The sequence below is a fragment of the Zea mays genome, chromosome 1 (genome assembly GCF_902167145.1).
Source record: "Zea mays cultivar B73 chromosome 1, Zm-B73-REFERENCE-NAM-5.0, whole genome shotgun sequence".
In the NCBI taxonomy this organism is placed as follows: Eukaryota; Viridiplantae; Streptophyta; class Magnoliopsida; order Poales; family Poaceae; genus Zea; species Zea mays.
The window spans coordinates 277,669,700-277,741,222 of record NC_050096.1 but is presented as its reverse complement, the minus strand read 5'-3'; the positions used below and the strand labels follow the sequence as shown (position 1 = coordinate 277,741,222).

Genomic DNA, 71,523 nt, shown 5'->3' with positions numbered 1-71,523 from the left:
AGAAACTAATAAAAGGATTTAAGTTTCTTTAAAAAACTAACAACACAGTTTAGCATCAGCTAACCGGAGGAAGGAAGGAATAGGTGGATGGAGTGGAACTCGCGTGCACCATCTTGCTCTGGAAGAAGGCGATGAGGAGGTCGTCCGTGAAGGAAGGTCGCTGCATCCACCTACAACCAAATCAAGTCACCCAAACAACCGCAAGCACCGGCACAGCCGCACAGGGCACAGCCCGCGGTCGTCGTGGCCTCCGCCTCTTTCCGGCGTGACCATTTCCTCTGGTGATGAGTAGTCTCTGGGTCCAGTGAGGTCAAGACAACTTCTTAATTCTCTGTATGGCCTACACTTTTCAGATTTTGGTATAGATCCAGCAATTCCGATGCACAAACAAACAGTAGAAAAAGAGGGATGTCGGCTCGGCAAAAGAATTTGAATGGACTCATCAGATCCAGATCATCATACCATAAAACAAATGGAGCAAATAAAACTTGCCATAAATTGGCAAGGGATTATGTAAAGAATGCGAGAACATTCAGATTATTCGGACTCCACAAATTCGCCATCTATACAGAGGAGAGAGGACACAGGAAGGGGATACCTTGACCAACCGAGAAGGAAGTAGAGACGCTTCCCCCCATAATTAATTGATCAGCAATTTCCAGAGCTGAAACCGATATCACACTCAGTATCTAAATTTCACTTGATGAACCTTAATCGCACTCAGTATCCCACATACTTGCGCTCGAACTCGTGGAGGCGGCGGCACCCGGCACAGGCGGTCCAGAAGGTCCCAGGGGCAGGAGCGGTGAGCGCCTCGTAGGCCTTGGTGGCGCGGCCGAGTGCCTCCTCGGCGGCGGCAGCAACGGAGGGGTAGGCGGCTGCGGTGGTGGCGTCGAGGCCGACGCGGAGGGACTTGATGAGCGACTTGAAGTGGCGGCAGAGCTCGGAGACGGAGAGCGGCGAGGCGTCGGGGTCGTCAGGCTCGGGCAGCAGCAGCGCGGCGTGGTGGGAGGAGGCGTCGGCGAGGAGCACGTTGGCGGCGGTGGCCACCACTGGGGCGCGCGGGGAGGTCGGGTACAGGCGGGCGGCGCGGAGGGCGTACCTGCGCGCGAAGGGCGTGCCTGCCCATGGAGAGCTCCGACTCGGCCAGCGCCAGGAGGCGGTCGGCCTCGGCCACGGATTCAGGCCTCGATGGCACGGTGGCGATGGGTTCACCGGCCATCTGTGGGGAAGGGGGACTGGGAAGGCGGGACTCTTCGATGGATAGTGGATGCCGATGATGGGGCGAGGAGAGTGGATGGCGCCTTCCATGTTGAGCTGGGGCTCGGTCGCACCTTCCACGACCTTCCATGGGGAGCCAGGGCAAGGTCGTCGCGGTGGGGCAAGAGACCGCTGATTGCGGGAGGCCATGGAGAGTAGACCGCGCCTTCCCTGGAGAGTTGGGTGCAGAGGTCACACCTTCCATGGAGATACGGGGCTAGATCGACATGGTGAGGCGAGAACGCGTTGATTGCGGGAGGAGACTACGGAAGGACGCAGCGAGAGAGACGCGGCGCGAGGGGCGAATCGGCGTAGGGAGGCGGAGATCTCGGGAACCTTCCAAGCTGGGATAGATGGCAGAACCGTGCACCGTTTGTTGTGGACGTCTACACTAAGAACTTATGTAGTAGTAGAGATTAGCGATGCCAAGTGTGTCGTCACTGGTTTGGCGCACATGTCACATGTGTGTCGTGAGCGAGTGAGAGACCAACGTACGAAGTAGTACTATGCAACTACACTACAAGAGCTGGCGTCACCTACCTACAAATGCAAGCGAAGAAATACTTAATCTTTTATTTACTACTAAAAAATAACATTTGACATCGGTTATAAATCGAATGTCACACTAGGTTCTAAATTAAGGCCTTGTTTGTTTCCTTTTCGGATTATATAATCCAGCTTATAGATTATGACCTCGTTCTAAACGTCTAGAGCTAATTATTAGCTAGCTAATAAGTTATTAGTTGAGTTGATGCAGCTACCAACTAATAGTTATTTGAGAGATATAACTAATAATTAGTTGCTCTATTAGCTGATCAGTTCTAAACCTCTTAGCTAATTCTAGCTACTAACTATTTAGAGGTTTAGAACAGGGCCTACACAAGTACCTAATTTATGAGTTGTTTGTTTGTTCCTTATCTAAATTGTATTATATAATCTAGAGGGTAAGCAAATAGGGCATAAGGGTCTGTTTGGTTGGGCTGTGCCGGTGGAAAAAGCTGTTGTGAGCTGTGAGCTGTGGAAAAAGCTGTTGTGGCCTGTGAGCTATTAAAAAGCTAAAACTGTTTAGTGTAAACCACTAAAAGCCGTTAAATGTTCTTCGATATATGTTTTCACATTTCCATCCAAAAGTCACTTAAAGCAGGTCCAGTGGTGCTTTCAATTTTGCACTGCAAGAAAGTCAACTTTTAGAAAAAAGTTGTTTCGTGGATCCAGCCCTTTAGTTTGGCTTTTCGCTTTTGGTGGGCAAAAGTCAAACCAAACACACCCTAAGTCTGTGTCATTTGGGGTTTCAATCTGTCATTATCGGGCTCGCCTTGTTTGTTGAGTGTCTCAGACACTCGGCAAATGTCATTTTACACTCGGCAAAGCCTTTGTCGGTAAACATTTTTTTTGTCGAGTACTTTTTTAGATACTCGACAAAGACTTTGCCAGGTGTAAAAAAACTCAGCAAAGAAAAACACTCGACAAATCTCAATTGCAAAAAATATAAAAAATAGAACATTTTTTATTTTACTTTCAATAATTAAAGGAGCAACCTCTAAATTATGAAGGAGAGATTCGAACTCGCAACCTCTCTCTCACGCATAACATTCTCTACCATTACACTACTACATCAATTGTGTTTATATTATGTTTTCATTCCTCATGTATTATAACAAGCCAAAAGTAATTTGATTATTTGATACACTAAATGAATTCAATTGAAAAAATGTTGCCAACTATAAAGTTCCATAACTTTTTAAGATCTACAAGTTTTATTTTGATAGTTTCTACATCCGACTAGGTTGTTTACAAAATTTGAAATTTAAATTTGAAAACTTCACACGAATTTTTCTATGATAAGATGATTTCAAATCAAAAAATTGTCAATTACAAGGTTTCATTACATGTCAAAACCTACAACTTTTATTTTGGTGGTTTTTCCATCTAAGGTAGTTTAAAAATTCAAACATAGTTTTGCATGACAAGATGTTTTTAAACCGAAACATTGTCAACTACAAAGTTCATAACTTTTCAAGAACTACAACTTTTATGTTGGTGGTTTTTACATTTGAGGTCATTTTCAAATTTTAATTTTTTAAAATCCAGACATAATTTTCGTTGACAAGATGACTTCAAATAAAAAAGTTGCCAACTACAAAACTTTATAACGTCTCAAGATCTATAAAGTTTATTTTGGTTATGTGGTCATTTGTTATCCCACATAATGGTTCTAACATAATGGTTCTAAGACCTAAGACTTCACGTGTCCTCTTCTTACCACTATGTTATAGAACTATTTGTGACTAATAAAAAAAGGGCAATTACGCTAGTATCATTGTTTTAGAGTGTAATTACATATTTGCCTATGTTTTTTAGATCTTTATATGTTTGTCCCTGTTTTTTTGAAAACAAATTAAATTATTGTATAGCCCTACTTCGTTATTTGTATATAACGCTGTTATGCTTGATAAAAAGACAACAAACAATTGCGCATGGAGTAGAGGCATGCAACAATTTTGTTTTAAGAAACATGGAAAAACACGTAAAGTATAAAAACCAAGGACAAATATATAATTACACTCCAAAACAGGGGCACTAGTGCAATTGCTCCTGAATAAAAATATTTTTTTTTCTTTTATGAATTTTTAATAATAATTGAGGCTAAAATTCAGGATTAAAGGACACCTTCTAGTATATATAGTTTGATGTTACTGATGAACATTAGAATGGACTATTTAGTATTGGTTAGAGCCATCAATCAGCACTAATGTATGCTCAAAAACTTAATACCGGTTAATGACTATGGTCACTACTCAAAAAGATATTAGTATTAAATAAAGCTACCAACAGATAATAATGAATTTGGTACTACGTCATAACGGTCTGTTTTGTTGCGCCACACCTTATCTAAGGTTAGTCATTCGGATCAAGTTCGGATCGAATAACTAACTTTAAAAGAAAAATTTAACAAATTAGGCAGCGAATGAAACAGGACCTAAACCAAACACTAGAGTCCAAATCCAGCGATTATTGTATCTGAAATCGTTCTCGTGTAGGTGACAATGACAAAGTACGATTGGCCCAGCGATGAAGACTTTGATTTCCAAACCAGATTGGGTGGCTGGATGCGATTGCGGTCGGAGTCATGGATCAACGATGGCCGACAATTTTAATGGGTAGGCTAAATTCGCAAGCAAGGATCCCTGCCTCGCCGGAATACGACCGGGGGCGGGGTGTGACGGCGTGAGATGGCGCTGGGCCCTCCACTCTGTCTACGGCGTTTTGTGCCACGCACGGCGGGGGCTGCGCGGCGTCAACGTCGACATACTAGCTAAGCTATCCCGTAATACAGAGGAGAAATGGAATCTTGTATCTCGCTACGTTAGTGGTGGAGTGGAAGTGGTCACCAGACATCAGTCCAGGCCTCGAGGGGAGGGGGGCCTGGGAAATCAACGCATGATAGAATATACGGAGGGCACGTTATCCATTCGCGTGGAATATCCAGAATAACAAAGGCTACCGCTGCTATTTTCTCTAGAATTATTCAGAAACAGGGCTGTTCGTTTGAGACTCTCAAGCGTATCTCCATATTCCTTCTCTATATCCTCATTTATATATTCATCTAAAAAAAGTTCTCTGCTCTATATCCTATTTCTCTATGACAACATTATCTATATCTTATCTTCTATATGTTGAATATCTATATTAGAGATATATTCCACTTTCAATTTATTTATGCATTTATTTATTATACCTTCAAATATCTTATAATATTTTAGTATTGTGTAATTTGTTATTTAAAGTATAAAAACTGATACAGAAAATGAGAGTCAAGGACCGGAAGCGGCGAGCGGAGCTCCTATATCGCTGTCGAGCCCATGAAGCTCTACTAGAGTCTTCTCTAAAATTTTAAATATACACAGTATAATAATACTATAGCGGTTTAGTTCAATCCGTCCTAATTTTTTTGACTGTGTCCCCGAAGAGAGTGAATATATATATATATAGAGAGAGAGAGAGAATGGAGGAACGGTCTCAATATTTAGATAATGTTTTAGAGAACATCATTAAAGATATAGAAGATAAAATATCTTCTAAATATATATTAGAGAGCGTTTTACATGGCTCCTTTGGAGTTGATCTTAAACTGCAGTCACTGTTAGCACAGAGCATCACTGAGAAGAGAATGGCCCATACTGGATCATATAGCTGGACCGGTGGACATTGTGGCTGAGCAAACTCGCATCACATAGTCATTTTTGACGGTAGACAGTCAGATATCACAACTGGATGCATGCACTTACTTTGTTTACTGTCGGTAAAGAGTACTTAAGCTTACATCCTGACATTCTCAAATGTGTCAATCAACAAGAAACGAAAGCTTTGACAAAAAAATAGTTGGGTCTAGGTAAAAAACTGAGTCTAGGGAAAGTCTCTAGGTCTAAGTTCTGAGAGTGGTGGTCCTATTATGATGGACCCCAAAGCCAATGTCTCGAGTCAGGATCTTTGATCGACAATCGGGGTTATGATCTTCCTTGGACGCTGCCAGTTGTAATCATATTAACATCAGGTACTGAAATAGAGATAATGTTAAGGCTAAAGAGGAGACAGTTAGTGTGGGATTGCAGGTTATAGCTTTGATGGTTGCTCAGTGGGCTAGATATTGAGGCCCCTTTGATAGGCTTTTGTGAGGCGGCTTTATGTTGCAGCTTTGCTATTGTTTCCATAAGTCGTACCAAACAACATTTTGTAAAATGGTTTTGGCTTAAAAGCACTTGAATGGTGAAGCCAAAAAAGGGCTCAACCAGCTTTGGCTTGCATATATTTTGTGAAAAGCCACTCCCACCCATTAGATGCATCGTGATCTCTTCTCTACATCAATGCCTCCCAAATGGTGGAACCTGTCTACCTAGACGTACTGAGGCGGTAGAGGCACAAAAGTTGCTAGGGGATGAGGCGACGACGAGAGATTTGACTGAGGTGGTGGCTGCTTTGGGCTTGAAGCTGCCACAGCTGAAAGGAAAATATGCTCATGGGTCATTTCTATTTTGGTGATTAAATGATCAACACATTGTTTTGCACTAACATCTTCTTATATGAGCATAAGCAAAGGTATTTGAAAAGCAAATTGAGAAACATAGAAAAAGTGCATTTTGGTGTACATTGCAAATCCTATTGCATTGAAGGAACAAATGTATGATTCTAGCACTTAGTAAATTGTTTTAGTTGCTAACTATGTTCATCTAAGTGCTAGTAAACTTCTCAAGTTTAATCAATTTGGAGAAATGGTGTTTGACTAAGTTTGGCTAAACCCGTGCTAGTCTAGGGAGCACCAGACTGTCTGGTGCGCATCGTATAGTATCCAGTGCCCGAACTTTTTAGCCGGCAAACAAGACGATCTCATGTTTTTGCTGAGGCATCGCGACTATGAATCACCGGACTGTCCGATGTGCCAGACACGCGTCTGGCCAACGGTCGGCCGCGCAATTTGCGTAGACCACATCAGCCCAGCCAACGGTCAACATGCGACACTGGACTGTCCGGTGTGCCAAGTGACCAACGGTCGTCAAAGGTCGACTTCGCTAGAGAAGGAAATAAATCATCTATGGTGCAGTGTATGGTGTGCATCGGACAGTCCGGTGCACCCGCGGACAGAAGGCAACCAGTGCCTTCCAAATGAAGATCAAACGGCTCCTTGGTCTCTTGGAGCTATAAAAGGACCCCCTAGATGCATAGAGTCGTTACCAAAGGCTCTTTAAGCACACTACCACTCTGAATCCTAGCGACCACGCTATTATTTTGCTAGAGAGATTTAAGCACGTTCTTGAGCTATAACTCTTCCGTTGTGTTTCATGCGCTCTCTCTTTTCACTTGTGTGCGTGTTGTTGTTGTGTTGTGCTCTTGTGTGCGTTTCTACTCCCATCCTTACTCCGATTTTGTCTGTAATCAATTATAAGGTGTGAGAGACTCTAATTTGTGGAGATTCCTCACAACGGGATTTTGGTATAAGGAAGATATCTGTGGCACTCAAGTTTGATCTTTGGATCACTTGAGAGGGGTTGAGTGCAACTCTTGACCAGAGGAGGTCACCACAACGTGGAGTAGCCATTAACCGAACCACAGTAAAAATCGTTGTGTCACTTGTCCATTTACTTGTTGCGATTACTATCTTCTTGAGTTCTCTACTCTCTTGCAGTATTGCTTCTAAATTTAATACTGATCTTAAAAGGAGTAATCGAGAGAATAGTTCTCTCTCCATCTATCTTCTCATCCTAACTTGGTTTTCACTAACACTCATTATAAACTAAGTTTGTGTTGTTTAGAGTTGATTTTTGCAGCACTCATTATAAACCAATATATGTCTTTTGTGTTTTTTTCACTTACTCCCTTGATACCACTTAAGATACGATTCATTTATGTGGGTTGTACATGCCCTAAGGGTAGAGGCGTTCTTCCATGATTTAAATGGTATTATGTGGGATCAATAAAAACAAGAAACTGACACGAAAATTGATCACTCTCTTCATAGAATTATATAAGGGCATGCACAACCCTAAGATGATGCGGCAATTTTCTAAGTACAATAGACAACAAAGAAACTACATGATATGACCCTAAGACACTAAATCATAAATGAAGTTAAGAGACAATGCGTATGAAGAATCATGTAGAGACGAGCTCTCCGCGACCGATTTTTTTTGCATTTTGACCCTTTTTGGGAAAAAAATTCACGTTTGAACCTCAGAAAAACTTAATGCCATTTTTTACTCTTTGCTCGGCGTCATAAGCTATGGCGCCGAGGTAACACAGCTCGACGCTATAGCCTATGGCACCGAGGTACCTGGTGCGCTGGACTCCCTGCCGCGTTGGCGCTTATGAGGCCGAGCTCAGCGCCATGAATCATGGCACCGAGCTTCCATCTCAGGTCGTGGTCCTGACATGAAACCTACTGAATCTATCCATTCATCCATCACAAACACCGGAACAAACACCACCCGCTCTGCTGCACTGATCGTCCTGCGCCCTCTACCACTGATGGTCTCGTCCCGACCTCGTTTTTCCCTACACACAGTTCCTGTCAAATTTCCCACATGTGACCTAATTAACTAAATCCACCAAGCACATCATTTAAGCTCATTTCTCACTGCAACCACACACTAGTTGATTGACCTCACTCATCGAAGCTAATAATGCACGTATGCACCCCCACACCTTGTTTGTGTTGATCTCATTCGTGACTCAATGAAATTTAACAGTGATAAATTCAAGGAAGCTTAGCGCATTGTCATACTCTGGTAGTCTGGTTCATATGAGCTAGCACTGCTACAACGGGAGAGAAGGTGGTATGTGACACTTGTTGGTTTTTATAGAAAAGTTACTCCGACACATATAGCGATCTAATTTGCACATGCTTGAACATTTTTACACACGTCCTCATTTGTTCGTGCTGGTGAGGTCTGAAAGGGAATTAGGCTTACACCTATTTCCTAACTGATTTTGGTGGTTGAATTGCCCAACACAAATAATTGGACTAACTAGTTTGCTCTAGTCTATAAGTCTTACAGGTGCCAAAGGTTCACAATAAGCCAATAAAAAGACCAAGAAAAGGGTTCAAACAATAGAGCAAAAGACAACCCAGAAGGCACCCTGGTCTAGCGCACCGGACTGTCCGCTGTGCCACCGGATAGTGTCCGGTGCACCACCAGACAGTGTCCGATGCACCAGGGCGGTTGAAGCCAAACTCGCTACCTTCGGGAATTTCCAAGGGCGCTCCGCTATAATTCACCGGACTGTCCGGTGAGCCACCGGACAATGTCCGGTGCACACCGGACTGTCCGGTGTGCCAGCGGAAGCAACGGCTACTACAGCGTCAACGGTCACCTGCAGAAGCATTAAATGCGCTACAGTGCGCGCCAGAGTCAGAGCACGCGCGGGAGGCGCACCAGACAGTCTACAGTACCTGTCCGGTGCACCACCGGACAGTCTACAGTACCTGTCCGGTGCACCACCGGACAGCCAGGCGACCCCACCAGTCATAGCTCCAACGGTCGAACCCTAACGGCCGGGTGACGTGGCTGGCGCACCGGACACTGTCCGGTGGCGCACCGGACTGTCCGGTGCGCCCGTCGACAGCAGCCTCCATCAACGGTCAAGTTTGGTGGTTGGGGCTATAAATACCCCAACCACCCCCACATTCAAGTCATCCAAGTTTTCCACCTTCCAACTACTTACAAGAGCTAAGCATTCAATACAAGACACACCAAAGTGATCAAATCCTCTCCCAATTCCACACAAGGCTTTAGTGATTAGTGAGAGAGATTTTTTGTGTTCTTTTGAGCTCTTGCGCTTGGATTGCTTCCTTCTTTCTCATTCTTTCTTGAGATCAAACTCACTTGTAATTGAGGCAAGAGACACCAATCGTGTGGTGGTCCTTGCGGGAACTTCGCGTTCTAATTGATTGAGAAGAGAAGCTCACTCGGTTCGAGGGACCGTTTGAGAGAGGGAAAGGGTTGAAAGAGACCCCGGTCTTTGTGACGACCTCAACGGGGAGTAGGTTTGCAAAAACTGAACCTCGGTAAAACAAATCATTGTGTCTCACTCTTTATTCGCTTGCGATTTGTTTTCACGCCCTCTCTCGGACTCGCTTACTTTTCTAACGCTAACCCGACTTGTAGTTGTGATTAAGTTTGTAAATTTCAGATTCGCCCTATTCACCCCCCCTCTAGGTGACCTTCAATTGGTATTAGAGCCCGGTGCTTCATTAGAGCCTAACCGCTCAAAGTGATGTCGGGAGATCACGCCAAGAGGGAAATGGAGACCGGCGACAAGCCCACTACAAGCCACGAGAAGGCTTCATCGGAAGAGTCCCGCAACAAGGGAAAAGGGAAGGAGAAGAAATCCTCTTCCCACAAGTCGCAACGGAGTGGCAACAAGAAAAAGAAGATGAGGAAGGTGGTCTACTACGAGACCGATACTTCATCACCTTCCACCTCCGGCTCCGACGCACCATCCATTACTTCTAAGCGCCATGAGCGCAAGAAGTTTAGTAAGATCCCCCTATGCTATCCTCGCATTCCTAAACATACGCCTTTACTTTCCGTCCCATTAGGCAAACCACCAACATTTGATGGTGAAGATTATGCTAGGTGGAGTGATATGATGCGATATCACCTAACCTCACTCCACAAAAGTATATGGGATATTGTTGAGTTTGGTGTACAGGTACCATCTGTAGGGGATGAAGATTATCATGAGGACGAAGTGGCCCAAATCCAACACTTCAACTCCCAAGCCACAACTATACTCCTCGCCTCTCTAAGTCGAGAGGAGTATAATAAGGTGCAAGGGTTGAAGAGTGCTAAAGAGATTTGGGACGTGCTAAAAACCGCGCACGAAGGAGATGAGGTGACCAAGATCACCAAGCGGGAAACGATCGAGGGGGAGCTCGATCGCTTCCGTCTTCGCCAAGGGGAGGAGCCACAAGATATGTACAACCGGCTCAAAACCTTGGTGAACCAAGTGGCGCAATCTCGGGAGCAAAAAATGGGATGACCACGAAGTGGTTAAGGTTATTCTTAGATCACTTGTTTTCCTTAACCCTACTCAAGTTCAATTGATTCGTGGCAATCCTAGATATACACTAATGACTCCCGAGGAAGTAATCGGGAATTTTGTGAGCTTTGAATTGATGATCAAAGGCTCAAAGAAGATCAACGAGCTAGATGGCCCCTCCATGCCCGAAGCACAACCGGTGGCATTCAAGGCGACGGAGGAGAAGAAGGAGGAGTCTACATCAAGTAGACAACCCATCGACGCCTCCAAGCTCGACAACGAGGAAATGGCGCTCATCATCAAGAGTTTCCGCCAAATTCTCAAGCAAAGGAGGGGGAAGGATTACAAGCCCCGCTCTAAGAAGGTTTGCTACAAGTGTGGTAAGCCCGGTCACTTTATCGCCAAATGTCCTATTTCTAGTGACAGTGAAAGGGGCGACGACAAGAAGGGGAGAATAAAGGAAAAGAAGAGGTACCATAAGAAGAAGGACGGCGATGCCCATGTGTGCCGCGAGTGGGACTCCGACGAGAGCTCCACCGACTCCTCCTCCGACGAGGACGCCGCCAACATCGCCGTCACCAAAGGTCTTCTCTTCCCCAACGTCGGCCACAAGTGCCTCATGGCAAAGGACGGCAAAAGGAAGAAGGTAAAATCAAGATCCTCCACCAAATATGAAACCTCTAGCGATGAGGATAATGCTAGTAATGAGGAGGATAACTTGCACATTCTTTTTGCCAACCTAAACATGCAACAAAAAGAAAAATTAAATGAATTGATTAGTGCTATCCATGAGAAGGATGATCTCTTGGACACCCAAGAGGACTTTCTTATTAAAGAAAACAAGAAGCATGTTAAGGTTAAAAATGCTTACGCACTAGAAGTAGAAAAATGTGAAAAACTATCTAGTGAGCTAAGCACTTGCCATGATACTATTGTCAACCTTAGAAATGAGAATGCAAATTTAATTGCTAAGGTTGATTCAAATGCTTGTGATGTTTCAATTCCCAATCTTAGAAATGATAATGATGATTTGCTTGCTAAGATTGAAGAATTGAACAATTCTCTTGCTAGCCTTAGGATTGAAAATGAAAAATTGCTTGCTAAGGCTAAAGAATTAGATGTTTGCAATGCTTCAATTTCTAACCTTAGAAGTGAAAATGATATATTACATGCGAAGGTTGTAGAATTAAAATCTTGCAAACCCTCTACATCTACAGTTGAGCATACTTATATTTGCACTAGATGTAGAGATGTTGATATTGATGCTATTCATGATCATATGGTCTTAATTAAGCAACAAAATGATCATATAGCAAAATTATATGCTAAAATTGCCGAGCATGAACTTGAAAATGAAAAAATTAAATTTGCTCATAGTATGCTTTATAGTGGGAGACGCCCTGGCATAAAGGATGGCATTGGCTTCCAAAAGGGGGACAATGTCAAACTTAGTGCCCCTCCTAAAAGATTGTCTAACTTTGTTAAGGGCAAGGCTCCCATGCCTTAGGATAACGAGGGTTACATTTTATACCCTGTCGGTTATCCCGAGAGCAAAATTAGGAGAATTCACTCTAGGAAGTCTCACTTTGGCCCAAATCATGCTTTTATGAATAAGGGTGAGACATCTAATTCTAGGCAATCAATCCATGCAAAATTGCCTAAGAAGAAAACTCCTATTGCATCAAATGATCATAATATTTCATTTAAATCTTTTGATGCATCCTATGTTTTAACAAACAAATCCGGCAAGGTAGTTGCCAAATATGTTGGGGGCAAGCACAAGGGGTCAAAAACTTGTGTTTGGGTACCCAAAGTTCTTGTGTCTAATGCTAAAGGACCCAAAACCATTTGTGTACCTAAAGTGAAGAACTAAACTTGTTTTGTAGGTTTATGCATCCGGGGGCTCAAGTTGGATCATTGATAGCGGATGCACAAACCATATGACAGGAGAGAAGAAGATGTTTTCCTCCTATGAGAAAAACCAAGATCCCCAAAGAGCGATCACATTCGGGGATGGAAACCAAGGTTTGGTCAAAGGTTTGGGTAAAATTGCTATTTCACCTGACCATTCTATTTCCAATGTTTTTCTTGTAGACTCTTTAGACTATAACTTGCTTTCCGTTTCCCAATTATGTCAAATGGGCTACAACTGTCTATTTACTAATGTAGGTGTCACTGTCTTTAGAAGGAGTGATGATTCAATAGCATTTAAGGGAGTGTTAGAGGGTCAGCTATACTTGGTAGATTTTGATAGAGCTGAACTCGACACTTGCTTAATTGCTAAGACTAACATGGGTTGGCTCTGGCACCGCCGACTAGCCCATGTTGGAATGAAGAATCTTCATAAGCTTCTAAAGGGAGAACACATTTTAGGATCAAGAAATGTTCATTTTGAGAAAGACAGGATTTGTAGCGCATGCCAAGCAGGGAAGCAAGTTGGTGTTCATCATCCGCATAAGAACATCATGACGACTGACAGGCCACTGGAGCTCCTACACATGGACCTATTCGGCCCGATAGCTTACATAAGCATCGGCGGGAGTAAGTACTGTCTAGTTATTGTGGATGATTATTCTCGCTTCACTTGGGTATTCTTTTTGCAGGAAAAATCTCAAACCCAAGAGACCTTAAAAGGATTCTTGAGACGGGCTCAAAATGAGTTCGGCTTAAGGATCAAGAAAATAAGAAGCGACAACGGGACGGAGTTCAAGAACTCTCAAATTGAAGGCTTCCTTGAGGAGGAGGGCATCAAGCATGAGTTCTCTTCTCCCTACACCCCACAACAAAATGGTGTGGTGGAGAGGAAGAATAGAACTCTATTGGACATGGCAAGAACCATGTTTGATGAATACAAGACTTCAGATCGGTTTTGGGCCGAGGCGGTCAACACCGCCTACTACGCCATCAATCGGTTGTATCTACACCGAATCTCAAGAAGACATCATACGAACTCCTAACCGGTAAAAAACCCAATATTTCATATTTTAGAGTCTTTGTTAGCAAATGCTTTATTCTTGTTAAAAGAGGTAGAAAATCTAAATTTGCTCCTAAGACTGTAGAAGGCTTTTTACTAGGATATGATTCAAACACAAGGGCATATAGAGTCTTTAACAAGTCCTCAGGACTAGTTGAAGTTTCTTGTGACGTTGTGTTTGATGAGACTAACGACTCTCAAGTAGAGCAAGTTGATCTTGATGAGATAAGTGATGAAGAGGCTCCGTGCATCGCGCTAAGGAACATGTCCATTGGGGATGTGTGTCCTAAGGAATCCGAAAAGCCTTCAAATGCACAAGATCAACCATCCTTCTCAACGCAAGCATCTCCACCAACTCAAAATGAGGATGAGGCTCAAGTTGATGAACGAGAAGATCAACAAGATGAGCCACCTCAAGATGACGACAATGATCAAGGGGGAGATGCAAAGGATCAAGACAAGGAGGATGAAGAACCAAGGCCGCCACACCCAAAAGTCCACCAAGCAATCCAACAAGATCACCCCGTCGACACCATCCTCGGCGACATTCACAAGGGGGTAACCACTAGATCTCGTGTTGCACATTTTTGTGAGCATTACTCTTTTGTTTCCTCTATTGAGCCACACAGGGTAGAGGAAGCACTACAAGATTCGGATTAAATTGGGTGGTGACGATGCAAGAAGAGCTCAACAACTTCACTAGGAATGAGGTATGGCATTTGGTTCCACGTCCTAATCAAAATGTTGTAGGTACCAAGTGGGTGTTCCGCAACAAGCAAGACGAGCATGGTGTGGTGACAAGGAACAAAGCCCGACTTGTGGCCAAGGGATATTCACAAGTCGAAGGTTTGGATTTCGGTGAAACCTATGCACCCGTAGCTAGGCTTGAGTCAATTCGTATATTACTTGCCTATGCTACTTACCATGGCTTTAAGCTTTATCAAATGGACGTGAAAAGTGCCTTCCTCAACGGACCAATCAAGGAAAAAGAGGTCTATGTTGAGCAACCTCTCGGCTTGGAAGACAGTGAGTATCCTAACCATGTCTATAGGCTCTCTAAGGCGCTTTATGGGCTCAAGCAAGCCCCAAGAGCATGGTATGAATGCCTAAGAGATTTCCTTATTGCTAATGGCTTCAAAGTCGGAAAAGCCGATCCTACTCTATTCACTAAAACTCTTGACAATGATTTGTTTGTATGTCAAATTTACGTTGATGATATTATATTTGGGTCTACTAACGAATCTACATGTGAAGAATTTAGTAGGATCATGACAAAGAAATTCGAGATGTCTATGATGGGGGAGTTGAAGTATTTCTTGGGATTTCAAGTAAAGCAACTCCAAGAGGACACCTTCATTAGCCAAACAAAGTATATTCAAGACATTCTAAACAAGTTTGGGATGAAGGATGCCAAGCCCATCAAGACACCCATGGGAACCAATGGGCATCTCGACCTCGACACGGGAGGTAAATGCGTCGATCAAAAGGTATACCGGTCGATGATAGGCTCTTTACTCTACTTATGTGCATCTCGACCGGATATTATACTTTCCGTATGCATGCGTGCAAGATTCCAAGCCGACCCTAAGGAAGCTCACCTTACGGTCGTAAAACGAATCTTGAGATATTTAGCTTATACTCCTAAGTTTGGGCTTCGGTATCCTAGGGGATCCACCTTTGATTTAATTGGTTATTCGGATGCCGATTGGGCGGGGTGTAAGATTAATAGGAAGAGCACATAGGGGGAGTTTTGTCTAGTCAAAGGAAAAGCTTTTGAAACAAAGGGAGAAAATTTCAAATCTTGAAAATGCTTCGCAAAATCTTATTCATTTACCTTTGACTATTTGCAAAAGGACTTTGAAAAGAATTTACAAAAGAATTTGCAAAAACAAAACATGCGGTGCAAGCGTGGTCCAAAATGTTAAAAATAAAGAAACAATCCATGCATATCTTATGAGAATTTATATTGGCTCAATTCTAAGTAACCTTTGCACTTACAATTATGCAAACTAGTTCAATTATGTACTTCTATATTTGCTTTGGTTTGTGTTGGCATCAATCACCAAAAAGGGGGAGATTGAAAGGGAATTAGGCTTACACCTATTTCCTAATTGATTTTGGTGGTTGAATTGCCCAACACAAATAATTGGACTAACTAGTTTGCTCTAGTCTATAAGTTCTACAGGTGCCAAAGGTTCACAATAAGCCAATAAAAAGACCAAGAAAAGGGTTCAAACAATAGAGCAAAAGACAACCCGGAAGGCACCCTGGTCTGGCGCACCGGACTGTCCGGTGCACCAGGGCAGTCGAAGCCAAACTCGCTACCTTCGGGAATTTCCAAGGGCGCTCCTCTATAATTCACCGGACTGTCCGGTGAGCCACCGGACAATGTCCGGTGCACACTAGACTGTCCGGTGTGCCAGCGGAAGCAACGGCTACTACGGCGCCAACGGTCACCTACAGAAGCATTTAATGCGCTACAGTGCACGCCAGAGTCAGAGCACGCGCGGGAGGCGCACCGGACAGTCTACAGTACCTGTCCGGTGCACCACCGGACAGCCAGGCGACCCCACCAGACAGAGCTCCAACGGTCGAACCCTAACAGCCGGGTGACGTGGTTGGCGCACCGGACACTGTCCGGTGGCGCACCGGACTGTCCGGTGCGCCCGTCGACAGCAGCATCCACCAACGGTCAAGTTTGGTGGTTGGGGCTATAAATACCCCAACCACCCCCACATTCAAGTCATCCAAGTTTTCCACCTTCCAACTACTTACAAGAGCTAAGCATTCAATACAAGACACACCAAAGTGATCAAATCCTCTCCCAATTCCACACAAGGCTTTAGTGATTAGTGAGAGAGATTTGTTGTGTTCTTTTGAGCTCTTGCGCTTGGATTGCTTCCTTCTTTCTCATTCTTTCTTGAGATCAAACTCACTTGTAATCGAGGCAATAGACACCAATCGTGTGGTGGTCCTTGCGGGAACTTCGCGTCCCAATTGATTGAGAAGAGAAGCTCACTCGGCCCGAGGGACCGTTTGAGAGAGGGAAAGAGTTGAAAGAGACCCCGGTCTTTGTGACCACCTCAACAGGGAGTAGGTTTGCAAAAACTGAACCTCGGTAAAACAAATCCTTGTGTCTCACTCTTTATTCGCTTGCGATTTGTTTTCACGCCCTCTCTCGGACTCGCTTACTTTTCTAACGCTAACCCGGCTTGTAGTTGTGATTAAGTTTGTAAATTTCAGATTCGCCTTATTCACCCTCCTCTAGGCGACTTTCAAGGTCCCGACTCATGAGCAAACCACCACAACTTCACTGAAGCGTACGTGCAGCGTGAGATTTAATTTGTCTACGACCGGAGATAGGAGCTCGGCGCCATGAATCATGGCGCCGGACTCGGCCACATAAGCGACAGTGGAGCAGGAGAGTCCAACGCACGAGGCACTTGGCGCCATAAGCTATGCCGCCGAGCAAAAGGTTCACAAATGACATTTAATTTTTCTAGGGTCTAAACTTGATTTTTTTTCTTCGAAAAAGGACCAAAATGCTAAAAATTTGGTCTTCACAAAGAGCGTGTCTTTGGAATTTTTTAATTAACCCCTCAAGAGACCACATAATAAATGTAGTTGTACCCGCCCTAAACCGAAACATAAAAAAACGACACTTCAAATTTGATTCGTTGTCCGCGAGATCCCTAGCAATTTGATCTTGACGTCGCTTGCCTATTGACTTTGCACAATTTTAGAAAGAACTCAAACCGAATCGCGCTGGAACATGCTGGGCTCAAGGGATGCGCATGTGATCTGGATCTGACACTCGACTTGTTATAACGAAACATGCGGCTGTGATGGAAGCACGAAGTTACGCAGTTACCCTCTTGGCGGAAAGGATGATGGCAATTACACGTGCGAAATCACCGTGCTGTGATTTTTTTACAGACCCCACATGCGAATGGCTACTGACAGGTTGATTAGCTGCAACCAGACAAGCGGGCGAGCGGGGCCAGTAGGCAGTAGCCATTACGGCGCCGGGGCCAGTAGGCAGTCGGAGTCGGCTGCCAACCCTTCTCATCATTCACTAAAAAACCCCGTTCGGTCCCACATTACATGACTCGCTTCGCTCGACTCTGCGGTTGCGGCCTGCGGGGCGATGCCAAAATCGAAACACGCCTCCCCCTCCTCGTCTGGCTCCCCGTGACCGATCTCGTAATCTCATCCGCACCCGCCTGGCCGCCTTGCCTAGCCTTGCCTGCTCTCCTCATGCCCTGGCCGCCGCCTATAAAAGAGCGAGGCGGAGGGGCAGGCGCCGGCCGTTCTTCTCTCTCCTTCTTCCTCGGTCCTCTCCTCTCCGCATTTCGGGCGGCCACTTGTGGCGGCGTAGCTAGCGTACTACAGCTCCCTGCATGGTGATGGAGGGGCGCACGGGCTCACTCTACGGCCGCCTCAACAAGAGCAGCACGCGGGGGTTCCTCGCCTACACCGCCGCCGGGGCTGCCTGCGCGGCTGTCCTCGCCTGCTTCGTGCTCTCCGCCGCGGACTCGCCGGCATCTGCGGCGCGCAACGATGGCGAGCGCCTCCGCCTGTCCTCGCGCTCACCGCGCGTCTGGCCCGTAAGCTGTTCGCTCCTTTGCCGCCTCCTCTACTGCGCACGGTTCGCGTGCTTGCCCTGCCCCTGCGTGCCTGATGCCGTGCTCACGTCATCCATCGGGATCGGGATGGTGTTTCCCCCCCGCTCTCTCTCCCTCTCCCAGGACCTCGCGTTCAACTGGCGGGTGGTGGTCGCCACCGTCGTCGGGTTCCTCGGTTCCGCGTTTGGCACCGTCGGCGGCGTCGGCGGAGGCGGGATCTTCGTGCCCATGCTCAACCTCGTCGTCGGCTTCGACACCAAATCCGCCGCCGCGCTCTCCAAATGTAAGTTACTGGCCTTTGCCGGTGCATGCATCTGCTGATTTGCTCCCTGACACGCGTGCGTGCTCGCCTGGTTCGGTTTGGGCGCAGGCATGATCATGGGGGCCTCGGCGTCATCAGTTTGGTACAACCTCCAGGTGTCGCACCCGACCAAGGAGGCGCCCGTCATCGACTACAAGCTCGCGTTGCTCTTCCAGCCCATGCTTATGCTCGGCATAACCATCGGCGTAGAGCTCAGCGTCATCTTCCCATACTGGCTAATCACTGTCCTCATTATAATCCTCTTCGTAGGTAATCATCGCTTGCCTTTAGCTTTTGGTGCCTACTGTTCTGTGCGCCCGTCCCGTGTACTGTGTAGTCACTGAGATGAAAACCTGTGCTGTATTCGTGTGGACCCATTCATTGCAGGCACCTCGTCGAGATCCTTCTACAAGGGCATTCTGATGTGGAGGGAGGAGTCCAGGATTCTGGTTGGTTCCTGTCACATTCGAAATGTTTGCTGTTGAATTATTGTATACTGACATCTGTTTTTGTTTACTCTATGTTGAATGATTGCAGATGGAGACACGCGGGCGAGAAGAGCAATCCAAGTCTACCTGCGCTGCAAGTGATGGTGAGAACTATTACAGCACTCACTGCATGATACTTTGGCATGCTTTGTTCATAGCGACTAGCATTAGTTGCTTGTACTTTGAGCTGATATTCATATTATGGACTAACATGTTGTGATCAAATATGAACTTGTTGCAGTGGTCATTGATCCCAGTTATGGGGAGCCCCTCCTGACTCAACCTCAGCCCAAGAAGTCTGCATGGGTAAGCTACAACCACTACAAGTTCCTAGCATTGGCATTTGTGACTTCCTAAGCAATTCTGGTTCTTCACGTAATCATATGTTATGAATGTGCTTTCAGATCCATTCATAATTGGTTGACAGGTCTTATTCAGATCCATTCAGTGATTCTTCTTGTATATATTAACATGGTTAGGGCCTAGGGTGATACTGATAGATGCTCTGAACATGCAAGAAAGCAATAAGAAACAAAAGAGTCACATGTCACCTATTCACAGGATTTTGTACCCTTTTTTATTTCAGGAGACTTTCATGTTCAATCTGAGGTGGAAGAATATCCTTGTGTTAATGTCTGTCTGGTCATTGTTCTTGGTGCTGCAAGTTCTCAAGGTCTACCTTCTACACTGAACTATTTTTTATAACTCCTATTTTAATATAGCCAATCTTCATAGCAATGATTGATGCCTCTGAAAGATAATGACCTCATTTCTCCCATACAAGTACAATCACTTTGGAATCAGTTACTTCTGTTGACTGTTCAAACCTAAGTTATTCTAGCCCGCATGTGCATACAATACTTTCAGTGGTCTTTTGACTCCTTTATCTCTTTTAGATGGAATTTGTTATTAACTGCAGCAAGTTTTTGAATACTTGCAGAATAATTCAAAATCATGCAGCTCTTTCTACTGGGTGATAAACGTTCTACAGGTAATGAAAAGCTCAATTTTGTGCTTCTATGTTCTTTAAACTGACATTATGCCTGCCTGTCAGGCTGTCTTTCCAGTTGTAATAGTAACCATTTGTTCTATTGCATTTGGGCAATCATTTTTTTTAAAAACATAAACCACACTAGCATATCCTTCAGCCACATTTTAAGCATATCTCAACTCTTCATTTAACATTAGCCCTTATTTTGTTGCAAACTGAAAGCGGGGTGTTGATTCTGTTATACATCACATTCATCAGAATTGAGATCCTTATCATTGATACCTTTTAACATTCTGCTAAATTCTTTTAGGTTCCAGTTGCGGTAAGTGTGTTCTTGTGGGAGGCCATGCAGTTATGTAGGGAGAGTCATGCACGACGTATGAATGGGAACCTGGAATGTGTGTGTGAGGCCTCTATTGAGTGGTCACCAGCACAACTGATCTTTTGTGCCTTTTGTGGCCTTCTCGGTGGGACTGTTGGTGGCCTTCTTGGATCTGGTGGTGGGTTCATCCTTGGCCCACTTCTTCTTGAGCTTGGGTGCATACCGCAGGTATTTAAGTTGCCTTGATTCCATGCTATTCTTGCCAGTCATTTTCAAAAGCTATCAAGCAGAATTATATGTTTTCATATATCTGTCATCTTGATGCTAATGCAGCACACAAAGCGCTTAGCTAGCCTTTTAATTGGCAGAGAACTTTTGGCAGGAGTCCTGATTATAATAACAAGGAACACCGTAAAAATATAGGATAAAGTCGACCCCTATACAGTTGGAATGGAAAACCCTAACCCTAACTAGGTTGGGAGTGCATATATATAAGCTGAGTAATTGGGCCAAGCCCATTACACTGAGGGTATGCAAGTAAATACACAGCACTAGCCCCGAAGCCCTAACAATACTCTAACATCCCCGCAGTCTTAACTCTATCCTGTACAGATGTTGAGACTGGATCGAAAGTCAGCGAAGACACTCAACGACAACCCCTTGGTGAAGATGTCGGCGAACCGCAGCGTGGTGGGGACGCTGAGAACCCGAACGTCACAATCGGCGACCCGCTCGCGGACAAAGTGCAGGTCGATCTCCACGTGCTTCATACGTTGATGTTGCACGAGATTGGTGGAGAGGTAGACCGCATTGACGTTGTCGCAGTAGACGAGGCTTGCGCGTTGGAGGGTTGTGGAGCTCGTGGAGAAGTTGGCGCAGTCAAGAGGCTTTTGCCACGCTGTTGGCCACATCGCGGTACTCGACCTCTACACTGGAGCGGGAGGCAACGGTCTGTCGCCTGGCGGCCTAGCAGACGAGGTTGCCGCCCAGGAACACGGCGTAACCAGAAGGCAAAGGTCAGCTTGTGGCGAAAAAGCCACTTGCCGGTGACCATGTTGGTGCCTGGTGGACGCGGTACTAGGTCCCAGGTGTGATTGGCCAACAGGGCCACGTACTCCTCCATAGCGGCCAGTGGGGGTCGACGAGGGCGGCGCGAATGGAGTAGGGGACCGGGGAGGCATTCGGAGGAGTTGCGGCTATGTCAGCCGGTCGACGGGGCAGAGAACGCCGGCTGCGCGACAAGTCACCATCGGCTGGACGTGCCTGGGTCGCGGTGGATGGCGACTCGGTGGTACACGGGAGGCTCAGTGCAGGTCGGCGGGGCCGAGGGAGTGCCCCGCTCGTGGCGGCGTTAGACGAGAGTAGGGTCGGCGAAGCGAGCCGCGCTCGTCGACGGGGGCGGGTTAGCAGGAGCCAAGGGAGCTGCCCGCCCGCGACGGCGGTAGACGAGGGCGGGGTCACGCATGGCGCAGGATGGGTCGACGAGGCCGCGCGTGGCTGGGCAACGGCGCAAGGCGGGGCGCCTGGGGTGGAGGGGGAATCGGATCGGACTCAAGGAGAGAGTTGAGATCGGTGGGTGGGGAAGGAGCCAGCAAGGGGACACACATCTTCGTCGAAAACAACGTGACGAGAGATAAGTATGCAGTAGGTGACGAGGTCAAGACATCGATACCCCATGTGGTCAGGGGAGTAACCGAGGAAGAGACAACGAGTGAGCGAGGAGATAGCTTATGGGGAGCGGTGGTGGAAGTGTTGGGATAGCAGGCACAACCGAACACATGGATTTGGTCGTAAGAGGGGGATGTGCCACACAGGGCAAAGTGGGGAGTGGGGTGGCTCACCGCCTTCGAGGGGAGGCGGTTGAGGAGATGTGTGGCGGTGTGCAGGGCCTCTGCCCAGTAGCTGGCAGGGAGAGACGCTAGGAAGAGAAGGCGACAGATCATGTTGGTGGTGGTGCGAATGATGTGTTCGACCCGGCCGTTCTAGGGAGAGGTAGGTGAAGGGGCACGAGAGACGCAACTGGACGCCATGGGTGAGGAAGAAGGATCGAGAGGTGTTGTCGTCGAACTCGTGGCCATTGTCACACTGGAGGGCACGGACCGGGCGACAGAACTAGGTGGAGACCCAGTCAAAGAAGTGGGTGAGGGTGGTGAACGTGTCGGACTTCAGCCGAAGAGGGAAAGTCCAAAGAAAATGGGAGTAGTCGTCCAGAATGACCAGGTAGTATTTGCAACCAGAGAGGCTGAGGACAGGAGAAGTCCAGAGATCACAGTGGACAAGATCAAAGGCCTGAATAGCCCGAGACATGGAAGTTGAAAAAGGAAGACGAGAGTGATGGCCAAGCTGGCAATCATTACAGAGGCGCTTAGAGGAGCCTCGAGTATAGGAGATGTCTGAGCGGCTGGAAAGTTGGGACATCACGTCAGGTCCAGGGTGCCCGAGACGACGATGCCAAATGGTGGAGGTGGTGGTAGTAACAAGAGCATGTGATGTGGCTACACTGGTAGGGAAGTAGAGGGCAAGTGAAGAGAGTAGAGGGGGCCGGAGCTATCACAACGAGCGAAGGGGATGAGTCAGACCAGGAGCAACAAGGACGTCGTTAGGTAGAATGGTTCCGGAAGAATCAATGCACCTACTGTTGTGATCGGGAGGGTGGAACTGTTGCCTACAATGATAGAGTTAGGATGTGAGGGGTGTAGTAGATGGGAGTGGAATAATGAGCTAGTGGTAGGAGTAGTGTGGAAGGAGGCTCCGGAGTCGGCCACCCAATCGGTGGGAGAGGGTGGCGAAGCCACGGGGTGCCATGGGAGGTGACAACAGGGTCTCGATCGCCAGGGAGGCAATCAGAGCTCTGGTGAAGACAAGCGGTCCAGGCACGTGGTGGCCCGCATGTGGGTGAAGCTTGACGTAGTCACAAAGGATAGGGTTCATGTCGGGATCGAGGGTCACTAAGGTGCCCCGGACAAGCTGGCCGTCGTGGAGGACACGCCTAGGCACGGGACCGGGGACAGTAGCCGCGACGGAGGTAGGAGTCCCCTGAGGCGAAACCAGAGGGGCAGAGAATGGTGGGACCTCGTAGAAGGATGGCAGGGGGCTGAGAAGAAGAGCACAGTCGGTTGGGGAAAGGCCGGCGTGCGCGCCATCTGGGAGAAGAGTGCTCGGTGGCCCAGCAACAACGACGTGCAAAAGAAGGGCACCAGGGTAGGCGATGGGGGCCGCCATGGAGGGAGCACCACAGGGGGCAGCGTGCTGGGGGAGGCCGGCGGTGGGAGGCACCGACGGGAAGGGGGGCGTCCAGTGCAAAGCACTAGGCGCGCGGTAGCGCGGGTCGGCGGCAGGCTGGCGGGGAAGACGCCAGGGAGTGGAGGGGGCTCATCGGTGGCAGCAGGCCAAGGCGGCGGTGATGACGCGAGCACGGCGGGATCCGACGGCGTTGATGGCGTGGACTCGCTGGTGATGGGTGGAATCCGGCGGGACGACGCGGATCCGGACGGCGGCGGGAAGGCACGGGGCAGGGGTGGGGCGCACGTGGCACGGGGCGGCCGCCCTAGGGTGCGTGCGGCTAGAGCCCGACGGCGGCCGACACGGCCAAAGGGGCTCTGGTAGCCTAGGGAAGGAGGGGGGCCGATGATCTCTGGGTTGGGGGTGCCGCCTGCTGTGGGGTGGGGTGGGAGGGGAATAGAGAGAAATTGGCTCTTGTACCAAGTTGGAATGTAAAACTCTAACCCTAACTGGGTTGGGAGTGCATATATATAAGTCGTGTAATTGGGCCAAGCCCATTACACTGAGGGTATGCAAGTAAATACACAGGGACTAGCCCCGAAACCGTAACAATACTCTAACAATTACCACTGCATTGTCACATACTATTATGAGACCATTGTGATGCATGGGAGTGTAAGGCAATGGTCAGGCCAGCAGACAAGCCCAAAGTGGGAATACAAGAATGTGACTTGTCGTTTCACATGCATAGGTAGGCATGTAAGCAAACTGTACTGAAAAGATCAACCTGATACCGCTTTGCTACTTAAGCACTTTCAATGATACCTTAGAGACAAAAACATATTTTTTCAATATTTAAATTGAACAGCTAATCTTGAGCGTATTTAGACTTGTTAATTTGGTAAATGTGGTTACACTTAGGTTTTGTTTGGTTCAGCTGTAGATTCCGGAAAGTTTCATTCTATCCGTGAGCTATAAAAAAACTGTTGTGAGCTGACAGTTATGGGAAGCTAAAATTTGTTTAGTTGAAACCATATTTTTTCAGTATTTAAATTGAACAGCTAATCTTGAGCGTATTTAGACTTGTTAATTTGGTAAATGTGGTTACACTTAGGTTTTGTTTGGTTCAGCTGTAGATTCCGGAAAGTTTCATTCTATCCGTGAGCTATAAAAAACTGTTGTGAGCTGACAGTTATGGGAAGCTAAAATTTGTTTAGTTGAAACCAGGGTTCACCATTTTGTTTTTACTGTTCCGAAATTTCATTTTGACCAAAAAATGACTTTTGTACTTTTAAATTTGGATTCGGAATAGAGCAAAAACCAGAGCGTAAAATGCTTCCCGCACCTGAGCGGGCATGAGAAATTTATCGATTTCTCGCCCTTTTCGCTCGAGAAATTGAACCCTGGTTGAAACAACTGTTAATTGTAGATTATGTAAGAGCATAGTAGTTTGGTAACATGGATGATAGGAATATGGAAAATCTAGGCTAGGAGCTGATTCTGAATTGAACTAGAGAAATCTATAGATTTTCAGAAATCTATTATGATGTTCAGCCGTTGTAAAATTTTGGTTGAGATTCCAGATGTTTGGCAGTGAATCTGGTTCAGAAAGCTGAACCAAACACACCCTTAGAGTCAATAAAAAATCTGTAGCATTTACAGTAAATCCCTTGGGGCTAAATTGATTACTTCTGATACATTGATTTGGGATTTTAATCTTTTTCTGTTGTGGCTGTTAGTAGAGGGACTCTAACTCTCATCAGAGGATGACACTATGAGTTGGGGCAATTTTCTGTTTATTTCTTCAAACACTACACAATGCCATACCCGTCTAAGGGTCGGGATACATATTTATAGCCCAAGGGGCTGCAGCATATGCTTCCTAGAGTTGCGAATATGCTGTCCTACAAACTGCACTAACCACTAGGTGCTGTTGTACTCTAGTCAAAAAGGAAAAACTGCAAACTGCAGCAAGCTGCTGTCCTCCAAAAGCTGAAACTGAAAAGGAGATGCCTGCAGGCTGTCCTCGCAGTCAAAAGACTGCTGTTGTGCTGCCTGCCGCACTCCTTGCTGTCTGCCGCAGTCCTTGCAGTCAAAAGCTGCTGCGCTGCTGCTGTCCTGCAGAGATGCTGTGCGGACTGCGGACTCAAAAGCTGCTGCGTTGCTGCTGTCCTGCAGCAGAGATGCTGTGCGGACTGCGGACTGTCCTCCACACATGACTTATTCCATCATTCTCCCCCTAAGTCTTGTGTGTCGCCTTGTGGGAAAGTTGAGCCATTCCGGACCTGGAGCAAAGCTCAACAAACTTAATCTTCCCAAGGGGCTTGGTGAGCAGGTCTGCAAGCTGATCCTTGGTGTTGATGTAGCGCGCCTTGATGCTCCCTTCTGCCAAGCAGTCTCGGATGAAGTGGTATCTCAGCCGGATGTGCTTGCTCCGTTCATGGAACACGGGGTTCTTGGCCAATGCCAGAGCGGACTGGCTGTCCACCCTGAGTTCCACCGCTCCAGTGTCTCTCCCGAGGAGATCACCGAGCAGTCGAGCCAGCCAGAGTGCCTGAGTCGAAGCAGTGGACGCCGCTATGTACTCGGCCTCGCAGCTGGACATGGCCACCACCTGCTGCTTGACCGACTGCCAGCTAATGAGGCACTTGCCGAGGAAGAAGAGGATCCCGCTTGTGCTCTTGCTAGTGTCGATGTCGCCGGCGTGGTCGCTGTCGCTGTACCCGACAAGGTGTGCCTCCCCAGGGCACCTCGGGTAGTAGAGACCGTGGTCGAGAGTCCCCGCAACATAGCGGATGATCCTCTTCACAGCCTGCTCATGCTCCGTCGTCGGTCGCTGCAAGAACCGACTAACGTAGCCGACGGAGTATGCCAAGTCAGGTCGTGTGTGGACGAGGTAGCGAAGGCTCCCCACAAGACGCCGGTACTGAGTAGCATCCACCTCCTCCGTCGTGCTGTCGCGACTCAGCTTCAGCCTCTCCTCCATCGGAGTGAGAGCTGGGTTGCAGTCGGTGAGCCCAGCCAGCTCAACAATGCGCCTGGCATAGGCGGTCTGGCGAAGTGTGATCCCGGAGTCTCCCTGGTGCACCTCAATCCCCAGGTAGAAGGAGAGATGCCCCAGGTCACTCATTTGGAAGGTGGCCTTCATCTCTTCCTTGAACGCTGCCACCTCTGCATCCTTGGCGCCGGTGATCACCAAGTCGTCGACGTAGACACCCACCAGCAGGGCATTATCTCCATTGCCCCGCCGATAGATGGCCGCCTCGTGCGGGCTTGGCATGAAGCCCATCCTCTTGAGCGTGGAATCCAGCTTGGCATTCCACGCCCTTGGTGCCTGTCGCAAGCCGTAGAGAGCCTTGCGCAGGCGCAACACCTTGCCCTCCTTGCCAGGGATCGCAAAACCTGGCGGCTGGTGTACATAGACCTCCTCCTTTAAGTCGCCGTTAAGAAACGCCGACTTGACATCCATGTGATGAACATGCCAGCCCTCCAGGGCTGCCAGCGCAAGGAGGAGTCGCACGGATTCCATCCGTGCTACAGGGGCGAAGGCATCGTCGAAGTCGATCCCCTCCTGCTGCAAGAAACCGCGTGCCACCAAGCGAGCCTTATGCTTGACGATGGCGCCGGCTTCATCCCTCTTCAGTTTGAACACCCACTTAAGGGTGATCGCGCGATGACCATGAGGGAGATCAGCGAGCTCCCAAGTGCGGTTCGTCTCAACCGCGTCCATCTCCGACTGCATCGCGGCACGCCAAGCCGCATGTTGCTCGGCCTCCGCGAAAGACCGAGGCTCACCATCGTCGCATGCAAGATGCAACTCTCCTGCCAGAATACGAGATGCAGGGCCTGGCACCGACGGGTCGATGAGAAGGCCCTCCACCCTTCGATACCGCAACGGCTCGCCGTCGTAGCACGCGTCGACGCGCTCCTCGTCGCGGGACAGAGGGGTCACGAGCTCCACTGGGTCGTGCTCGACACGAGCTGGTGTCGGAGAGGACGTTCCCGGAGAGGGTACCGTCGGTGCTGGAGTACGTGGTGGCGAAGAGCTCGCTGTAGCCGGAGTCGTGGCTGGAGTGCGTGGTGGTGAAGAGCTCGTTGTAGCAGGAGCTGGAGAGTGTGGCGCTGGAGTCGGTGGAGACTTGGGGGCTGGGGTAGACCTGCTCGGAGAAGAGTTGCCTACTCCCCCAGCTCCCTCAAAGTGGACGTACTCGATGGTGAAGTCGTACGTCGGAGTCGTGCCGTCGTCCACCGCCTTGTCCCACGCCCATCCTCGCCCTTCGTCGAACACTACGTCGCGCGCCGTGCGCACACGCTGTGTTCTTGGGTCAAGGATGCGGTAGGCCTTCGAGCCCTCCGCGTAGCCAATGAACACCCCCGGGGTGCTCCTATCGTCGAGCTTGCTGATGTGGCCAAGCTCCTTGGTGAACGCGAGGCAGCCGAAGACCCGTAGATGAGAGACCGCCGGCTTGCGCCCATGCCAAGCCTCGTACGGTGTCATCCCGTTGAGAGCCTTGGTGGGCGAGCGGTTGAGGATGTAAACCGCTGTCACCACCGCCTCTCCCCAGAAGACAGCTGGCATTCCTCTCTGCTTGAGGAGAGCCCGAGCCATCCCCACAACCGTCTGGTTGCGTCGCTCGACGACGCCGTTCTGCTGCGGGCTGTACGGCGCGGAGTAGTGGCGCTGAACGCCCTCATCCGCGCAGTACGACGCGAACTCAGCCGCCGTGAATTCGCCACCGTTGTCGGTGCGCAGCACGCGCAGCTTGCGGCCGCACTCCGCCTCCGCAGCGACCTGCACACGCCTGATGGCGTTCGCAGCCTCTCCCTTGCTGCCAAGGATCATCACCCACATGTAGCGGGAGAGATCGTCGACGAGCAGCAAGAAGTAGCGTCGTCCTCCTGGTGTGGCTGGTGTCACCGGGCCACACAAGTCCCCATGCACGAGCTCGAGCCTCTCCTTGGCTCGGAAGCTCGACTGTTGGGGAAAGGGGAGCCGTCTCTGCTTTGTCAACACGCAGACATCGCAGAATTGCTCCACATGGTCAAGGCACGGCAGGCCTCGTACCATCTCCTTGGCACTGAGCCGCTTCAGGGCCTCGAAGTTAAGGTACCCGAAGCGCTCGTGCCACTGCCATGCCCCGTCGTCTCGACGAGCAGCAAGACAGCAAGGTTGTGCCACCTTCACATTGAGGATGTAAAGCCGATTTGCACTCCTGCGTACCTTGGCAAGAAGGCGACGAGAGGGATCCCAGATCCTCATGACTCCGTGCTCAACCTCCACGCGCGAACCGTTCTCATCCAGCTGTCCCAAGCTGATGATAGAGTTCCTCAACGCGGGGATGTAGTAGACTCCGGTGAGCAGCCTGTGCTCACCAGACGCGGCGGTGAAGACGACTGAGCCGGCGCCCTTGATCTCTACGCCGGAGGCGTCCCCAAACTTGACGGAGCCTCGGACGCTAGAGTCAAGCTCGGTGAAGAACTCCCGTCGGCCGGTCATGTGATGAGTGGCGCCGGTGTCGAGGCACCATCCTTCGATCATGTCCTTGTTGGAGCCGTCGCCGAGGAAAGCGCGTGCTTTCGACTCATCAAGGTGGAGGAGTGCCGCTGCGGCCGGTGCCGCTGGAGATGGCTCGATGCTTGCATGTGCCAGGAGCAGGGCCTCCTCCTCCGCCTCCGCCTGTGCGACGTTGGCCTGGCCACGTCGTGGCTGCCGACAATCCCTGGCCCAGTGGCCAAGCTTGCCGCAGTTGTGGCAGCCGTCGTCTCGTGCCGGCTTCTTGTTGCCGACGGCGCCGCCTTGGGCACCTCTACGAACACCACCCTCAGCATGTCCTCGCGCCCCGGCCTGGGCGCCTCCACGCGGCTTGCGCGGCTTGCCGCGTTTGCGGCCTCGTGTCGAGGAGGAGGACTCCCCCTTCTTCTTGTCACCCTGGCAGGCCTCCCACTGTTCCCGAGTGAGATGTAGCTTCCCGCCGATAGTGATAGGCCCAGAGAGAGCCTGTGGTTCGTCGCCGTCGACCACCTTGAGGCGACCAATCGCCTCTTCGATCGTCATCGTGGAGAGGTCTAGCAGAGACTCGATCGAGCGAGCAATCTGCCTGTACTTCTCGGGGATGCAACGGAAGAGCTTCTCAACAGCTCTCTCCTCATCGTAGGTGTCGTCGCCGAACTGCACCATCTTCTGCAACAGAGTGTTGAGGCGGAGAGCAAAGTCATCAACATCCTCACCTGGCTTGAAGGCCAGGTTCTCCCACTCCTTGCGAAGTGCCTGCAGTGTGGTCTTGCGGGCACGATCGCTGCCGATGCGGGTCGCAGCGATGGCGTCCCAGGCCTCCTTGGCAGTCCGCTTCTGGGAAAGCGAAAACTGCATCTCGGGCGGGACTGCAGCAATGAGAGCATCCAGCGCCCGCCGATCCTCGTGGTAGTCGACGTCGTCGTAACGAACTGCTTCCCACATGTGGCGAACCTGGAGCCGTACCCTCATCACCGCGGCCCACTCGACGTAGTTGGTCTTGGTGAGGGTAGGCCACCCACCGCCGGAACCGATGTCCCTGACAATGGCCTGGGCCATGCGGCGACCATGGTACCGATCCGGGGAGGGAGAACCGCGCCGCCTGTAGAGGCCGCGATCTCCGTCGACTCGGTCGCCGCCGCCGGGAGCACCGCCGGCGCGTCTATGCCCGTCTGGGCTACCGCCGCGTGCGCCCCTGCCTGGAGCGCCGTCAGCGTGTCGGCGCCTATCCGGGCTGCCGCCACGCGCGCCCCCATGGGGATGCGCGGCTGCCCACTGTGCCGCCTGCTCTCGCGCTGCTTCCCTCGCCAGCCTGAGCTCTTCGTCGGTGTTGTCGTCGACAGAAGCAGAGCTGCCTGCTCTACTGCCGCGCAGAACCTCGAGCTCTGTTGCCGCCGCACGTGCAGCATCCGCCGCCTCCGCTGCTTCTACTTCCGCTCTCGCCGCTGCCAGTTCCGCCGCCGCCAACCGTGCTGCCCTCGCCGCTGTCGCTGCAGCCGCTGCTGCTGCTCGCTCGCGTTCTTGTGCCGCGGCGACCTCGGCCTCCTGCTGGCGCCGCGCACTCGAAGTGACCGAGCGTAGGGACATGGTGGGCTAGTGAGGGGTCGCTGCGAGTGGAAGAGGTTGTCTCAGACGAAAGGCTGCTCGTCTGAGCAGGAGAGGAAGGAACAGTTGGAGCTCTTGCCAATTGTTTGGCTCTGATACCAATTGTTAGTAGAGGGACTCTAACTCTCATCAGAGGATGACACTATGAGTTGGGGTAATTTTCTGTTTATTTCTTCAAACACTACACAATGCCATACCCGTCTAAGGGTCGGGATACATATTTATAGCCCAAGGGGCTGCAGCATATGCTTCCTAGAGTTGCGAATATGCTGTCCTACAAACTGCACTAACCACTAGGTGCTGTTGTACTCTAGTCAAAAAGGAAAAACTGCAAACTGCAGCAAGCTGCTGTCCTCCAAAAGCTGAAACTGAAAAGGAGATGCCTGCAGGCTGTCCTCGCAGTCAAAAGACTGCTGCTGTGCTGCCTGCCGCAGTCCTTGCTGTCTGCCGCAGTCCTTGCAGTCAAAAGCTGCTGCGCTGCTGCTGTCCTGCAGAGATGCTGTGCGGACTGCGGACTCAAAAGCTGCTGCGTTGCTGCTGTCCTGCAGCAGAGATGCTGTGCGGACTGCGGACTGTCCTCCACACATGACTTATTCCATCAGTGGCTGCCACTTTCATGCAGCAGTGCCTAAGATGTTAAAGTTTCCGCTGTTTTTTTACCACAATTGTAACATTTTATTCTAAGAAGCATCATGCCATCATAAACTAAACTAATCATTGATGTTAGATATATATTCCCATATATATCATTATTTTATACCTTCTGCCATAAATTATTAGTTACCTACTTCACAGGATTGTTGATTCATCAATTGTATCACACAGTAGTAAATTGTGAATTCAAGTCTAAGATGTTGATCTGTGACATGCATTAGGTGCACTGTACTGACAAAACAAATAGGACTATATAATTTAGATTCTTGTGTCTTGCCCAAGTTTGCTCTGTGAGTGTTACAAACAAGGCCATGAAGTATTGTTCTCCTGTTTTAGATTCCTGCCATCATAAACAAGGCCAACAAGGCGCCATCATAAAAAAATGTTATTGTTGCCCTTGATGTCTTATTTATGAATATGTCCCTTATCACCTCGAATCTAATTCAGGAAGCTCTCCTGTTGTTCCCGTTGGAATGCAAAATGCCCTTTGGTAATAATGATAAAATTTGCCTCTGGCATGGTCTAGAATGCACCCCTATAATTTGCCTGATTCTATATATCATCAGAAAAGAAAGGGAGGAGGTAGCATCTGCTACTCTTCCTGGGATCAGCTAGCTAGGACTTGCCGACTTGGTATTAACCCCCATGTGATCTTTTATAGTTTATTGGCCTACATGGCTTACATGTTAAGCCTTTATGGAAGAAAAGTGTGAATGACTGAATGTGGTTATTTGTGGTGCTATCTTTTTTTTTTCTAACACTGCTGCATCCAGATTCTCATTCATGTAGTAGTGTTTGGATGTTGAATGCAATGTACGATGGTCAGAACCTGGACAAGCGAATTCACAATATAGAGTTGCAGTACAGTTATCTCTACAACTTTGAAATGGTTAATCGGCCAATTAGTATTTTCTTTTCCATTGGGCAGCCCAAGATTTTGTAATGGATACCTTTCTTGCATTGTGTAAGTTGAGCAAACTGTGCATTTACTGTATGAGAGTTTGGTCAATCTGATAAAGCCCAGTTGATTATCAGTGGTAATATATCAAAGCTACTATTCACACTATATGGCCAAATAGTATTTTATTTTTCATTGGGCAATCCTAGATTTTGGAATGAATACCTTGCACTGTGTAACTTGAGCTACCGTGCATTTACCATGTGAGAGAGTTTGGTCAATCTGATAAAGCCCTGTTGATTCATCAGTGGTAATATATCAGTGTACTATTACACTTTATAGCTTTATGTAATTTTATAAGAACCGTGATGTCACATCACATTCCATTGTCTGGCAGGTGGCAAGTGCAACAGCAACATTCGTGATGATGTTCTCCTCCTCCCTCTCTGTGGTGGAGTTTTACTTCCTGCACAGATTCCCCCTGCCTTTTGGTAAATCCATGTTAGAAATCTCTGAAGCCACGTTTGTTTCGTTGAAATTGAATTCTATTCTAATAATCATAATTTAAACACAAACTAATTAAGTTAATATATCTGTATATGTAATATATTTGTATATTATCCTAAATGATATGAGAGAGATAGTTATACATTACCATTATACTATAGAGAAATAAGTAGAAGAGAGTGTTATAAGTTGTATATTAGAAAAACAGCATACAAATCAATTTCCATTTCTCACCCCCATGAATTTGATATAGTCTTATATAAAAATTTTGGAAAGTTATGAAATGTCACGTTCTAAAGAAATAACCTACTCTATTAGTTAGATTCCAATTCCTCAAAATGTAGACGTTTTCATAAGTGTGATTGTTATATGGTAACGAGTTAATAACTTGCACTGTTTCTCTATCTGCAGCTGGCTACCTCATCTTCATTTCCATATTGGCTGGATTCTGGGGCCAGTGTTTGGTTAGGAAGATCGTGCATGTGCTCAAGAGAGCATCGCTTATTGTCTTCATCCTCTCCTCTGTTATCTTCGTCAGTGCTCTTACGATGGGTATGAACCTATTGATAACTCATTGACTTGCTACTTAGCTTTAAACTTGGCAAATTGCTAACCTGATACCGCTCCAAGTTGAATTGAACTAAACGTACCGGTGTTGCTTAAATTGAACTAAACGTACCGGTGTTGCTTAAATTGATTTTGCAATTATAGCATGCATCCTTGAGAAAAATAATCTTAAGGAATACTCACTCCATTCTCCGTTCTTTTTTATTTGTCACGTTTTAGTTCATTTTAAAAAATGAACTAACGGACGACAAATATTCGAGAACGGATGTAGCATTATATTAGCTCTTTTACTTGTTTCGTCTAAATCAATCTAGTTTGATTTTTAACTTCTCTCCTAATGGCCTCTTGTTTCGGTGAGTTTCAGGTGTCGTTGGAACCCAGAAGAGCATTTCGATGATCAACAATCACGAATATATGGGGTTCCTCAACTTCTGCGAGTAACTCAAACACCATCAGACTGTCGATCCGTCCGGGAGAATCCAGGCCAATGCCTAATTGACCTCATCTCCCTCAAAATCTAGAAGAATAAAGTCGCCGAGTATGTGCACAAGTTAGCTCCTCGCCAACATGTGCGCATTTAGACCGACAGAGTCGCTGTAGTGAATTCAGCTCGTGTTAGCTCCTGGCTAACGAGCTGACCATACGGCTTTAGTTTTGTGAAGTGGGCGCGATTTCGTCATGTCATGCATGTGTTAGCTCCTGGCTAACCTGCAAATGCGTGTGTTGGTGCAGGTTTTTGTCACGTCTGCGTCAGCTCCTGGCTGACCAGCAGTTGTTTGTCGTTCATTCTCTGCGTCAGCTCCTGGCTGACCAGCAGTTATTTGTTGTTCATTCTTGCGCTAGCACCAGGCTAGGCTGCAAAACTGCAAATATTTGTTGCATGGAACATTGTAAATATCAGTCAATTCCCATTCTGTTTGTGCAAGCCGAGTGCGTTTCAAGCCGTATTTCCGTGAAAATCAGAACATGTTCGCTGCGGCTTCCACCGACTTCTGTTTTTTCTACAGTATTTTTATTATAGCTAAAGCAGTCCAAACAGCTTTAATCTGTCTCTTTGAGTGAAGATGCTGTTTTGGACCTAAAATATGATGGATCGAAATCATATAAAGCACTGGCAATTGTTTGTTTACTGTAACACATGTACTAAGGTAAAGCGGCGCTACAAACCCTTGCAAATGAGTTAATTAAGAAGAATGGTCCTTAAGATTTACGATGGTTGAGGTGAGGTGCAGCATGGGTGACATTCCAGCCTGCATAGAGGCTGTGAGACGATTGGCCGGAACGTGGCTTCGCCTCAAAGAGAGGCCAGGGTGGGCTTCCGTCTCCTTCGTGGACTAGCATTTTCATTGAACGTAAGTGGGTGTCTCCCCCCGGATCGCTCCACATCATGTACACTGTTGAGTTTTTGGTAACGGCTATTTTTAGTAATTTGACCGTTGAAAATGATCATTACCTGGGTGCAATTGATACCTACTCACTCCCTCTCTTCCCTATCTTAAGATCACGAAAGTTTATACTAAGTCAAAATTTTGAAACTTTTATCATTAATAACAAAATATTCATAAACATTGACTAAATAAAAATAAAACTATTATATTTATTATTAAAACATCTAGCACAATATATAATTTCTTTAAGTAAAAAATAATTATTTTTGTAGATATTGTTGTCAAAGTTTCAAAACTTTAACTTAGGACAAACCTTCGTTACCTTAAGATATGGAACATGGGTCACCGTAATGCTCTGTGTGTATCAGATGTGGTACTGGACAAGATCATCATATGTATGGGTGCTCAGTATGACCCATTTTATATTTTAGGCATAGCTTTTAGATTTAAACTCTGACCTTGATGACCTTGAACTTTTTGAAAAGCTAATAAAAAGCTCTACCGCCCAAAGTTGAAGCCATGTTAATTGGAGCAGATTTGAGCACTAGCACCGGACATGTTTGGTGTGTTTTTCAACATGGCCCATTTTTCGTATTTCAAGCATAATTTAGCGTTGAACTTCAATTTTGATGATCTTAGACTTTTTAGAAAGCTAGTGAAAAGATCTACATATCAGATATGAATCCATATCAATTTGAGCAGATCCAAAATCGTGAGTCACTTCCAATTTAGCCACCTCTTTGTCTCAACTTTAGTAACTTCACTTTTGTTTGTGTCTTTGCATCCAGACTTCTACTTCTTGGTGTATTTGACTCTTGACATGTCTTGTAGGTATTCAACATGACTTTCCTAAGTCCAAGTCCACCTTACATCCGATTGAACTATACCTTGTATACTAGCAAAGAATATTAGTCTAAATGGTCATACATCAAATACCAAAAATCTAATAATCAAATAGGCTACAATCCATTTCTCTTACACACCCCTAGTTGTTAGAAGTGAGGATAGACACCTCAAATCCCTTAGTGCTTGCGCGTACCATTGTAGTTGTACCAGAAGGGGGTTGTATCTTGTAATATCATACTAATTGCATTTGTGGTGTGGTTGTCACAATGTATTACAGGGAACGAAGTCAACAATATTTCTGCTGGAAGCTTGATAGTGGAGACAACGGAGAGCATCCGAGAGAGATCGAAACTGAAGCACCACTTGTGTGTGGAGAAGGCCTGGGACTATCTATGGTGTTACTTGGCTAGGAGCTTGGCTCTCGTGTGTGCTTCCTTTGCGTGGGGCTCCAACAAAGGCTAGTAAGAAGCTTGCACACTTCTTGATACTTTGGTAAAAATATCAGCGCATCAACGGGAGTTTGTATCTCTACTATATGTAAGCCTTCACATTTATATTGTTACCTTAGTTACACGTTTTACCTTTCCTAACTTAGTTACATACTAGTTGGTAGGACTGGAACCTAAGTTGCATAACTCTCTTGCGATAGAGATAACATCACTTAGTCAAAACCTTAGTTTTACATGCTTGTTTGGTTATTCTCGTAGGTTTTGATAAATAAAAAATAGAGGCCTTGATTTAAAGTATAGAAAATATATTGCCTAATTCATCCTCCTCCTATGCTTTATTGTTCCTAACACATCCATCCTAAATCCAATTGTATGCTCTATTGCACTATCGCTGCCAAAAGCAAAGCTCTATTTGGTTTTGCTACATCTTCTTTCTATTTGACGAAGTTTTACATGTGTGGGATCATGATCCCTGTCTCCATCACCTCCTATGCCTTGTTCATAACCATTAAGTAGGCTCTAGCCAAACATCATACTCAATAAAAATATTATTCCATATAGTTGGCATTTATTTACAAAAACTAAACTATGCCTTTCAATAGTTATGTTATAATGATACTAAAACTAGTCAAGAAAAATGTTTTTCCAGCATCGAGGCATGAAAAATGCTTTGATGATAATGCATTTTTTCCAGCATTGACCTCTATAATGGCATGCATCAGCATGTTGATGCTTGAACCTCTTCGTAACATTCTCTCTCCTGCTCTCTTTGCTTTAGCAAATTAGCATCATACGTTGTGGGTAGTCTTAGTTGTGGAAAAATTAGACATCAACAAATGATGCCCATAAAATGAAATTGAAAGGAAAAAACTCAGGAACCAGCTCAGTGCTCACTTCTATTTGTATATTCAAAGACGTCAAGTTGTTGGACATTATATATGAAAGCCAACAAATATACTCTCTCCGTTCACTACAGGAAACAGGCGCTTTGCCGAGTGCCCGAAGCACTCGACAAAGCCTTAAAAACACTCGGCAAAGGCTTTGCCGAGTGTGACACTCGGCAAAGAAGGCTCGACAAACAGTGCATCGGCAAAGCCTTCTTTGCCGAGTACTTTTTCTCGGATACTCGACAAAGAGGTTTGCCGAGTGCCAGGGAGCACTCGGCAAAGAAAAGCGGCCGTTACGGTGACGGGTGACAGAGACAGCATCTTTGCCGAGTGTCTTCCCAGAAGCACTCGACAATCGGCAAAGAGCCCACCAGGGAGGGTCCCCATGTCAGGCTCTTTGCCGAGTGCTCTGTGCGGCACTCGGCAAAGCCTGCCTCTTTGTCGAGTGCCAGCGACATAACACTCGGCAAAGTCCCTAAATCGGTGCCCAGGTTTTTGCTCTTTGCCGAGTTTTATGACCCTGACACTCGACAAAGCGCCTCTTTGCCGAGTGTTTCACTCGGCAAAGTGACCAGTATATACCTTTTTATTTTTTTTTTTGTATTCCATCCACACAAACAAAAGATATCACATATATATCACATATATACATCACAGATATCATCACAAACATAAATAGCCAACACAAACATAAAACCGTCACCACAAACATAAATATCCATCACAAACATAAGTGTTCGACACAAGTATCAAACACAAACATAAGTCTCAAACGTCGCAAGCTCTCACATAAGTATCAAACACAGACATAAGTATTATACACAAGTTCTGAAGTCTAAAACAATGAAAACACAACACTCATGGAGGTGGGCGGTTTGACTGGGGCTGCGTTGGGCTAAACCCTTCCGGAGGGTTGTTGGATGCCGCCCCAGATTGGCCCTGCACAGAGAAGAGATTGCATGTGTTATACCAGATGCATTACAAACATCTAACTACAATTTTGATACTCATAGGAGTGTGGAAGAGAGCAGGGTCAACTGGAGGGAACAATGGAGGTGGCGGAGCGATGCCCTGTGCGGCGCCAAGGCTCTGCATGTACTAGAACATCTCCACCATCCTCTGATGATCTGCCCAGCGCTCCGCCTCCCGCTCTGCCATCATCCTCGCCTCCATCTCATGACGTTCCCTCCTCTCTTCTTCTAGTTGGGTCTGTAATATTACAAGCCAACGTTATAATAACTCAAAGAGTAGGTATATAACTCAAGGAAGGACGAGTTACAGAAGCACTAACCTCGAGTTGCTATATGCGATGTTGTGAGCTGTCGTGCCGAGGCGTATGGCTGGACTCGAGCCCGTGCTCCTTGCTCTCACCTGAGACAGAGTGGGAGTGGAGGACGAGTCGATTGCCCCGTCGACAATGCAATACCGCCCATGTCTCTTGCCTCCTCCGACCCTCATGAGCACATCGGGGTCGATCGGCTCGGTGCTCGGATCATAGTCTGGGCCATGGACCTCCTGCGCCATGGCGGTGTAGTCATGGAGGCGGCTGTAGACGGCGGGGTTGGTGTAGGCCTCGGTCCCGTCATCCGGGTTGTAGGTGACGTCGGACGTCGCCTTACCCTTATGGGCCATAGCATAGGCCAAGAAGGTGGAGCAAGGTCGGCCACCATGTGACGCCGACTGCAACAAAAACCAACGAGATAGTTAGAAATAATATCTAACTCAGTGCTATATATCTAAATAAAAAAGATGGCGTACCCATGCTTCGGCATATTGGCCCAGGCTCCGGCTGCCTTGGTGGTGGGAGGGGTCTTGCATCATCAAACGCCGTTCCCGGCTAGCGGTGTGCGCCTCGTCCCACTCAGTCGAACACCACCTATCCACCATCTGCTCCCAGCACAGAGGATGTGCGGCGCACCAATATGGAATCATCTACAAAGTAAACACGTAAAGTGCATATCAGAAGATAAAATAAAATTCATGCATTGAGTACTGGTACCAAACATGCATGACTTTACCTGCAAGTACTGCTCCCTGGTCAACGACATGGTTCGGGCTTGAGGTTTGGTCACCCTCTCCCCAAGGACGGAGCCGTGGTAGGTGATGATGGCCTGGATTCGGGCCTCATAGTGCATGTCCACGACGAGCTTCTTATAGCTCGTGGTGGCCACCACATCCGCCCTAGCCTCGTATCCAGCATCACATCTGAAGAAATCCTGCATACAAAAACGATGTATCCATACATTATTTCAAGAATTTGCAACGAATGCAACATATTTTACATTATACTAAGACTTACCCACAGCTCTTGCTTCACCCGCTCCGCCTTGTTATTGAATTCTCGGCTGTCCCGGTCTACTGCATCGGGGGCGACGGCGTAGTGGTCGAAGGTGAAGGCTGGGCCCGTCACTCCGACGTACTCCACAAGTCCAGTGAAGTGTTCCCTGCACAGCAGGCCAAGGATGCCATTGGGGGGGGGGCGACGATGACCCCCAGCATAAATCAAAACCGTCCAAGACCTGTCCAAGTGATAAATAAAAAGTATTAGTTTATATTATGATTTTGAACACATAATATGAACAAGAATGAAGAACATAAAGTTACATACCTCTCCCCTTCCGGCCGAATCAGCGGCCGCCTGTCCCGAAGTATGGGACGCTGAGGGAGACTCGCGGGGCCTCGCAGGTAGATGCTCCTCGAACTTGAGCCGCCTGAACCTGAGGCGTCCTGCTGCTGGTCGTCGTCGTCCTGCTGCTGGTCGTCGTTGTCGTGAGGCGCCGCCTGCTGCTGCGCTGCTTGCTCTGCCTCGTCCTGCTGCGCTGCCTGCTCTGCCTCGTCCGCCGTCCTACTCCTCCTCCCCCTCCTCCCCCTCCTCCTCCTCCTCCCCCTCAGCCAACTGCCCACCATATTTGTCCAACAAACTGCAATTAAGAGTAAATAAATAAGCACATATAAAAAGATGTATTTAAAAATAGGTGCGAAATAAAAATTCATATAGCATTACATCGATTAAAAATAATCTTCATATGTGTCGGGGTTAGCCGGATCATAACTCTCATCATTACTATCAAACATTTCAATCTCAACACCATCGGAAGACGCAAGTTCATCATTAATGTCATTGCCTTCAAGGATTACTAAGTCATTATCATTTTGCACCTCATCATCCTCCTCATAAACAACCATTTCAATATCTACGTCCATTCCGATAGCTTCAGTTAAGTCTATCTCAAAGCGCCCTTCTAGCCCATCTTCTTGGAAGAACTCTCCATCATATGTGTCCGGGTCTAAGTTGTAATCTTCATCGTTAGGAACAGGTAACCTCCCGTGCGGCGATACCTTATACACAACATCCTAACCCTTAAGATGTTCTTTTGTTTGACACGCATATGGGAGATAATACACTTGTGTGGCCTGTTGGGCCACGATATAGACATCGTCTCCTGCTAAGGTGGAATCTTGTCGAATTTCGACTATCCCAAGATTAGAATGTGTCTGTCTCGTCACTTGAGGGTTAAACCAATGACATTTGAATATCACTGGAGTGAGAGGTTTGGAACCATAAAAATTGAGCTCATATATTTCTTCGATTCGTCCAAAATAGTCGACATTGTCAAGGCCGGGCGTAAAGACTCCAGAACACGTTGTTTTCTGATTGGGCCGACTTTTGTCGTAGTTTGTTGTGCGAAAACGGTATCCATTGACGTCATACCCAGAATATTTCTTGACCCTATAAGCAAAGCCGTTGGCTACTTGTCTCAACTCGGCACTCATAGACAGATCTCTTTGGCCCTGCAAGTATTCGCAAGTTAAAAGACGCTAAATTGAGTTCAAAGACGTATCTCTTTTACAAACTAAGCACGTACCTTACGTTTGAACTAGGAAATGAAATCGGGCAACCCGTTTCTCGCACCCTTTCTAAGAAGAGCGTCATATTCCTGTGGAGTGGGGTCCCTTGGTCGACGCCTGAATTCATGAAGAAATTATTCCATGTATGGCGTCACCTCTTCAAGGTTGGTCAATACGTATAGCATGATATGCCGCCACTCTTCATGTGTCAGGGTCTTGGTGGTCGAGCCACTTGCGCTTCCGAGTTGGCCTCGAAATATGCTAAGGTTCGATTCATTATCGCCATCATTGTAACGAGGGGTGGATTATGCACGCTCGGCAGTTTGTCACCATAATAAGTTGTTGTGAAGTTTGAGACCTCCTCTAGAATGTATGCCTCTGCAATGGAAGCCTCGATTTTGCATTTATTTCTACATTTCTTTCGAATAGTCTTTAGACATCTCTCGATTGGATAGCACCAACGTCCCTGCACGCCCCCCCATTCGTGCCTCATAGGGGAGATGAAGCATCAAATGCTGCATTGGATTGAAGAAGTCGGGTGGAAATATCTTCTCAAGCTTACACAGTAACACGGGCGCCAATCTTTCAAAGTCTGCAACCACGGTCCGAGATAACTCTTTTGCACAAAGTTGACGGAAGAAATAGCTCAACTCTGAAAGCGCTAGCCAGACATGCTCAGGGACATAGCCTCGAACCATCGCAGGAAGAATCCATTCAATCCATATGTGGAAGTCATGACTCTTCATCCCTAAGACTTGCATAGTAGATAAGTTCACCCCCTACTCAGGTTAGCTGCATACCCATCAGGGAACATCAACATCTTGATCCACTGAAGTACTTACTTCCTCTGGGTCCTACTTAGGACGAAATCGGCCTTAGGCCTTCTCCACGTCTTTCCGCCACTTGGCGGCTTCATCTCTAGTTTTGGTCTATCACATAACGCTGCCAGATCCACTCTTGCCTTCACATTATCCTTTGACTTATCAGGAATGTCCATAATTGTTGCCCACAGTGCCTCGGCAACATTCTTTTCAGTGTGCATTACGTCAATGTTGTGTAGAAGGAGCAGGTCGTCATAATAGGGGAGCTGAGTCAAGCCAGACTTATGTGTCCACATATGCTGCTCACCATATCCCACAAAACCACCTTCTGTATTGGCCACGAGCCCATCTATCTGTTGACGAATTTCGGCACCAGTCATCGTTGCAGGTGGGCGGTCTGTCACTACGACACCTTTCGTAAAGTTCTTGATGTCTAGGCGGAATGGATGGTCAGCAGGAAGAAATTGTCGATGTTTATCGATGGACGAATATTTGCCACCCTTTTTCAACCAAATGAACCTAAGAGCTTCCTTGCAAACTGGGCATGGAAACTTATCGTGAACACACTAGGCACAGAATAGCCCATAGGCCGGTAAGTCATGCATGGAGTACTGGTACCAAACATGCATTCTGAAGTTTGTCTTCGTAGCTCGGTCATACGTCCATACCCCTTCCTCCCAGGCACGTACCAATTCATCGATCAAAGGCTCCATGTACACGCCCATTTTATTCCCCGGGTGTCCGGGAATTATCAACGACACAAATATATTCTGCCTTTGAAAGCACACACTAGGGGGGAGATTGATTGGGATAACAAACACGGGCCAACATGTGTACGGGGCAGCGCTCATTCCATAGGGATTGAACCCATCTGTGGCCAACACAACACGTACATTACGAGCCTCTTCGGCTTTCTCACGGTGAATGGCATCAAAGTGTTTCCATGCTTCACCATCGGATGCGTGCACCATCTTGTCAGGATTGTATCGTTTTCCATTTTTGTGCCATGTCATCTGTTTCGCGGATTCCTCTGTCATGTACAGACGCTGGATCCTTGGTATGAACGGAAGGTGTCGTAGGATTGTCAAGGGAATGTCGAGCTGCCTCTTCTATCCATCACCAGAGTCTACCTCCATGAACCTAGACGATGTACACTTGGGACAGTACTTTGCCTCCGCGTATTCTTTCCTAAATAGCACGCAGCCCTTCGGACAAGCATGAATCTGCTCATACGTCATCTTGAGTGCACGAAGGAGTTTCTGTGCCTCGTACATGCTCTTTGGCAGAACGTGATCATCCGGAAGCAGGCTCCCAATAACCGTCAACAAGCCATCGAATGTGTCTCTACTCATGCTGTACTGCGACTTGAACGCCATTACACGCCCAATGGCATCCAGTTGAGAAACCTTTGTCTGGCCGTGAAGGGGCTTCTGTGCCGCGTCGAACATGTCGTAGAACGCCTTTGCAGTCGGCTCTGGCTCGTCATCCATACATCCTCCCGTGTACTGTGCCTCCTAATAGTCGTTCAACATATCTGCTACCCCCGCATCCGCGTCATAATCCTCGACACGTTGTCTCAGCACCTCCTCTCTCGTACGATACACTTCACTATGAAATATCCACCGAGTATAGCCCGGCGTAAATCCATTCTTCCAAATATGTTCTACCATGGCCTTCTTTGGTTTTCTTTTCCGGTTGGCACATTTGCTGCACGGGCATGGGACTAGACTCGCTCCTTTAGCAGCTTCGCCATATGCCCGTTCCACGAAATCATCGGTCTTTCTAATCCATTCAGTGGTGACATCGTTCCTTCCTCTACGACCCGTGGACATCCACTCACGGTTCTCCATCCTCTAACAGAAGCCTAGCAACAGAAAATTTCGGCAGCACCTCCCCTGCACGGGGAGGTTTCGAAATCCTGCAAAAAAAGTATCAGCATGATGGCTGTCTTCCACTAATAATTCAACGGCACGATGGCCGGCAATCACACACACACACACACACACACACACACACACACATATATATATATATATATATATATATATATATATATATATATATATATATATATATATATATATTCAATTCAACGGCATGACGACGAGGAATTGTAGACGTTGGCGTGGTGAGGGTCGGTGACGGCGTGGTGGCTATGATGGGATAGTGTGTTGTGGGAGTGTGTTGTGTGAGGGTCGGTGCGAGTGGCGGCGTGCGGTGGTGGATTGGATGGGAGACATATACTGAGTGATCAACACATTAATATAAACATGTGTTTATGAAATACATAATCTATGAAACATCAATACATTAATCTACAAAACATCATTACATTAATATAAACATTAATACATAATTTAATAAAAATATACCTTGAGACGGTGGCGGGCGGGGGAGACGGTGGCACGGGGAGGAGACGGTAGCCCGGGGAGGCTGCGGCTCGGGGAGGGCGGCAGGACGGCGGTGGGGCGGCACGGCGAGCGGCGCTCGCGGTGGCGAGGCGGGCGCGGCGGGGCGGCGGCGGCGGCGTAGGGCTAAGACAGAGAGAGTGAGAGGAGAGAAAGAAGAAGAAAGAAGGCCGGGCGCGAAGTTTATTTTCCTTCTTTGCCGAGTGCCCGCGATCTGGCACTCGGTAAAGATTTTTTTTATTTTTAAAATAAGCTTTGCCGAGTGCCAGATCGGCGACACTCGGCAAAGGCTCCTTTGCCGAGTGTCGACCAGGTGACACTCGGCAAAGATTAATTTACACTTCTTTGCCGAGTGCCACCCAGGGGGCACTCGACAAAGCATACTTTGTCGAGTGTCACCAGCTGACACTCGGCAAAGTACATTTGTATTTTTTTTGTTTTGGCCACCAAACTTTTTGTGGTTTGTTCCTACACTATGTAGACCTACATGTGCCATTTGGGGACAATTATAACTGTGTTTGCAATATCTAGTAGATTTAGTTCGTTTATTTGAATTTCTTCGGAAAATTCAGATTTGAACTGCAGGTCACTCGAAACTTGGAAAACCGTGCATGCAAAAATGATATTCATGTTACTTAGCATAAGTTACGATCGATGCCAGGAGCGTACCGGAAACTTCGAGCAACATGCTCACTAAACATGGCCGTGAACTTGCCATCCACATGTTTAAAAATTGTATAAAACACAAACAAAGTCAGAAAATCATGAAACTTGTCCACGTGTCATGATATCATATGTACAGGCTGTGATAAAAATTTTAGAATGTTTGGAGAAAGTTGTGAGACACAATATGTAGAAACCTAAGAGAACTACACATGAAATCATAGAGTTCCAATGTGGATCTCTTAGATTTATACACATAGCGCGTCATAGTTTTCTCGATTTTTTTTCAATTTTTTATCACAGCCTGTACATATGATATCATGACACGTGGACAAGTTTCATGATTTTCTGACTTTGTTTGTGTTTTATACAATTTTTAAACATGTGGATGGCAAGTTCACGGCCATGTTTAGTGAGCATGTTGCTCGAAGTTTCCGGTACACTCCAGGAATCGGTCATAACTTATGCTAAGTAACATGAATATCATTTTTGCATGCACTGTTTTCCAAGTTTCGAGTGACCTGCAGTTCAAATCTGAATTTTCCGAAGAAATTCAAATAAACGAACTAAATCTACTAACGATTGAAAACTCTGTTATAATTGTCGGGGACCATAATTAGGGGTACCCCCAAGACTCCTAATCTCAGCTGGTAACCCCCATCAGCACAAAGCTGCGAAGGCCTGATGGGTGCGATTAAGTCAAGGCTCGGTCCACTCAAGGGACACGACCTCGCCTCGCCCGAGCCCAGCCTCGGGCAAGGGCAGCTGACCCCGGAGGATTCACGTCTCGTCCGAGGGCCCCCTCAAGCAACGGACACACCTTCGGCTCGCCCGAGGCCCAGTCTTCGCCAAGAAGCAACCTTGGCCGGATCGCCACACCGACCGACCGTATCGCAGAAGCATTTAATGCAAGGACCGCCTGACACCTTATCCTGACGCGCGCTCTTCAGTCGACAGAGCCGAAGTGACCGCAGTCACTTCGCCGCTCCACTGACCGACCTGACAAGAAGACAGCGCCGCCTGCATCGCTCCGACTGCTGTGCCACTCGATAGAGTGAGGCTGACAGCAGCCAAGTCCGGCCTCGGGCGCCATAGGAAGCTCCGCCTCGCCCGACCCCAGGGCTCGGCCCCCGTCTCGGCTCCGGAAGACAACGAACTCCGCCTCGCCCGATCCCAGGGCTCGGACTCAGCCTCGGCTCCGGAAGACGACGAACTCCGCCTCGCCCGACCCCAGGGCTCGGACTCAGCCTCGGCTCCAGAAGACGACGAACTCCGCCTCGCCCGACCCCAGGGCTCGGACTCGACCTCGATCCCGGAAGACGACGAACTCCGCCTCGCCCGACCCTAGGGCTCGGACTCAGCCCTGGCCTCAGCCGACGGTCTCCGCCTTACCCGACCCGAGGCTCGGACTCGACCTCGACCTCGGAAGACAGACTCGACCTCGACCTCGGAGGAGCCTCCGCCTCGCCCGACCCAGGGCTCGGACCGACCACGTCACAGGGGGGGCCATCATTACCCTACCCCTAGCTAGCTCAGGCTACGGGGAACAAGACCGGCGTCCCATCTGGCTCGCCCCGGTAAACAAATAATGATGGCGCCCCGCGTGCTCCATGACGACGGCGGCTCTCAGTCCCTTACGGAAGCAAGAAGACGTCAGCAAGGACACGACAGCCCCGACAGCTGTCCTTCCGCAAGGCTCCAACGCTCCTCCGATGACCACGACATCACATGAACAGGGTGCCAAAACCTCTCTGGCTGCCACGACGACATGTACTTAGGGCGCTAGCTCCTCTCTGCTAGACACGTTAGCACACTGCTACACCCCCATTGTACACCTGGACCCTCTCCTTACGCCTATAAAAGGAAGGTCCAGGGCTCTCTTACGAGAAGGTTGGCCGCGCGGGGGAACGGGACGGCGCGCATAAGCCTCTCGCTCTCTCCCACGCGGACGCTTGTAACCCCCTACTGTAAGCGCACCCGACCTGGGCGCGAGACAAACACGAAGGCCGCGGGTTTCCCCTTTACGCCTGTCTCCTTGTTTCCCCCCTTCGCGCTCCGTCTCGCGCCGACCCATCTGGGCTGGGGCACGCGGCGACAGTTTACTCGTCGGTCCAGGAACCCCCCGGGGTCGAAACGCCGACAATAATTGTCCACAAATGATACATGTAGGTCTACATAGTGTAGGAACATACCACAAAATGTTTGGGAGACAAAATAAAAAAAAATAAAAATATACTTTGCCGAGTGTCTAGAGAAGACACTCGGCAAAGAGTCCTTTGCCGAGTGCCCACTAGTTGGCACTCGGCAAAGAAGACTCTTTGCCGAGCGCCACCTTTGCCGAGTGTTTCGTGTCTTTGCCAAGTGGGGTCATGTGCCGAGTGTCCAGCACTCGGTAAAGAGGCTCGTTGCCGAGAGCCTAACTTTACCGAGTGCGGCTCTCGGTAAAGCCTTATTTGCCGAGTGCCCGACAAAAAACACTCGGCAAAGAGGTCGACACTCGGCAAAGCCTCGGATTCCGGTAGCGGTTTCTTTTTATTTAACACGTTTTAGTTAAAAATAAATTAGCCGATAACAAATATTCGAGAACAAGGTAGTAGTTTTTTGTCGTCTCTCTTATAGATATCTGTGATCATTTGGGGCTTATTTGGGAGAGCTTTCTACAGCTCCGGTTCCTGCTATAGTAGTGGAGCCAGTGAAACTAGAAGAAATGGCTTCACCATTTTCTAGTTTATTTAGAAAAATAAAGAGAAAAGACTCGTTCTACAGTAGCTGTTGTGTTAGGACAGCTCTAACAACGATAAAAGAGAGAGAATAACAAATTGTTTTATTCATAAAAAGCTAAGCTCACATACTATTGTATAAAAAGCTAAGCATAATAATTATATGTTTATGCTTGTATATTTTTCTATACTGATATATTAGGTTACTCTTTTTTCCCTTTTTCTTTTTAAAAAAACATATGAGCTAACAAGTTAACTCTGCTGTAGAGGGTGTTGGTCTGTTTAGTTGGAATGTGGCTGTGAAAAAAATCTGTTGTGGGTTGTGAGCTATATAAAAAGCTGTTGTGGGTTGCGAGCTGTTAAAAAACTAAAAACCGTTTGGTAGAAACCACTAAAAACCGTTAAAAGTTTTTCGATATATGTTTTCACAGTTCTATCCGAAAGCCACTAAAAACAGATCCAAAGGTGATACACTGTAAGAAAGTCAGCTTTTAAAAAAACTACTTCCTATATCCAGTCCTTCGATTTGGCTTTTGTTTTTAGAGAGCAGAAGCCAAAGCCAAATGTCAAACTAAACACACCCTTTAGCATGTTAGAAAGAGCTATGCCAACGTGGTTCCTACTTTCTTTATTTCAGTCGAGGCACTGTATGCGTATGGTCACGGACTCACGGTCGTATGGTATTGACTGCGACTAAGATGAGAGTTTCTAATGTTCGGACTTCAGAAGTCCTGGCTTTGAATGAGCTCACATGTATGAATGCATCTTCAAAGTGGAGACAGGACCACACGATTCAGCCTACGACATTGTACTCCCTACATATGCTATTAGGGATGGTCACATTGGCCCTGTTTGGGACAACGGCTGCTTGTTAAAAAAGCAGCTTATCTGATAAGCTGGTAAAAAGCAGCTTCTGCTTGTTGGCTGCTTTTAGTTCATTTTGAGAAGCAGCTGAACTGATAAGCTGCTGCAGAAGCTGCCTGTTTGGCAGGACTTCAGCTTAAATTTGTGAAGAAGCTGAAAATAAGCTGTGCCAAACAGGGCCATTACGTCATAGCTTCAGTCTAGACCTGTAGTACTACAATCTCCATGATACATATGGAAGCCACTACAATGGTTTGGGTATTTTGTATGTCACACACACACACGCACAAGGACCTGCAGCAATCCGCATCATAATTGTTCCATATTCCCAGTCTTGGAGATTGGATCCATCACGATCTCTCATGTACACAGATAGTCATGATCTCTAGTCAAGTCCATTGAGCTGCAAACATCTAGTACAACTCAAGATTAGGAGAGTGCAACTATAGTACTCAATGTTCCATGTAAACCTAGCAACACATAAACTTCAAAAGTTGCTGCATTCTGCAGATTACCACTTTGCAAGCACCACTATTGACAAGGCACACATTCAGACACTAAGGTGGGTTCCGACGGACATTTCATTCATAGCTGCCTAGTTGGCATTTGATTCCAGCAGCAAAGCTTCAGAGCAGCAGAATCGCTATATCTCTTTGTGGGTACATGCTTCTTGTTGTTCACTTGACCCAAATCATTATGATGGGATACTAATTAGGCAATACAAAGCAGACATCTATCGTTTGGTTCATATATAGGTAACGTAATAAGTAATCAATAACGTTAAATCATGTTTGTTTAAATTCAATCGTAATCGGGTACCATACTAAAAATTGATACCGTATTATTCAACTTTGTTATCATCGATACTCGAGTGTAAATCATTATCATTACTATTTACGTTATATTTCTTAAACCAAACGACACCTACCTTACCTATATACAAAGCGGGACACAATCATGCGATCACATGCGTCCATGTCATTTTTTTCTAGCCGTTATATTGGCAGCGAACGAACAAGAGCGCTTCGTACCATCTTTTTCCAGTCTTTACATGATGTTTCCAGATGGAGCCGGACAGACCGGTGGAATAAAAAAAATCTGTGTCTTCCTCCTTCTCCCAGGGCTAGGGCGACGCCATCCATGCGGAAAGAGTTCAGTAACCGCTACGGCAGGACACGCCCCGCCCGTCTGCCCACGCTTAAACAGATAAACGATCCTCCTTTTCCACAGTGTCTTCCTCTGTTAGGCCATATTTAGTTTTAATTAGCCCTAGGACTAAACTTTAGTCCCAGGACTAAAACTTTAGTTCCTACCTATTTGGTTGTAGGGACTAAACAGATTCTAAAGTCATGATAGTAGCTGTCCAAAGACTCAAATGCCCTTAGAATACTAGAAGACTGCGTGCAACTGTGCAAGAGAGATTAGGGATAGGTTTGAGCAATAGGATAATTATGGACCATTAGTCTCTTTTAGCACCTAGTTGAAAGACTAGAGACTAAATTATTTTAGTCCATATTTTAGTCCTAGTGTTTGGCAAAAAAGATACTAAATGAGACTACAAACTAGAGACTAATTTTTAGTCTCTCTAACCAAATACCCTCTTAGTCGTCTCCCCCCCCCACACACACAAAACGCTGTCGGACTACGCCATCATGACGAGCGCCACCCGTCCACGACCCGGTTCCTGGCCTTGGCATGCCCAATCGGCGCCCTCGCGACCACCTCCCGGACATCGAGAGCCTACAACATTGATTGGTCGGCGGCGAACACGTCGATGACGCTCGGACCGCCGCCGCGACGTGCGCATGTGTCGATGCCAGGAGACACTATCCCGTTTCTTGTGCGTGTCTCTGCCAACAGCCCCTCCCTCCCTCAAACGTCGCTGAGAGCATCTACACCATCTAGCCTGCTACTGGTTAGCCCCGTTTTCAAGTTGGTTGTCAGATGGTACAACTGCATCCAACCACATCTAGCCTGCTACTGGCTAGCCCGGACCGGTGGAGCCGTGCAAGTGCAATATGTTCAAATAAGAACAAGAACTGAAACTTGAGGAGTGGCTTAGAGTCTCTGAAGAAGTTGTCGGTGATGAAGACTGAATGTGTTAAAGCTGCTCGAGCTAGCTCTTTACCTCTATTATAGCATAACACGGTGTCACCTTTATTAGATTTGGTTCATTTTAAACGAAAAAACAGAGCATTTCGTTCATCAAATAGATTTGATTGGTGTATGCACAAAATGCTGACGTTGTAGGCAACTGCAACATCGCAAGCGCCAACGTCGAGAGCCTCTCCCTCTCTACACACACCTCTCAAATGGCGTTGCGTTGCGATGCCAATCCATACTGCATTTTTTTCCTTTGCAGATTTGGTTACATAGTTTGATGGTCGTTTATTAACATGCTTTCTGATCGATTCTGCAGGTCGACCGTTGGTGCTGAGAGAAAACATCTCTAGTTCCTATGATTTCCAATTCTGAGCAGAACTGGTACGTTCAATTAGCATATCCACTCTTCCCACTTTCAGTTACAGCCCATCAATGTAGTAACATATTCCTAAACACCTTTTCCATCTACGTACCTTCTTTTATTTATATATTTGCGTATCTTATTATCAATTATCAAAAAAAGGTAAATCAACCTTAAATGCATTTACTATGCATATAAGAAGTATCAGCTGAAGTTATGTTTTCACTTTACTAACGTACACCTGAAACTTTACATGTTCCTGTATAGACATTCTTACTTTTTTATAAAGAAAACAAATCTCTCTTGAAAAAACTGAATTTAACGAATTTGATCTGCACCTTCTTAATTTCACACGTTTATTAAAATCTCTTTCATTCATTTTCAAACTAACCTAAGTATTAATAGATTACAATAACACCCACTCATGTCCTATCTGTTCCATGTTTACAGACCAAACAAAAAGATATTGCCAGCTTACAAAAGGATGATACTGACGAAGACAATACGGAGGTACGATTTTTCTTATTTCACTAACCTACCAAATTTCTCTCTTCTACCTAAAATTCTAACGCTCATGACACAACAATTACACTTTCAAACATTCTTACCACATCTTAGTTGCAATTAGGGGGACTCACTAATCATATTCTGTTCTTTACAACTAACTTTCCTGTATACAGTTTGCATCAATGTATGATGAGAGAAACAAAGGTCCAATAGATACAATTACATCGCCACCCAATGAATTAGAATCCATAACATAGTCTCTTATTCTATTATCCATCTACACATACGGTTTTTTTAAAAGAACATTCGCTGATATGAATTCTTTCCTTAAAATGATATGAACCTTCTTACAATGAGTTACCATGAACATTCTTTTTCCATATTGACATTCTATATAATGTTCTCTATTTAATTTAGGTCCATCCTTACCTTAATTTGAACCTTGAATCTAGAACTTTGTATTCCTCAGTTTGTAGATGCCATCAAATGCTTTGTTACCCAGAACATAGTACTGAATAAATGCCATCGCATCAACAAATAGTGTACTTATTATATGCATTTAACTACTATGGCTAACTTGCTATAGCTTCATTATATCTATTCTAAACTATGCAGCAGCGACTTCCTTACAATTTATCAAGGTTATTATGGTGTCGCCTAGGCGTCTAAGCGGTTCTAGGGTTCAGGCGTCTCGCTCGCCACGCCTTGGATGGATATGGCGTCGCCTGGCGCGTCTAGTCGTCGCCATGGCGTCCAATCTTTCGCCACGGACGCCACCCAGAAGAAAATACGTGCTTAGGATTTGTGCCTAGTTGCGCGCGCGTTTTTGGAGCGCGTACATGGTTTTAGGGTTTGCGTGCGAGCGTCCTTTCCTGTAGCGCACCAAACCGAGAGTGGGAGGGAAAGAGAAGGAAGAGAGGAACAGCTGCAGCGCACCTTTCTTGCAGCGCGCCAAACCGGCGGTAGCAGCTGCAGTCTGGCGGCCGTCCGCCTCCATCCGGTGTGTCGCCTCCTCCATCCGGCGTGCCGCCTCTCATCCATCCGGTGTGCCGCCGCTCGTCTCCTCCATCCAGTGCGCCGCCTCCTCCATCCGGCGCGCCGCCAACATCCGGTGCTTTCCTCTGCTCCATCTAGTGTTTTCCTCTGCTCTTCCGGTGCTTTCCTCTGCTCCATCATGTGCTTTCCTCTGCTCTTCCTCAGTTCCTCTAATGCTGCTCTCCTAAGAGTTGACTGATTTCAGATTTGCAGCTTACCTATTTTTGTGTCGTGCTTCACTGCCTGTGCACTTAATCCACTAGTCTCTTAAGCTTTTGATTGATCTATGTCGCTAAGTTATTATGGGGCTAGACTGGTACTAATTATGCCACTAAGACTAGCATATGTTGTTGCTGCTATTTTATTCTCACCAATGTATTGTGGGTTTAATTTGATATACCTTACTTGCTGTCTGCTGCTGCTATTTTATGTCTTACTGTTTTAATATGTAAATATTCATATGTTAATGTAGCTTGCAGCTTGAAAGAAAAGAAGAGGTATTGGATCTTCGATAAAGTAAAGGTAACCATATTTACATAGCAAAACAAATTTATCTTCATTACACATTGATGACAAGCTACATCTTAATTGCAAGAGAGATGGATCATGGATGCTACAAGACAACAAATAGGAAAAGAGAAGTGTAGAGTACATACCAAGCATGGACAATAAAATTGCTTGTATTCTCTAACCTTACCAAATTGCTATTGCAAGTGTTAGATTGTTAGGTTTTTTTTTTGCATATCCTCGTCTAGGCGATGCTCATATGGCGTCGCCTCGCCGCACGCCTAACTCGCCTAGGTGTTTGGAAGGGGATCGGTCGCCATGTCTCGCCTTAACGCCTTAATAACCTTGCAATTTATAAAGACCACACATACTATGCTAACATGTTGTTCAAGCATTTCTTTTACACAACACGTGCTAAAACATAAGATATATAAATAATTCAAATCACACACATGAACCGCAATGGATTGCACAACAAATCATACTTGAAAATATTGGCACTCTGCTCAACAAATTATTCTCCTTCCATTTTCAAAACAAACATGTTTGTAATAATAAAAGTTCTCATAAGAATATGAATACTGTTCAGAGTTGCACTAAACAATTCAATAAATAGTCAGGCATACACACCAATAATTCCATGTCAATGGAAGGAATTCTAATTGTAATGCACTAGCCAACCTGATAGTGAAGAGTTTTTAAAATGCGTCATAGCCTCTTTCATCTAGGACCAATGTATTCAAGATAACTACGAGACAAGAATGTCTAACATCCTGTACACAAATCATGGAAGCACGGCACGTTCAAAAATAAAATCTTCCACTCTCCATTGACCAACACTCACAACCAATATTTACAGCCCTTCATTTCACACAAACAACCCCCAGTTCTTTTGTCATGCTTAGCCAGTTTGCTGAATAACCCCCATACTTAAATACAAAGCTCAAGAGACAGGCTGTTTAGATAATCAATTCATAAGTAAAATATATATAATAGCTCACTGTTTTTTCATAACTGACCAACAGGTTCAAGCAAGAACCCGTGCACATCCCAGAAGAACCTACCGAGAAATATTCCCAAGTGTTGACACTTGGGTGTTTATTTTGTAAGCTCTGTGTAATTATGTATGGATGCATCATCAACCTTTTGAAGATAATTTATATAAATATAACAACTTGATTTCAGATGTTGACTCAGTCGGAACTAGCCTTTGTTCTAGCTCTTGTAATATATATGAATAGCTTACTTAATGTGCATCTTACAAGCAATATAGCACTGTTATCACTTATATTGCGATTTTTTCTACTTATATTGCAAAAAAAAATCTACAAGCGTAGGGCACGTGCCAGTTACTAGTTATACAAAAAAAGGGTGCAACAAGATAGCCTGCTTGCATTGCATCTCCAGGTCTAGGAGATAAACCAAGTCCTACAAACTTACAGGTCACACCAGAAGCTGACACGAGATCTTGGATCTCCTTATCACTCTGGAACAACTTCATCTTCACTAATTGCCTTATTCATTATTTTAGTGGACACATCCACGTCTTCTTTGGGACCATCTCCGCCGTCCGTCTTCTTGTCCACATGAGTGGAGGGTGAGGTGCTGTTGCTGCCATCATCTCCAGCTCCAGATGTGGACTTTTTGGCATCTGTTACCAGAGCCAAGGTGCCATTTGGAGGAGAATCCAACTCAAGCGACGTCTGGTTAGTCAAAGGCTGTACTTGGTTGCCGAGCACTGCCATTGAATTCACTTGTTGATCCGGATGACCTTTCAAAGTTGAATTAGTTTGCTCAGGGTTGCTGGTCAAATTTGTTGGAGATGGATGGGTCTTGCTTTCAATGTCATCGCTAGGAATGTCTGTGTTTTTCTGGGAAGATGAATTCGTTGGTGTAGCCACATTGCCTGCGGTGGTATATGATCCATTTATTCCAGGAGCTCGAAATGAAATTCCATTAGATAAGTTTGTGGTGCCTTCAAATATCCTATCCATGATGTTCAATTGTTCCTCTGGGAGAGGTTTTGTCACCTTGCCGTCATGATCTACAGAGCTTGACACATCATCACCTCTGAAGCTCCTTTCCCTAGCCCTGCGCACTTCATCCTCGTTTCCAGCCTCGTGATTTTCATTAGGCACTGCAGTTGAAGCATCATCCACAAATAAGACCTTCTCTTGGCCACGATGGAACAGCTCATCTTGCTCCGATGATGGGGGGTCATGAGTAACAGCACTAGAAACATTGTCACCATGGAAGCTCTTCTCTTGATCCTCCTGTGACCGCTCCTTCCGCTCTTCATCATCAAACACACCCACATCTCCATCCCTTTCAGAAGAATGCTCACCAGGCTCAGGAAGATCCTCATCCTTCTCCAAGTCTTGCTCATCGATGGGATCATCATCGTTCTCATCATGTTTCATTTCTTGCTCCATTTCATCATTCTCTTCATCCTCAACCCGTTCATCCAATGTTGAAGAGTCGGCCTCCATCTTTGGAGGCAGATCCTTCCTGCCTAGTCTGACTGTCTCTCCCTGGTCCTTGTCATCTTTATGTGAACCACTCACTTCATCTTCGCTGTATGCCTTCTTCTCATAAGAATGCTTAACTTGGTAGAGCAACCAAACAGAAACCAGAAGCAAGAGACTAATCTGAAGAGCTTTCTTCAGCTTCAGACCTTTGGATCTCTGATTTCTACTAGAGCTCTGCCTCAACATTGTTAGCAAAACGAGGTAAAACAACAACCTCTACGATCCTTTCCCCTCCACTCCCAATCCCTCCACCGGAACACTTGATGGTTCCTGAAAAAAGATGTTACCAACATATAAGCATTCTTCTTGATATATTTCACAAAGGGTAAGGGAAACGATGAAGTACTTGAAAGAACACAATAGTACTAAGGGCCTTTTTGGCCCCCTCTAAACTTCAGATCTAAAGCTCCAAAGTCCAAACAAATGCTCTAAAGTTAGACCTAAACTTTAGCCCACCTCACATTAGAGCTTTAGAGTTCTCTAAAGCTTTCAGAGCTCTAAATTTTATAGGAGACCCAAAGTGCCCCTAAGTTCATTTACTTCAATTTACTTGTGCAAGCCATACAGTGAACCCCCCAAAAAAAGATTCCATAGGTGTAGCAATCCTACCAATCATATCAATACAAACTATGCATTTGATAGCTGAGCTATCTGCAACACTTCCAACGTCTCTACTAGGTAATAGGTACCTCTATTGAAAATATGCGTAGACAGTGTAGGAAACAGAAATTTGGCATGACCTGCCTACGAAAACTGAAAATGGAACAAGAGCAAGCACGCGGCTACATTTCTACATCCAAGTAGCTTAAATTAAGGTCAACAAAGCGTCCTAATCAACGAGCAAAAACCCATCAGGTTATTGAAGAAAAGGACGCAGAGCCTCCAAAGCATTACCTAAATCACATAAACGCCATTTTTGACACCAGGTGATTCAAAACTGCCAAAATCGAGTTAAGAAACCCCGGACAACAGCTCAACGATCACCATACACCACAAATCCATTATCCAACACCTTCAGTAGCTCAAACACCAGATATTTCGCCCCCAATAAACCTAAAGGGCTTCGAGACAAGAACAAGCACGCAAGGCCATAGGACGCCAAAAAAAAAGATTCGAGCTTTGGAACACTACAGGGGACAGTAATATCTCACCAGCAGGAGCCTTGAAACGACCGTTCTTGCCTTCGCCTTTGCCTCGTCAGTCTTCCCACCTCCAGAGATTTAAAGGCGAAGACCGCAAGGCGGGTAGAGCAAAGATTGGTCAAAAAATCAAGATGCTTGTTCACCTAAATCCCCCTTCCGCCTACCGCAAGGCGACCGCCTCTCTGGGACGGAAAGGGTAGCGGGAGCTAGAGGCCGCCAACAAATGCGACAGTGGATTCGGGGCTCGTGCACCAGTCGGATTGGGGAATGGAATGGGCGGGTGGCGGGGGTAGGTGCTAGGTCGGGGCTCGGAAAGGGGGATTTATGACGCGACGTGGACGGAGACGGAGAGGCAGGCCGCAGGCGACAGCTCCAGAGTCACAACTCGGCAACTCGCAGGAGAAGGGAAGAAGGAAGAGGAAACGGTGAGGATTTTTATCTGATCCTTTCTTTTGACTTTTCTTTTTTACTATTTTATTTATTTTTCGCTTCTAATAAAAGAAGTGAGAAATCGAGCTTCTTGTAGTTGTGTTTGGGTTGGGGTGAGGCTTTGGCACTGTGTGGTTGGGACTTGGAGCAGCGAGCATTGGAGGGCTCGCCCAGCGTCAGCCCGGTTTGCCATTCAAGCTGGCACTTATGTTTTTTTTAAAAAAGGGTGAATTTGTTGCATAGAATTTGCATATCAACTAATGCATCGTTAGCCCTTCGTGAGAGAGACGGGCTTTATGCATTAATAATGTAGAGCTAAGATTATTTGTAATTCATTGTTTTCCTCACAATATCCAAAGTTGTCACGTCATATACTCATATATTACTACAAAAGATATAATTGTGTCAGTACATAGTCAGAGTCAGTATGTTCGTTTTAGATTAAAGCTAGTTGTTCAAACTGCTGCAACTGCAATTTATAGAGCCAAAACATTGTAGAAATAGTAGAAGTTGTTTCAGATTAAGTGGATATTTGGATTCTATGGACTAATTTTAGTTCCTTTATTTTATTCCATTTTATCTCCTAAATTACTAAATACAAAAACTAAAATTTTATTTTAATTTCCGTATTTAGCAATTTAGTGTCTAAAATGTAATAAAATGGAGGGACTAAAAACTAGTCTTTAAAAACAAACATCACCTAAAGCTGAGTGAACAACTTGAGTACGGTGTGTTATTTAAGTCTTCATAAGACACTTAAATGCTACATTTATACGAGAGTATGAATCGTGGATCACTTAAATGATTCAGTTTTCAATGTCTATGATCTCGTGCCAAGTGATATCTCCTTTAAGGTAGTGCTTGGTTGAAGAGCCAAGTAGAACAGAGTCGTTCTGTCCCAGTTTTGTTGTTGTTTGGTTACAAAGTAACTAGAACGGAATGACTCCAATTAGGGAATATTCTCCTCAGATCCGGAACCATCCCGCTCCAAAAAATCAACCGGACGAAGCCGCTCCGTTTCCAGCCCGCTCGCACAGTCACGCTCCGTTCCGTTTACTCTCTAACCAAACAAAAAACAGAGCCGCTCTGTTCCAGATTACCAAACACAGAACAGAGCAGCTCCGTTCCTAGAATCAGGGATGGAACGACTCTGTTCTACTTGACTACTCAACCAAACACTACCTAAGATACGGCTTTATTCTCTTTCTTTTTTACTCACATGCCATATCAGCTTTCTATCCTACATGGCATGTATTAAATTAGTACGATCGACATGTTTGAGAACACATTATTTCCTTAGTTCCAAGATAATATCATGAAATTTGATCATACCATGGTATTTAGACCAAAAGGCGTTTGATAGCTCATCTAAAAACTCTGTATTTTAAAACATGGTATTTTTGGGGTAAAAAAACTTTGGTCTGGACCAAAGTTTTTTGCTTGCACGTAGCAGCAGTATTCACTTCTCCTATACTACAATTAAAATATTAGGTCTCCAAACAGGTGTTGGATTGCACAGATGTAAAATATACCATAGTTATGTCATGACAAACAATAAAATGTGGTATTATAAATTATGCTTTTGAGAGATAGAGTTCCCAAACATGCCCTAATTAATATATAGATGGGCTAAAAGATAGATTATAAGCCTATTCTCAGTGGTGACTTTCACAGTTTTCAGGTCGAGCGACTAGCTTGTCGTTTCAGAAGATCGATCATGTGTCGATTAGGGTGATGATTAGAACACCTAATCGGTCCTAGTCGACCTAATCGTCCTATATATATTTTTTGGACATATGTATACATATATATATATATAACATAATATATGTATATATAAGTGAAAGGGAATTAGGCTTACACCTATTTCCTAAATGATTTTGGTGGTTGAATTGCCCAACACAAATAATTGAACTAACTAGTTTGCTCTAGTGTACAAGTTATACAGGTGCCAAAGGTTCACACTTAGCCAATAAAAAGACCAAGTATGGGGTTCAACAAAGAGAGCAAGGGATAACCGAAGGCACCTCTGGTCTGGCGCACCGGACTGTTCGGTGTGCCACCGGACAGTGTCCGGTGCACCACCGGACTCCAAGTCAAACTCGTCACCTTCGGGAAAATCCAGAGGCGCTCCGCTATAATTCACCGGACTGTCCAGTGTACACCGGACTGTCCGGTGCCCCAAGGAAGAGCGGCTCTGGAACTCGCCAGCCTCGGGAATTTGCTCCGCTATAATTCACCGGACATGTCCGGTGTACACCGGACTGTCCGGTGAACCAGCGGAGCAACGACTACTTCGCGCCAACGGTCACCTGCAGGCGCATTTAATGCGCGCCAGAGCGCGCAGAAGTCAGGCACGCGCGCGCTGGCACACCGGACACTCTACAGTACATGTCCGGTGTGCCACCGGACATCAAGGTGGGCCCAGAAGACAGTGCTTCAACGGTCGGAACCCAACGGCCTTGGTGACGTGGCTGGCGCACCGGACATGTCCGGTGTGCACCGGACTGTCCGGTGCACCATGCGACAGACAGCACCACCAAACGGCTAGTTTGGTGGTTGGGGCTATAAATACCCCCAACCACCCCACATTCAAGACATCCAAGTTTTCCCACTTCAACTACTTACAAGAGCTCTAGCATTCAATTCTAAACACACCCAAGTGATCAAATCCTCTCCAAAATCCACACAACGCCCTAGTGATTAGAGAGAGATTTGCTTGTGTTCTTTCGAGCTCTTGCGCTTGGATTGCTTTCTTCTTTCTTTGAATCTTCATTGCGATCAAACTCACTTGTAATTGAGGCAAGAGACACCAATCTTGTGGTGGTCCTTGTGGGAACTTTGTGTTCCAAGTGATTGAGAAGAAAAGCTCACTCGGTCCGAGGGACCGTTTGAGAGAGGGAAAGGGTTGAAAGAGACCCGGTCTTTATGACCACCTCAACGAGGAGTAGGTTTGCGAGAACCGAACCTCGGTAAAACAAATCCACGTGTCTCACTCCTTATTCGCTTGCGATTTGTTTTGCACCCTCTCTCGCGGACTCAATTACATTTCTAACGCTAACCCGGCTTGTAGTTGTGATTATGTTTAAGAATTTCAGTTTCGCCCTATTCACCCCCCCTCTAGGCGACTTTCAATTGGTATCAGAGGCCGGTGCTTCATTAAAGCCTAACCGCTCGAAGTGATGTCGGGAGAACTCGCCAAGAGAGAGATGGAGACCGGTGACAAGCCCGCTACAAGCCACGGGAAGGCTTCATCGGAAGAGTCCCGCAACAAGGAGAAGAAGAAGGAGAAGAAGAAGGAGAAGAAGACTTCTTCTCACAAATCGCATCGGAGTGGCGACAAAATAAAGAAGATGAGGAAGGTGGTCTACTACGAGACCGACACTTCATCACCTTCTACCTCCGGCTCCGACGCGCCCTCCATAACTTCTAAGCGCCATGAGCGCAAGAAGTTTAGTAAGATCCCCTTGCATTATCCTCGTACTTCTAGACTTACTCCATTACTTTCCGTTCCATTAGGCAAACCACCAACCTTTGACGGTGAAGATTATGCTAGGTGGAGTGATTTAATGAAATTTCATCTAACCTCACTCCACAAAAGTATATGGAATGTTGTTGAGTTTGGAGCACAGGTACCATCCGTAGGGGATGAGGATTATGATGAGGACGAGGTGGCCCAAATCGAGCACTTCAACTCCCAAGGCACAACAATACTCCTCGCCTCTCTAAGTAGGGAGGAGTACAACAAGGTGCAAGGACTAAAAAGCGCCAAGGAAGTTTGGGACGTGCTCAAAACGGCGCACGAGGGTGATGAACTCACCAAGATCACCAAGCGGGAGACGATCGAGGGGGAGCTCTGTCGCTTCCGTCTTCGCCAAGGGGAGGAGCCACAAGATATGTACAACCGGCTCAAGACCTTGGTAAACCAAGTGTGCAACCTCGGGAGCAAGAAATGGGATGACCACGAGGTGGTTAAGGTTATTCTAAGATCACTCATTTTCCTTAACCCTACTCAAGTACAATTAATTCGTGGTAATCCAAGATATACACTAATGACTCCCGAGGAAGTAATCGGGAATTTTGTGAGCTTTGAATTTATGATCAAGGGCTCACGGAAGATCAACGAGCTTGACGGTCCCTCCACGTCCGAAGCTCAACCGGTTGCATTCAAGGCGACGAAGGAGAAGAAGGAGGAGTCTACACCAAGTAGACAATCAATCGACGCCTCCAAGCTCGACAATGAGGAAATGGCGCTCGTCATCAAGAGCTTCCGCCAAATCCTCAAACAAAGGAGGGGGAAAGATTATAAGCCCCGCTCCAAGAAGGTTTGCTACAAATGTGGTAAGCCCGGTCAATTTATAGCTAAATGTCCTATTTCTAGTGACAGTGACAGGGGTGACGACAAGAAGGGGAGAAGAAAGGAGAAGAAGAGGTACTGCAAGAAGAAGAGCGGCGATGCCCATGTTTGTCGTGAGTGGGACTCCGACGAAAGCTCTAGCGACTCCTCCTTCGACGAGGACGCCGCCAACATCGCCGTCACCAAGGGCCTTCTCTTCCCCAACGTCGGCCACAAGTGCCTCATGGCAAAGGACGACAAAAAGAAGAAGGTTAAATCTAAATCCTCCACTAGATATGAGTCCTCTAGTGATGATAATACTAGTGATGAGGAAGACAATTTACGTACTCTTTTTGCCAACTTAAACATGCAACAAAAAGAGAAATTAAATGAATTAATTAGCGCCATCCATGAGAAGGATAATCTCTTGGACTCCCAAGAGGACTTCCTAATCAAGGAAAACAAAAAGCATGTTAAAGTTAAAAATGCTTATGCTTTAGAAGTTGAAAAATGTGAAAAATTATCTAGTGAGCTAAGCACTTGCCATGAGACTATAGACAACCTTAGAAATGAAAATGCAAATTTACTAGCTAAGGTTGATTCAAATGTTTGTAATATTTCAATTCCCAATCTTAGGAATGATAATGATGATTTGCTTGCTAAGATTGAAGAATTGAACTCATCTCTTGTTAGCCTTAGGAATGAAAATGAAAAATTAATTGCTAAGGCTAAAGATTTTAATGTTTGCAATGCTACTATTTCCGACCTTAGAACTAAGAATGATATATTGCATGCTAAGGTTGTAGAATTAAAATCTTGCAAACCCTCTACATCTACCGTTGAGCACACTTCTATTTGTACTAGATGTAGAGATGTTGATGTTAATGCTATACATGATCACATGGCTTTAATTAAACAACAAAATGATCATATAGCAAAATTAGATGCTAAAATTGCCGAGCATGAAATTGAAAATGAAAAATGTAAATTTGCTCGTAGTATGCTTTATAGTGGGAGACGCCCTGGCATTAAGGATGACATTGGCTTCCAACAGGGAGGCAATGTCAAACTTAATGCCCCTCCTAAGAAATTGTCCAACTTTGTTAAGGGCAAGGCTCCCATGCCTCAGGATAACGAGGGTTACATTTTATACCCTGCCGGTTATCCCGAGAGCAAAATTAGGAGAATTCACTCTAGGAAGTCTCACTCTGGCCCTAATCATGCTTTTATGTATAAGGGTGAGACATCTAGTTCTAGGCAACAAACCCATGCTAAGTTGCCTAAGAAGAAAACTCCTAGTGCATCAAATGAACATAACTTTTCATTTAAAACTTTTGATGCATCTTATGTTTTAACTAACAAATCCGGCAAGGTAGTTGCCAAATATGTTGGGGGCAAGCACAAGGGGTCAAAGACTTGTGTTTGGGTACCCAAAGTTCTTTATCTAATGCCAAAGGACCCAAAACCATTTGGGTACCTAAAGTAAAGAACTAGAAATGTTTTGTAGGTTTATGCATCCGGGGGCTCAAGCTGGGTAATCGACAGCGGGTGCACAAACCACATGACAGGGGAGAAGAAGATGTTCTCCTCCTACGAGAAAAACAAAGATCCCCAACGAGCTATCACATTCGGGGATGGAAACCAAGGTTTGGTCAAGGGTTTGGGTAAAATTGCTATATCTCCTGACCATTCTATTTCCAATGGTTTTCTTGTAGATTCATTAGATTACAATTTGCTTTCTGTATCTCAATTATGCAAAATGGGCTACAACTGTTTATTCACTGATATAGGTGTCACTGTCTTTAGAAGAAGTGATGATTCAATAGCATTTAAGGGAGTGTTAGAGGGTCAGCTATACTTAGTAAATTTTGATAGAGCTGAACTCGACACTTGCTTAATTGCTAAGACTAACATGGGCTGGCTCTGGCATCGCCGACTAGCCCATGTTGGGATGAAGAATCTTCACAAGCTTCTAAAGGGAGAGCACAATTTAGGATTAACAAATGTTCATTTTGAGAAAGACAGGGTTTGTAGCGCATGCCAAGCAGGAAAGCAAGTTGGTGCTCACCATCCACACAAGAACATCATGACGACTGACAGGCCACTGGAGCTCCTACACATGGATCTATTCGGCCCGATTGCTTACATAAGCATCGGCGGGAGTAAGTACTGTCTAGTAATTGTGGATGATTATTCTCGCTTCACTTGGGTGTTCTTTTTGCAGGAAAAATCTCATACCTGAAAGGGAAATGTGCCCTTGGGCCATTTCTATGTATTTTGGTGATTGAGTGCCAACACATGTGCTTAATTGGGAATTTATGTACATGGATGAACAAGGTGAAAATCATGAAGTAAAGGTATGTTTCTAAGCCTTAGTACATTGGTTTTAAGTACTAATATATTTGTCTAAGTGTTAGAAACAGAAAGAAGAAGAATAGAGAAAAGGAGAAGGGACTTGGCTGTGTGCTGCCAAGACCCAGCTCGGTCTGGAGCACCGGACTGTCCGGTGTGCACCGGACAGTGTCCGGTGCGCCAGGCTGGCGCGACTCGAACTGGCCGCTCTCGGGAAATTGGCCGGCGGCGTACGGCTAAAATTCACCGGACTGTCCGGTGTGCACCGGACTGTCCGGTGAGCCAACGGTCGGCCAGGGCCAACGGTCGGCCGCGCAATCCGCGCGGGACACGTGGCCGAGCCAACGGTCGGAAGACGGCACCGGACTGTCCGGTGTACACCGGACATGTCCGGTGCGCCAACAGCGCCAGATCTGCCAACGGTCTGCAACGGTCGTCTTCGCCGTTTAAGGAAACAAATCGGGCACCGGACAGTGTCCGGTGTGCACCGGACTGTCCGGTGCCCCCGACGACAGAAGGCAAAGATGGCCTTCCGGATTTGCTCTCAACGGCTCCTAGCTGCCTTGGGGCTATAAAAGGAGCCCCTAGGCGCATGGAGGAGAGACACAAGCAACCTTTGAGCATTCTTGATCATCCACACTAAGTCTCTGCGCATTCGTTTGTGTTTCTAAGTGATTCGAGCTCTGTTCTAAGTGAGAACTCTGAGATAGTCTTGTGAGCTCGATTCTTGGCCGTGTGCGTGCGCTTTTGCTGTGGATTTGTGTGTGTTGCTTCCCTCCCTTACTCTGTGTTTCATTTGTGATCATATACTTGTAAGGGCAAGAGACTCCAATTTGTGGAGATTCCTTGCAAACGGGATAGTGAAAGGAAAACAAAACACCGTGGTATTCAAGTGGGTCTTTGGACCGCTTGAGAGGGGTTGATTGCAACCCTCGTCCGTTGGGACGCCACAACGTGGAGTAGGCAAGCGTTGGTCTTGGCCGAACCACGGGATAAAACCACTGTGTCACTCTGTGCTTGATTCTCTTGTGGTACTGTGTTTTGTTGAGATTGTTGAGACTTCACCTTAGCCACTTGGCAATAATCGTGCTAACACCTAATCAAGTTTTGTGGCTATAAGTTTGAAGTTTTTACAGGATCACCTATTCACCCCCCCCCTCTAGGTGCTCTCAATTGGTATCAGAGCCGTTCTCTTCACAAAGGGACTAACCGCCCGAAGAGATGGATCCTAAAGGGAAGGGTATAGTGATCAACGACAAAGAGAAGGAATCCTTCGTCAACGAGCCGAAGGACGATAAGCCTACCGACTCCGGCTCGGGCCAAAGACGGAAGGAAGGGAAGAAGAAGAAGACTAGGCGCATCAAGGAGATCGTCTACTACGACAGCGACGAGTCTACTTCTTCCCAAAAGGACGAGGACCACAACGACTACGAGAGAAGAAAACCGGTTAATTCGAACTTTTCTTTTGATTACTCTCGTATTCCGCAAAGTTCACATTCTCATTTGCTCTCCATTCCACTCGGCAAGCCCCCACACTTTGATGGAGAGGACTACGGATTTTGGAGCCACAAAATGCGTAGTCACCTATTCTCTCTCCATCCTAGTATATGGGAGATTGTAGAGAGTGGAATGCATTTTGATAGTTCGGATAGTCCCATGTTCATTAATGAACAAATTCATAAGAATGCACAAGCTACTACTGTTCTTCTAGCTTCCTTGTGCAGGAATGAATACCATAAGGTGAGCGGCTTGGATAACGCCAAGCAAATCTGGGACACCCTCAAGATTTCTCATGAGGGGAACGACGTCACCTTACTCACCAAGATGGAGTTGGTGGAGGGCGAGCTTGGACGGTTCGCAATGATAAGGGGCGAGGAGCCAACGCAAACATACAATCGGCTCAAGACCCTTATCAACAAGATAAGAAGCTACGGGAGCACGCGATGGACAGACCACGACGTCGTCCGTCTAATGCTAAGGTCATTTACCGTTCTTGATCCTCACTTGGTGAACAATATACGTGAAAATCCCAGGTACACCAAGATGTCGCCCGAAGAAGTTCTTGGGAAATTTGTTAGCGGGCGAATGATGATCAAGGAGGCGAGATATGTGGACGACGCCTTGAATGGTCCGATCAACGAGCCGCAACCTCTCGCTCTCAAGGCAACACGAAGCAAGGAGGCGCTACCTAGCAAGGTGGCACAAATTGAGGCGGCTGGACTCAACGATGAAGAAATGGCCCTCATTATCAAGAGATTCAAGACGGTGCTAAAGGGTCGCAATGGACAACCGAGCAAGACTAAGACCAAGGGGAAGCGATCATGCTTCAAATGCGGTAAGCTTGGTCATTTTATTGCTAACTGTCCTGATAATGATAGTGATCAGGAAAAGGGGAACAAGAGGGAAAAGAAGAAGCATTACAAGAAGGCAAAGGGCGAGGCGCATCTAGGCAAGGAGTGGGACTCGGATTGCTCCTCGTCCGACTCCGACAATGAAGGACTCGCCGCCACCGCCTTCAACAAATCAACCCTCTTCCCCAACGAGCGTCACACATGCCTTATGGCAAGAGAGAAGAAGGTATGTACTCACAACTCTACCTATGCTTCTTCAAGTGAGGACGAATCTAGTGATGAGGATGAAGTAGATTATTCATGTTTGTTCAAGGGCTTAGATAGATCTAAGATAGACAAAATTAATGAATTAATTGATGCCTTGAATGAAAAGAATATACTTTTAGAAAAGCAAGAGGATTTGTTGTATGAAGAGCATGATAAATTTGTTGAGGCACAAAAATCCTATGCTTTAGAAGTTAAGAGAAATGAAATGCTCTCTTTTGAACTATCCACTTGTCATGAAACCATTTCTACTTTGAAAGGAGTCAACAATGATTTAAATGCTAAATTAGAAGTAGCAAATAAATCCAATTCTTGTGTAGATCATGTTGAAATTTGTACTAGGTGTAAAGATTTTGACATTAATGCTTGTAGTGAACACCTAGTTTCAATTTCCAAGCTTAATGATGAACTGGCTAGTCTTAATGCTCAACTTAAGACTAGCAAGAATGAAGTTGATAAAATAAAATTTGCAAGGGATGCCTATACGGTTGGTAGACACCCCTCAATTAAGGATGGTCTTGGCTTCAAGAGAGAGGCCAAGAACTTAACAAGCCATAAGGCTCCCATCTTCGTCAAGGAGAAAGGGAAGGCCCCTATGGCTAGTAATGCTAAAAAGAACCATGCTTTTATGTATTATGATAGGAGAAATGCTAGAAATGCTTATAATGATTTTGATTCACATGTTTATGATTCTCATGCCATGTTTGCCTCTAGTTCTTCTTATAAGCATGATAGGGATATGCCTAGGAGAAATATTGCTCATGTGCCTAGAAAGAATGTTATTCATGCTCCTAGGAAAGTAGTGAATGAACCTTCTATAATTTATTGTGCTTTAAACACTTCCTTTGCTATTTGTAGAAAGGATAGGAAAATAGTTGCTAGGAAGTTAGGGGCAAAATGCAAGGGAGACAGGACTTGCATTTGGGTCCCTAAGGACATTTGTGCTAACCTTGCAGGACCCAACATGAGTTGGGTACCTAAGACCCAAGCCTAAATTTGCCTTGCAGGTTTATGCATCCGGGGGTTCAAGCTGGATTATCGACAGCGGATGCACAAACCATATGACGGGGGAGAAGAAGATGTTCACCTCCTACGTCAAGAATAAAGATTCCCAAGATTCAATTGTATTCGGTGATGGGAATCAAGGCAAGGTAAAAGGGTTAGGTAAAATTGCGATTTCTAATGAGCATTCTATCTCTAATGTATTTTTAGTAGAGAGTCTTGGATATAATTTGCTATCTGTTAGTCAATTATGTCATATGGGGTATAACTGTCTATTTACAAACGTAGATGTGTCTGTCTTTAGAAGGAGTGATGGTTCACTAGCTTTTAAGGGTGTATTAGACGGCAAACTTTATCTAGTTGATTTTGCAAAAGAAGAGGCCGGTCTAGATGCATGCTTAATGGCTAAGACTAGCATGGGCTGGCTGTGGCATCGCCGCTTAGCACATGTGGGGATGAAGAACCTTCACAAGCTTCTAAAGGGAGAACACGTGATAGGTTTGACTAACGTTCAATTCGAAAAAGATAGACCTTGTGCAGCTTGTCAAGCAGGGAAACAGGTGGGAGGAGCACATCACAGCAAGAATGTGATGACCACTTCAAGACCCCTGGAGCTGCTGCATATGGACCTCTTCGGACCCGTCGCCTATCTAAGCATAGGGGGAAGTAAGTATGGTTTAGTTATTGTTGATGATTTTTCCCGCTTCACTTGGGTGTTCTTTTTGCAGGATAAGTCTGAAACCCAAGGGACCCTCAAGCGCTTCCTCAGGAGAGCTCAAAATGAGTTTGAGCTCAAAGTGAAAAAGATAAGGAGCGACAACGGGTCCGAGTTCAAGAACTCTCAAGTGGAGGAGTTCCTTGAAGAGGAAGGGATCAAGCACGAGTTCTCCGCTCCCTACACACCACAGCACAATGGTGTGGTAGAGAGGAAGAACAGGACGCTCATTGACATGGCGAGGACGATGCTAGGAGAGTTCAAGACCCCCGAGTGCTTTTGGACGGAAGCCGTGAACACTGCTTGCCACGCCATCAACAGGGTCTACCTTCATCGCCTCCTCAAGAAGACGTCGTATGAGCTTCTAACCGGTAACAAACCCAATGTATCTTACTTTCGTGTATTTGGGAGCAAGTGCTACATTCTAGTGAAGAAAGGTAGAAATTCTAAGTTTGCTCCCAAAGCTGTAGAAGGGTTTTTGTTAGGTTATGACTCAAATACAAAGGCGTATAGAGTCTTCAACAAATCATCGGGTTTGGTTGAAGTCTCTAGCGACGTTGTATTTGATGAGACTAATGGCTCTCCAAGAGAGCAAGTTGTTGATTGTGATGATGTAGATGAAGAAGATGTTCCGACGGCCGCTATACGGACCATGGCGATTGGAGAAGTACGGCCACAGGAACAAGATGAACGAGATCAACCTTCTTCCTCAACTATGGTGCAACCCCCAACCAAAGATGACGAACAGGTACCTCAAGTGGAGGCGCTTGATCAAGGGGGAGCACAAGATGATCAAGTGATAGAGGAAGAAGCGCAACCGGCACCTCCAACTCAAGTTCGAGCGATGATTCAAAGGGATCATCCCGTCGACCAAATTCTGGGTGACATTAGCAAGGGAGTAACTACTCGATCTCGATTAGTTAATTTTTGTGAGCATTACTCCTTTGTCTCTTCTATTGAGCCTTTCAGGGTAGAAGAGGCCTTGCTAGATCCGGACTGGGTGTTGGCCATGCAAGAGGAGTTAAACAATTTCAAGCGCAATGAAGTTTGGACACTGGTGCCTCGTCCGAAGCAAAATGTTGTGGGAACCAAGTGGGTGTTCCGCAACAAACAGGACGAGCACGGGGTGGTGACGAGAAACAAGGCTCGACTTGTGGCAAAAGGTTATGCCCAAGTCGCAGGTTTGGATTTTGAGGAGACTTTTGCTCCTGTGGCTAGGCTAGAATCAATTCGTATCTTGCTAGCATATGCCGCTCACCATTCTTTCAGGTTGTTTCAAATGGATGTGAAGAGCGCTTTTCTCAACGGGCCAATCAAGGAGGAGGTGTACGTGGAGCAACCCCCTGGCTTCGAGGATGAACGATACCCCGACCATGTGTGTAAGCTCTCTAAGGCGCTCTATGGACTTAAGCAAGCCCCAAGAGCATGGTATGAATGCCTTAGAGATTTCTTAATTGCTAATGCTTTCAAGGTTGGGAAAGCCGATCCAACTCTTTTTACTAAGACTTGTAATGGTGATTTGTTTGTGTGCCAAATTTATGTCGATGACATAATATTTGGTTCTACTAACCAAAAGTCTTGTGAAGAGTTTAGCAGGGTGATGACGCAGAAATTCGAGATGTCGATGATGGGCGAGTTGAACTACTTCCTTGGGTTCCAAGTGAAGCAACTCAAGGAAGGCACCTTCATCTCCCAAACGAAGTACACGCAAGATCTGCTAAAGTGGTTTGGGATGAAGGACGCCAAGCCCGCAAAGACGCCAATGGGGACCGACGGACACACCGACCTCAACAAAGGAGGTAAGTCCGTTGATCAAAAAGCATACCGGTCAATGATAGGTTCTTTGCTTTACTTATGTGCTAGTAGACCGGATATTATGCTTAGCGTGTGCATGTGTGCTAGATTTCAATCCGATCCTAAGGAGTGTCACTTAGTGGCGGTGAAGCGAATTCTTAGATATTTGGTTGCTACGCCTTGCTTCGGGCTCTGGTATCCAAAAGGGTCTACCTTTGACTTAGTTGGATACTCAGACTCCGACTATGCTGGATGTAAGGTCGATAGGAAGAGTACATCGGGGACGTGCCAATTCTTAGGAAGGTCCCTGGTGTCATGGAACTCTAAGAAACAAACCTCCGTTGCCCTATCCACCGCTGAGGCCGAGTATGTTGCCGCAGGACAGTGTTGCGCCCAACTACTTTGGATGAGGCAAACCCTCAGGGACTTTGGCTACAATCTGAGCAAAGTCCCACTCCTATGTGACAATGAGAGTGCTATCCGCATGGCGGAGAATCCTGTTGAGCACAGCCGCACAAAGCACATAGACATCCGGCATCACTTTTTGAGAGACCACCAGCAAAAGGGAGATATCGAAGTGTTTCATGTTAGCACCGAGAACCAGCTAGCCGATATCTTTACCAAGCCTCTAGATGAGAAGACCTTTTGCAGGCTGCGTAGTGAGCTAAATGTCTTAGATTCGCGGAACTTGGATTGAATTGTAGCATACATGTGTTTATGCATTTGATCAGGTTCATTCTGCATTTTGTTGCTTATTGTGGTGCTCAAGTTGTACAAACCCTCCCTGGACCTCACAAGTCCGTTGCAAAGTGATGCACATGTTTAGAGGGAGATGTGTTACAACTTGACCCTTTGAGACTAACCTTGTGCTTGAGTTTGATAATTTAGTCTCGAAGGAGGATTGAAAGGGAAAAGGTGGACTTGGACCATGAAAGACTTCCACTGCACTCCGATGAGAGGGTAACTAATTCCAAGTTCATCTCATGAAATCTTATTGCCATTTGCTCTTAATTGAAGACTTTGGTGAGGCAATGAGGTTAAAAGGCCAAGATTGATCCCGTTTTGGTGCTTGATGCCAAAGGGGAGAAAATAAAGGCCAAAGCGATAAATGGATCAGCTACCACTTGAGAGATTTTGAAAATAGTCGAATAGAGTTTTTGTTGTGTCAAAAGCTTTTATTGTCTCTCTTATCAAAAGTTGGCTTCTTGTGGGGAGAAGTATTGATTATGGGAAATAGGGGGAGTTTTTGAAATCTTTGATCAATCTCTTTTGGAATGACTCTCTTTATACTTCAACATGTGTGTTTGACTTAGAGACAGAGATTTGAGTTTGATTTGCAAAAACAAACCAAGTGGTGGCAAAGGATGATCCATATATGCCAAAATTGAATAAAACCAATTTGAGTTTTTATTTAAAGTGATTTTGCACTTGTTCTAGTTGCTTTATGTTGTGTTGGCATAAATCACCAAAAAGGGGGAGATTGAAAGGGAAATGTGCCCTTGGGCCATTTCTATGTATTTTGGTGATTGAGTGCCAACACATGTGCTTAATTGGGAATTTATGTACATGGATGAACAAGGTGAAAATCATGAAGTAAAGGTATGTTTCTAAGCCTTAGTACATTGGTTTTAAGTACTAATATATTTGTCTAAGTGTTAGAAACAGAAAGAAGAAGAATAGAGAAAAGGAGAAGGGACTTGGCTGTGTGCTGCCAAGACCCAGCTCGGTCTGGAGCACCG

General features: G+C 46.3%; 3 protein-coding genes and 1 long non-coding RNA gene across 5 annotated transcripts; 2 read left to right on the top strand and 2 right to left on the bottom strand.

The window, feature by feature from the left end:
• Nucleotides 1-268: 268 nt before the first annotated feature.
• On the bottom strand, nt 269-1,585 carry LOC109939290 (uncharacterized). The gene has a single exon (XM_020547294.2). It carries the CDS (start codon nt 1,408-1,410, stop codon nt 721-723), a length of 690 nt encoding a protein of 229 aa, XP_020402883.1. The 5' UTR covers nt 1,411-1,585; the 3' UTR covers nt 269-720.
• A 16,323-nt stretch (nt 1,586-17,908) lies between these two features.
• Nucleotides 17,909-34,388, top strand: LOC100382501 (Sulfite exporter TauE/SafE family protein). Of its 2 annotated transcripts, none has more exons than XR_004849682.1 (12): nt 17,909-18,378; nt 18,520-18,679; nt 18,767-18,967; nt 19,085-19,146; nt 19,235-19,289; nt 19,427-19,491; nt 19,772-19,858; nt 20,126-20,176; nt 20,487-20,726; nt 32,787-32,890; nt 33,308-33,448; nt 33,828-34,388. XR_004849682.1 is itself a non-coding variant. In NM_001175238.1 (12 exons), exons 1-12 carry the CDS (start codon nt 18,172-18,174, stop codon nt 33,902-33,904), a joined length of 1,440 nt encoding a protein of 479 aa, NP_001168709.1. In that variant the 5' UTR covers nt 18,110-18,171; the 3' UTR covers nt 33,905-34,386. The 2 variants fall into 2 exon arrangements, 1 of the variants encoding a protein (NP_001168709.1); NM_001175238.1 differs by having other exon boundaries at nt 18,110-18,378; nt 32,787-32,880; nt 33,828-34,386.
• Nucleotides 34,389-52,006: 17,618 nt separating this feature from the next.
• LOC111590569 (uncharacterized) lies at nt 52,007-54,055 on the top strand. Its single transcript, XR_002749701.2, has 3 exons — nt 52,007-52,440; nt 52,837-52,886; nt 53,897-54,055. It is a non-coding gene; the product is annotated as an uncharacterized lncRNA (long non-coding RNA).
• A 9-nt stretch (nt 54,056-54,064) lies between these two features.
• Nucleotides 54,065-56,968, bottom strand: LOC100193318 (uncharacterized). Its single transcript, NM_001138455.2, has 2 exons — nt 56,551-56,968; nt 54,065-55,669 (listed from the first exon to the last, which is right to left on the bottom strand). Exon 2 carries the CDS (start codon nt 55,583-55,585, stop codon nt 54,353-54,355), a length of 1,233 nt encoding a protein of 410 aa, NP_001131927.1. The 5' UTR covers nt 55,586-55,669; nt 56,551-56,968; the 3' UTR covers nt 54,065-54,352.
• Between the last annotated feature and the right edge of the window lie 14,555 nt (nt 56,969-71,523).

Excerpts from the sequence above, each read along its gene's own strand:
- LOC109939290 (XM_020547294.2), bottom strand. The coding sequence starts at position 1,410 with ATGGCCTCCCGCAATCAGCGGTCTCTTGCCCCACCGCGACGACCTTGC.
- LOC100382501 (NM_001175238.1), top strand. The coding sequence starts at position 18,172 with ATGGTGATGGAGGGGCGCACGGGCTCACTCTACGGCCGCCTCAACAAG. Across the intron at positions 32,881-33,307 it reads CAGATTCCCCCTGCCTTTTG|CTGGCTACCTCATCTTCATT; the intron begins GTAAATCCATGT and ends CTCTATCTGCAG. Across the intron at positions 33,449-33,827 it reads CGTCAGTGCTCTTACGATGG|GTGTCGTTGGAACCCAGAAG; the intron begins GTATGAACCTAT and ends GGTGAGTTTCAG.
- LOC100193318 (NM_001138455.2), bottom strand. The coding sequence starts at position 55,585 with ATGTTGAGGCAGAGCTCTAGTAGAAATCAGAGATCCAAAGGTCTGAAG.